Source organism: Oncorhynchus nerka, linkage group LG27 (assembly GCF_034236695.1).
Source record: "Oncorhynchus nerka isolate Pitt River linkage group LG27, Oner_Uvic_2.0, whole genome shotgun sequence".
Taxonomy (NCBI): Eukaryota; Metazoa; Chordata; class Actinopteri; order Salmoniformes; family Salmonidae; genus Oncorhynchus; species Oncorhynchus nerka.
The window spans coordinates 86,168,764-86,240,852 of record NC_088422.1 but is presented as its reverse complement, the minus strand read 5'-3'; the positions used below and the strand labels follow the sequence as shown (position 1 = coordinate 86,240,852).

The window sequence follows — 72,089 nt, the reverse complement described above, 5'->3', positions numbered from 1 at the left end:
CTGAATGTAGTTATTGACATAGCCTTATTCTGTTACATTTTCTCTACCTATATAGTACTCTCTAAATACCCCCAATGCATGTTGTTCAAAAGGTATACAAGATTTAAAAAATTGCTGACAACATTCAAACCAATGAGGGTTTGAAAATATAAAGGCAATTATGTCAGAATCATCTTTTAAAACCTTATAGTCCCAAGCTTTCATAATAGCATTGGTCCAACCAGTAGGACACCATAGCAATAGACGATGGTGGGACAATTGTAAGAAAGACTGTGATTCAAACCTGACTGTACAGGTCTTTACAAATCTGTCTGTACATTACATACATTTGGTTGGTCATGGCTCCTGGGAGAAGTTTCCCCTAGGTACAGATCTAGGATCAACTTCCCCTCTCCCATTCCTAACCTTAATCATTAATGGGGAAATCTGAGCCAAGATCAGTGTCTAGGGTCATTCACCCTACACTTTGGTCACGAAACAAACAGGAAATAGAGTGAGTAAATACAAAACATTATATCGGAAACATATTTTGAAGGAACTACAGTGCATTCGGGAAGTATTAAGAACCCTTGACTTTTTCAACATTGTTATGTTACAGCCTTATTCTAAAATTATTCAATAAATAATTGTCATCAATCTACATACAATATCCCATAATGGAAAAGCGAAAACAGGTTTTTCAACATATTTGAAAATGTATATATATATATTTTTTAAATACCTTATTTACATAAGTATTCAGACCCTTTCCTATGACACTTAAAATTGAGCTCAGGTGCATCCTGTTTCCATTGATAATCCTTGTAATGTTTCTACAATTTGATTGGACATGATTTGGAAAGGCACATGCCAGTTGACAGTGCATGTCAGAACAAAAACCAAGCAATGTTGAAGGAATTGTTCGTAGAGCTCCGCGGCAGGATTGTGTCGAGGCACAGATCTAAGGATGGGTACCCAAACATTTTTGCAGCATTGAAAGTCCCCAAGAAAACAGTGGCCTCCATCATTCTTAAATGGAAGAATTGTGTTACCACCAAGAATCTTCCTAGAGCTGGCCACCCAGCCAACCTGAGCAATTGAGGGAGAAAGGCCTTGGTCAAGGAAGGACCAAGAACCCGATGATCACTCGGACAGAGCTCCAGAGTTCCTCTGTGGAGATGGGAGAATCTTCCAGAAGGACAACCATCTTTGCAGCACTTCACCAATTAGGCCAGATGGAAGCGACTCCTCAGTAAAAGGCACATGACAGCCCACTTGGAGTTTGCCAAACGGTACTTAAAGGACTCTCAGACCATGAGAAACAAGATTCTCTGGTCTGACGAAACCAAGATATGGTGAAGCATGGTGGTGGCAGCATCATGCTGTGGGGATGTTTTTCAGCAGCTGGGACTGGGAGACTAGTCAGGATCAAGGGAAAGATGAACGGAGCAAAGTACAGAGAGATCCTTGATGAAATCCTGCTTCAGAGCGCTCAGGACTTCAGACTGGGGTGAAGGTTCACAACCCTAAGCACACAGCCAAGACAATGCAGGAGTGGCTTTGGGACAAGTCTCTGAATGTCCTTGAGTGGCCCAGCCAGAACCCGGACTTGAATCCAATTGAACATCTCTGGAGGGACCTGAAAATAGCTGTGCAGCAATGCTCCCCATCCAACCTGACAGAGCTTGAGAGGATCTGCAGAGAAGAATGGGAGAAACTCCTCAAATACAGGTGTGCCAAGCTTGTAGCATCGTACCCAAGAAGACTCAAGGCTGTAATCACTGCCAAAGGTGCTTCAACAAAGTACTGAGTAAAGGGTCTGAATACTTATGTAAATGTGATATTTTTTTATATATTGTTTATACGTGCAAAAAGAAAAAAACTGTTTTGCTTTGTCATTATGGGGTATTGTGTGTAGATTGATCAATCAAATCAAATTGTATTTGTCACATACACATGGTTAGCAGATGTTAATGCGAGTGTAGCGAAATGCTTGTGCTTCTAGTTCCGACAATGCAGTAATAACCAACAAGTAATCTAGCTAACAATTCCAAAACTACTACCTTATAGACACAAGTGTAAGGGGATAAAGAATATGTACATAAAGATATATGAATGAGTGATGGTACAGAGTGGCATAGGCAAGATACAGTAGATGGTATTGAGTACAGTATATACATATGAGATGAGTATGTAAACAAAGTGGCATAGTTAAAGTGGCTAGTGATACATGTATTACATAAAGATGCAGTAGATGATATAGAGTACAGTATATACGTATACATATGAGATGAATAATGTAGGGTATGTAAACATTATATTAGGTAGCATTGTTTAAAGTGGCTAGTGATATATTTTACATCATTTCCCATCAATTCCCATTATTAAAGTGGCTGGAGTTGAGTCAGTGTGTTGGCAGCAGCCACTCAATGTTAGTGGTGGCTGTTTCACAGTCTGATGGCCTTGAGATAGAAGCTGTTTTTCAGTCTCTCGGTCCCAGCTTTGATGCACCTGTACTGACCTCGCCTTCTGGATGATAGCGGGGTGAACAGGCAGTGGCTCAGGTGGTTGTTGTCCTTGATGATCTTTATGGCCTTCCTGTGACATCGGGTGGTGTAGGTGTCCTGGAGGGCAGGTAGTTTGCCCCCGGTGATGCGTTGTGATGAGGGGGGAAAACTATGTAATCAATTTTAGAATAAGGCTGTCAAAATGTGGAAGAAGTCAAGAGGTCTGAATACTTTCCGAATACACTGTACTTTGTTATTTTCCATATTACCTCGGTAGCTATTTGAATAGCTCCCACTGACTTTGAAGCAGACAGTGAACACATTAATGTTGGGGATATTGTCTGAGACACAGCGTTATGGTTAGAGGTACACTTGGCCAGTGGAGGCTGCTGAGAGGAGAACGGATCATAATAACTACCCTTAACTACACCAGTGGAGGCTGCTGAGAGGAGAACGGATCATAATAACTACCCTTAACTACACCAGTGGAGGCTGCTGAGAGGAGAACGGATCATAATAACTACCCTTAACTACACCAGTGGAGGCTGCTGAGAGGAGAACGGATCATAATAACTACCCTTAACTACACCAGTGGAGGCTGCTGAGAGGAGAACGGATCATAATAACTACCCTTAACTACACCAGTGGAGGCTGCTGAGAGGAGAACGGATCATAATAACTACCCTTAACTACACCAGTGGAGGCTGCTGAGAGGAGGACGGCTCATAATAACTACCCTTAACTACACCAGTGGAGGCTGCTGAGAGGAGAACGGATCATAATAACTACCCTTAACTACACCAGTGGAGGCTGCTGAGAGGAGGACGGCTCATAATAACTACCCTTAACTACACCAGTGGAGGCTGCTGAGAGGAGGACGGATCATAATAACTACCCTTAACTACACCAGTGGAGGCTGCTGAGGGGAGGACGGATCATAATAACTACACTTAACTACACCAGTGGAGGCTGCTGAGAGGAGAACGGATCATAATAACTACCCTTAACTACACCAGTGGAGGCTGCTGAGAGGAGAACGGATCATAATAACTACCCTTAACTACACCAGTGGAGGCTGCTGAGAGGAGAACGGATCATAATAACTACCCTTAACTACACCAGTGGAGGCTGCTGAGAGGAGACGGATCATAATAACTACCCTTAACTACACCAGTGGAGGCTGCTGAGAGGAGGACGGATCATAATAACTACCCTTAACTACACCAGTGGAGGCTGCTGAGAGGAGGACGGATCATAATAACTACCCTTAACTACACCAGTGGAGGCTGCTGAGAGGAGAACGGATCATAATAACTACCCTTAACTACACCAGTGGAGGCTGCTGAGAGGAGAACGGATCATAATAACTACCCTTAACTACACCAGTGGAGGCTGCTGAGAGGAGAACGGATCATAATAACTACCCTTAACTACACCAGTGGAGGCTGCTGAGAGGAGAACGGCTCATAATAACTACCCTTAACTACACCAGTGGAGGCTGCTGAGAGGAGAACGGATCATAATAACTACCCTTAACTACACCAGTGGAGGCTGCTGAGAGGAGAACGGATCATAATAACTACCCTTAACTACACCAGTGGAGGCTGCTGAGAGGAGAACGGATCATAATAACTACCCTTAACTACACCAGTGGAGGCTGCTGAGAGGAGAACGGATCATAATAACTACCCTTAACTACACCAGTGGAGGCTGCTGAGAGGAGAACGGATCATAATAACTACCCTTAACTACACCAGTGGAGGCTGCTGAGAGGAGAACGGATCATAATAACTACCCTTAACTACACCAGTGGAGGCTGCTGAGAGGAGAACGGATCATAATAACTACCCTTAACTACACCAGTGGAGGCTGCTGAGAGGAGAACGGATCATAATAACTACCCTTAACTACACCAGTGGAGGCTGCTGAGAGGAGAACGGATCATAATAACTACCCTTAACTACACCAGTGGAGGCTGCTGAGAGGAGAACGGCTCACAATAACTACCCTTAACTACACCAGTGGAGGCTGCTGAGAGGAGAACGGATCATAATAACTACCCTTAACTACACCAGTGGAGGCTGCTGAGAGGAGAACGGATCATAATAACTACCCTTAACTACAACAGTGGAGGCTGCTGAGAGGAGAACGGATCATAATAATGGCTGGAATGGAGCCAATGGAAACCATGTATTTGATACCATTCCACTCATTCCCCTCCAGCCATTACCACAAGCCCGTTCTCCAATTAAGGTGTCACCAACCTCCTGTGACTTAGGCACATCACAGATCTAGGATCATCTACGCTCTTCAGATCCTATCCTCATTAACCATTAGGGGAGATAACTCACAACTGAACTAAGAGCAAAGTCTGATCTGACTTTTCCCTCAGGTTACTCCAGTCCAGACCAGACCGAGAGTTTGAGTTAAATCAATGCACTTCCCAAAGACTACCTGAGGGTGGTGCTTCACTGGTGATGCAGGCACATGTTGGGCAGACTCACAGCAGTGTTTGAGTGTAGGACTGTGGTTGGGTTTTACAGGCGACTGGGCTCATAGATAAAAATGACCTTTTTGGTTACACATTTCACTCTTCATGCAGCCTTCACTAAACAAGTGTTTCTACTTGTTTTGATTATGACTCTCACTGCGACCACTAAATATTGTGCATGTACGAAGAAACTCATTTTTATGATGGATATTGGTTGTGGTTGTTGGTAAGATAGTAGAGGTGGATGTGTAACTTGTCCTGACAAAGTCCTGTACATGAGTTGAAGAGTGGAAGAAGCTTCAATGTGGGAGAAAAGTGGAAGAAAAAAGGGAAAGAGAGAGACCCTGCTCAAGGATTTATTTTTATTTATTTATTTCACCTTTATTTAACCAGGTAGGCAAGTTGACAACAAGTTCTCATTTACAATTGTGACCTGGCCAAGATAAAGCAAAGCAGTTCGACAGATACAACGACACAGAGTTACACATGGAGTAAAACAAACATACAGTCAATAATACAGTATAAACAAGTCTATATACAATGTGAGCAAATGAGGTGAGAAGGGAGGTAAAGGCAAAAAAGGCCATGGTGGCAAAGTAAATACAATATAGCAAGTAAAACACTGGAATGGTAGATTTGCAGTGGAAGAATGTGCAAAGTAGATATAAAAATAATGGGGTGCAAAGGAGCAAATAAATTAAATTCAGTTGGGAAAGAGGTAGTAGGATACTTTCATTAGAAGTAGAAATAGGCCATGTGACCAACAAGGTCTTCTTCTTGGGTGCTCAGACTTTATTGAGCAAACATTGGACCACTAATGAGAAAGCATGCCTTATGCATCATTCACCACTTCCTCTTCCTCTAAATAAGGTGATGTTCAATTAAATGTCAGTGTAGTTTAGTTTCTAATCTGCCTCACTGCATGTAACTGTAACAGCACGTACACACACATGCATGCATGCATGTACACACACACACACACACACACACACACACACACACACACACACACACACACACACACACACACACACACACACACACACACACACACACACACAGAGAAACACAGAAACACATATGTGTTACAGGTCCCAGTTTTGGGACTGATACAGCAGATAATAGTTCCTGTAACACAGGATAAATGATGAAACAGGAGAGAGTGGCTTCTCTTTCAAAGGTTCCCTCAATTATTTTATTCAATATTTTCTCAAGTGCAAATCGTCTTTTTCTGTCTTTTCATTGTATTTCAATGTTTTTGTTTTTTCTGTGTATTTAATAATTTGTCTCATTAATCCCTGACATAGTATTTCATAAACATCAAAAATATTATATTACAATCCAATTCACATCCTAAAATTCTTTACATTTATACCCCAAACACATTTACTCTTAACTTTAATTCACCTGTTTATGTTATAATTATGTAGTTGACTGTTGCCCACAAAAGCCCCATAGGAGACTCTAAAACATGAAAGCCTTTAAAGACTGGTATAACTCATTGGAAGATACTTTATACCCATGCTAAAAATACATTCACCCAGTTTAAAAAGGGTTCATAGAAAGACAAGACTATTGCAAATTACATTCATGCTAATTATTGGAAAACGACTGAACAAGCTTCGGTTAGCATAGCGCTGGCCTGGAGCTAGCAAACAGCTAACCGGAATGAGCCAAAAGCTAACAGCGCTAGCTAATAGCTAACCGGAGCTAGCTCTAAACTAGCAGCTTTTCACAGTACAACAATTACAAAGTTCTTAAACATCACAGTTACAACATTAAATTCTCTAAACTCTTAGGATGTTGTCAGGAGTGTCTTTTTCAAAAATAAAAATGTTCAGGAGTTAACAATTCGTTTCTTTCTAGATCACATCATTTAATGTTACACTCGACATGCATTTTCTGTCTTCAACAGGCAAGTTACAAAACGATATTGTGGTATTCTGTTTATTTTGACACTTTACTGACCTGTAACACAGGATAAATGATGAAACAGGAGAACATGGCATCCCTTTCAAAGGTTCTTTCAATTATGAGAACACACAGGTGCGGGATCACATATAGTCTGGCAGTCTCTATGGGGGTGCCACAGGGTGTGTACTTCCGGGTTGGAGCGAGCGGTCGCATCTGCACTCGGTCCGCAGGTAGTATTACATTTCATTACATTTCATTATAGTACAACGGTTTGATTTGTCTAATCTTATCAATTTCTTCTTAGCTAGCTACACAGCCGTCTTTGTATCATAGATAATTGCGTAATTATCGTATTTCGTCGTCCTAACGCAGTCTACACTGTCCTGCAGCTAGCCAGCTAGCTAACGTCCACCGTTAGCTAGTCCACCGTCTACCGATTAGCAGCACAACTATTACACTCAACTGAACGACTTGATTAGTGTAGTGTTAGCTAGCTACATAGTTGTCTTTGCTGTCTTCGTACCCAAGATAATTGTGTAGTTTAGAGTGTGTAGTTTTATGTCGTCCTTAACATAGGAGACTCTGCTAGCTAGCCAACAGCTAGCCAACGTCTACCGAACAGAACTTCTGCACTCAACAATCCGGTCGCATTTCGCTTCGCTCCACAGGTAGTATCACATTTTTCATTTCATTTCATTACAGTACAACGGCTTGATTTGTTTGATCGTAGCTAGCTACATAGCTAGCTACACAGCCGTCTTTGTATCAAAGATAATTGTGTAGTCTAGAGCGATTTCCTAGGTTAGTTAGCCAGCTATTGTCGTTCTTTTAACGCAACGTAACGTAATCAACACTGCTAGCTAGCCAGCTAGCCCCGAATAGCAGCACAGTAGAAACTATTACACTCAACGGAACGACTTGATTAGTGTAGTGTCAACAACGCAGCCAATGCCAACTAGCCTACTTAGTCAACAACGCAGCCTCTGCCAGCTAGCCTACTTCAGCAGTACTGTATCATTTTAATCATTTTAGTCAATAAGATTCTTGCTACGTAAGCTTAACTCTCTGAACACTCGTGACGTGTAGTCCACTTGTCATTCCAATCTCCTTTGCATTAGCGTAGCCTCTTGTGTAGCCTGTCAACTATGTGTCTGTCTATCCCTGTTCTCTCCTCTCTGCACAGACCATACAAACGCTCCACACCATGCCACCCTAATCTGGTGGTCCCAGCGCGCACGACCCACGTGGAGTTCCAGGTCTCCGGTAGCCTCTGGAACTGCCGATCTGCGGCCAACAAGGCAGAGTTCATCTCCGCCTATGTCTCCCTCCAGTCCCTCGACTTCTTGGCACTGACGGAAACATGGATCACCACAGACAACACTGCTACTCCTACTGCTCTCTCTTCGTCTGCCCACGTGTTCTCGCACACCCCGAGAGCTTCTGGTCAGCGGGGTGGTGGCACCGGGATCCTCATCTCTCCCAAGTGGTCATTCTCTCTTTCTCCCCTTACCCATCTGTCTATCGCCTCCTTTGAATTCCATGCTGTCACAGTTACCAGCCCTTTCAAGCTTAACATCCTTATCATTTATCGCCCTCCAGGTTCCCTCGGAGAGTTCATCAATGAGCTTGATGCCTTGATAAGCTCCTTTCCTGAGGACGGCTCACCTCTCACAGTTCTGGGCGACTTTAACCTCCCCACGCCTACCTTTGACTCATTCCTCTCTGCCTCCTTCTTTCCACTCCTCTCCTCTTTTGACCTCACCCTCTCACCTTCCCCCTACTCACAAGGCAGGAAATACGCTCGACCTCATCTTCACTAGATGCTGTTCTTCCACTAACCTCGTTGCAACTCCCTCCAAGTCTCCGACCACTACCTTGTATCCTTTTCCCTCTCGCTCTCATCCAACACTTCCCACACTGCCCCTACTCGGATGGTATCGCGCCGTCCCAACCTTCGCTCTCTCTCCCCCGCTACTCTCTCCTCTTCCATCCTATCATCTCTTCCCTCTGCTCAAACCTTCTCCAACCTATCTCCTGATTCTGCCTCCTCAACCCTCCTCTCCTCCCTTTCTGCATCCTTTGACTCTCTATGTCCCCTATCCTCCAGGCCGGCTCGGTCCTCCCTCCCGCTCCGTGGCTCGACGACTCATTGCGAGCTCACAGAACAGGGCTCCGGGCAGCCGAGCGGAAATGGAGGAAAACCGCCTCCCTGCGGACCTGACATCCTTTCACTCCCTCCTCTCTACATTTTCCTCTTCTCTCTGCTGCTAAAGCCACTTTCTACCACTCTAAATTCCAAGCATCTGCCTCTAACCCTAGGAAGCTCTTTGCAACCTTCTCCTCCCTCCTGAATCCTCCTCCCCCTCCCCCCCTCCCTCTCTGCAGATGACGTCAACCATTTTGAAAAGAAGGTCGACGACATCCGATCCTCGTTTGCTAAGTCAAACGACACCGCTGGTTCTGCTCACACTGCCCTACCCTGTGCTCTGACCTCTTTCTCCCCTCTCTCTCCAGATGAAATCTCGCGTCTTGTGACGGCTGGCCGCCCTACAACCTGCCCGCTTGACCCTATCCCCTCCTCTCTTCTCCAGACCATTTCCGGAGACCTCCTCCCTTACCTCACCTCGCTCATCAACTCATCCCTGACCGCTGGCTACGTCCCTTCCGTCTTCAAGAGAGCGAGAGTTGCACCCTTCTGAAAAAACCTACACTCGATCCCTCCGATGTCAACAACTACAGACCAGTATCCCTTCTTTCTTTTCTCTCCAAAACTCTTGAACGTGCCGTCCTTGGCCAGCTCTCCCGCTATCTCTCTCAGAATGACCTTCTTGATCCAAATCAGTCAGGTTTCAAGACTAGTCATTCAACTGAGACTGCTCTTCTCTGTATCACGGAGGCGCTCCGCACTGCTAAAGCTAACTCTCTCTCCTCTGCTCTCATCCTTCTAGACCTATCGGCTGCCTTCGATACTGTGAACCATCAGATCCTCCTCTCCCCTCTCCGAGTTGGGCATCTCCGGCGCGGCCCACGCTTGGATTGCGTCCTACCTGACAGGTCGCTCCTACCAGGTGGCGTGGCGAGAATCCGTCTCCACACCACGTGCTCTCACCACTGGTGTCCCCCAGGGCTCTGTTCTAGGCCCTCTCCTATTCTCGCTATACACCAAGTCACTTGGCTCTGTCATAACCTCACATGGTCTCTCCTATCATTGCTATGCAGACGACACACAATTAATCTTCTCCTTTCCCCCTTCTGATGACCAGGTGGCGAATCGCATCTCTGCATGTCTGGCAGACATATCCGTGTGGATGACGGATCACCACCTCAAGCTGAACCTCGGCAAGACGGAGCTGCTCTTCCTCCCGGGAAGGACTGCCCGTTCCATGATCTCGCCATCACGGTTGACAACTCCATTGTGTCCTCCTCCCAGAGCGCTAAGAACCTTGGCGTGATCCTGGACAACACCCTGTCGTTCTCAACTAACATCAAGGCGGTGGCCCGTTCCTGTAGGTTCATGCTCTACAACATCCGCAGAGTACGACCCTGCCTCACACAGGAAGCGGCGCAGGTCCTAATCCAGGCACTTGTCATCTCCCGTCTGGATTACTGCAACTCGCTGTTGGCTGGGCTCCCTGCCTGTGCCATTAAACCCCTACAACTCATCCAGAACGCCGCAGCCCGTCTGGTGTTCAACCTTCCCAAGTTCTCTCACGTCACCCCGCTCCTCCGCTCCCTCCACTGGCTTCCAGTTGAAGCTCGCATCCGCTACAAGACCATGGTGCTTGCCTACGGAGCTGTGAGGGGAACGGCACCTCAGTACCTCCAGGCTCTGATCAGGCCCTACACCCAAACAAGGGCACTGCGTTCATCCACCTCTGGCCTGCTCGCCTCCCTACCACTGAGGAAGTACAGTTCCCGCTCAGCCCAGTCAAAACTGTTCGCTGCTCTGGCCTCCCAATGGTGGAACAAACTCCCTCACGACGCCAGGACAGCGGAGTCAATCACCACCTTCCGGAGACACCTGAAACCCCACCTCTTTAAGGAATACCTAGGATAGGATAAAGTAATCCCTCTCACCCCCCCTCCCCCTGAAAAGATTTAGATGCACTACTGTTCCACTGGAGGTCATAAGGTGAATGCACCAATTTGTAAGTCGCTCTGGATAAGAGCGTCTGCTAAATGACTTAAATGTAAATGTAATGTAAATGGTTCAATTCTCGGGCCGACTCTCTTCTCTGTATACATCAATGATGTAGCTCTTGCTGCTGGTGATTCTCTGATCTACCTCTACGCAGACGACACCATTTTGTATACTTCTGGCCCTTCTTTGGGCACTGTGTTAACTAACCTCCAGACAAGCTTCAATGCCATACAACTCTCCTTCCGTGGTCTCCAACTGCTCTTAAATGCAAGTCAAACTAAATACATGCTCTTCAACCAATCGCTGTCCGCACCTGCCCGCCCGTTCAGCATCACTACTCTGGACGGTATGTGGACAACTACAAATACCTAGGTGTCTGGCTACACTTTAACCTCTCCTTCCAGACTCACATTAAGCATCTCCAATCCAAAATTAAATCGAGAATTGGCTTCCTATTTCGCAACAAAGCATCCTTCACTCATGCTGCCAAACATACCCTCGTAAAACTGACCATCGACTTTGGCGATGTCATTTACAAAATAGCCTCCAACTCTCTACTCAACAAATTGGATGCAGTCTATCACAGTGCCATCCGTTTTGTCACCAAAGCCCCATATACTACCCACCACTGCGACCTGTATGCTCTCGTTGGCTGGCCCTCGCTTCATACTCGTCGCCAAACCCACTGGCTCCAGGTCATCTACATGTCTTTGCTAGGTAAAGCCCCACCTTATCTCAGCTCACTGGTTTACTTCCGGCGCCGACAGAGATGGCCGCCTCGCTTCGCGTTCCTAGGAAACTATGCAGTTTTTTGTTTTTTTACGTGTTATTTCTTACATTAGTACCCCAGGTCATCTTAGGTTTCATTACATACAGTCGAGAAGAACTACTGAATATAAGATCAGCGTCAACTCACCATCAGTACGACCAAGAATATGATTTTCGCGACGCGGATCCTGTGTTCTGCCTTTCAACCAGGACAACGGAATGGATCCCATGCGGCGACCCAAAAAAACGACTCCGTAAAAGAGGGAAACGAGGCGGTCTTCTGGTCAGACTCCGGAGACGGGCACATCGTGCACCACTCCCTAGCATTCTTCTTGCCAATGTCCAGTCTCTTGACAACAAGGTTGATGAAATCCGAGCAAGGGTAGCATTCCAGAGGGACGTCAGAGACTGTAACGTTCTTTGCTTCACGGAAACATGGCTCACTGGAGAGACGCTATCGGAGGCGGTGCAGCCAGCGGGTTTCTCCACGCATCGCGCCGACAGAAACAAACATCTTTCTGGTAAGAAGAGGGGCGGGGGCGTATGCCTTATGGCTAACGAGACGTGGTGTGATCAAAGAAACATACAGGAACTCAAATCCTTCTGTTCACCTGATTTAGAATTCCTCACAATCAAATGTCGACCGCATTATCTACCAAGATAATTCTCTTCGATTATAATCACAGCCGTATATATTCCCCCCAAGCAGACACATCGATGGCTCTGAATGAACTTTATTTGACTCTTTGCAAACTGGAATCCATACATCCTGAGGCTGCATTCATTGTAGCTGGGGATTTTAACAAGGCTAATCTGAAAACAAGACTCCCTAAATTCTATCAGCATATCGATTGCGCAAACAGTGCCGGAAAAACCTTGGATCATTGTTACTCTAACTTCCGCGACGCATATAAGGCCCTGCCCCGCCCTCCTTTCGGAAAAGCTGACCACGACTCCATTTTGTTGATCCCTTCCTACAGACAGAAACTAAAACAAGAAGCTCCCACGCTGAGGTCTGTCCAACGCTGGTCCGACAAAGCTGATTCCACACTCCAAGACTGCTTCCATCACGTGGACTGGGATATGTTTCGTATTGCGTCAGATAACAACATTGACGAATACGCTGATTCGGTGTGCGAGTTCATTAGAACGTGCGTTGAAGATGTCGTTCCCATAGCAACGATTAAAACATTCCCTAACCAGAAACCGTGGATTGATGGCAGCATTCGCGTGAAACTGAAAGCGCGAACCACTGCTTTTAATCAGGGCAAGGTGACTGGTAACATGACCGAATACAAACAGTGCAGCTATTCCCTCCGCAAGGCTATCAAACAAGCTAAGCGTCAGTATAGAGACAAAGTAGAATCTCAATTCAACGGCTCAGACACAAGAGGTATGTGGCAGGGTCTACAGTCAATCACGGACTACAAGAAGAAAACCAGCCCAGTCACGGACCAGGATGTCTTGCTCCCAGGCAGACTAAATAACTTTTTTGCCCGCTTTGAGGACAATACAGTGCCACTGACACGGCCTGCAACAAAAACATGCGGACTCTCCTTCACTGCAGCCGAGGTGAGTAAAACATTTAAACGTGTTAACCCTCGCAAGGCTGCAGGCCCAGACGGCATCCCCAGCCGCGCCCTCAGAGCATGCGCAGACCAGCTGGCCGGTGTGTTTACGGACATATTCAATCAATCCCTATACCAGTCTGCTGTTCCCACATGCTTCAAGAGGGCCACCATTGTTCCTGTTCCCAAGAAAGCTAAGGTAACTGAGCTAAACGACTACCGCCCCGTAGCACTCACTTCCGTCATCATGAAGTGCTTTGAGAGACTAGTCAAGGACCATATCACCTCCACCCTATCTGACACCCTAGACCCACTCCAATTTGCTTACCGCCCAAATAGGTCCACAGACGATGCAATCTCAACCACACTGCACACCTCCCTAACCCATCTGGACAAGAGGAATACCTATGTGAGAATGCTGTTCATCGACTACAGCTCGGCATTCAACACCATAGTACCCTCCAAGCTCGTCATCAAGCTCGAGACCCTGGGTCTCGACCCCGCCCTGTGCAACTGGGTACTGGACTTCCTGACGGGCCGCCCCCAGGTGGTGAGGGTAGGCAACAACATCTCCACCCCACTGATCCTCAACACTGGGGCCCCACAAGGGTGCGTTCTGAGCCCTCTCCTGTACTCCCTGTTCACCCACGACTGCGTGGCCACACACGCCTCCAACTCAATCATCAAGTTTGCGGACGACACAACAGTGGTAGGCTTGATTACCAACAACGACGAGACGGCCTACAGGGAGGAGGTGAGGGCCCTCGGAGTGTGGTGTCAGGAAAATAACCTCACACTCAACGTCAACAAAACTAAGGAGATGATTGTGGACTTCAGGAAACAGCAGAGGGAACACCCCCCTATCCACATCGATGGAACAGTAGTGGAGAGGGTAGTAAGTTTTAAGTTCCTCGGCATACACATCACAGACAAACTGAATTGGTCCACTCACACAGACAGCATCGTGAAGAAGGCGCAGCAGCGCCTCTTCAACCTCAGGAGGCTGAAGAAATTCGGCTTGTCACCAAAAGCACTCACAAACTTCTACAGATGCACAATCGAGAGCATCCTGGCGGGCTGTATCACCGCCTGGTACGGCAACTGCTCCGCCCACAACCGTAAGGCTCTCCAGAGGGTAGTGAGGTCTGCACAACGCATCACCGGGGGCAAACTACCTGCCCTCCAGGACACCTACACCACCCATTGTTACAGGAAGGCCATAAAGATCATCAAGGACAACAACTACCCGAGCCACTGCCTGTTCACCCCGCTATCATCCAGAAGGCGAGGTCAGTACAGGTGCATCAAAGCTGGGACCGAGAGACTGAAAAACAGCTTCTATCTCAAGGCCATCAGACTGTTAAACAGCCACCACTAACATTGAGTGGCTGCTGCCAACACACTGACACTGACTCAACTCCAGCCACTTTAATAATGGGAATTGATGGGAAATGATGTAAAATATATCACTAGCCACTTTAAACAATGCTACCTAATATAATGTTTACATACCCTACATTATTAATCTCATATGCATACGTATATACTGTACTCTATATCATCTACTGCATCCTTATGTAATACATGTATCATTAGCCACTTTAACTATGCCACTTTGTTTACATACTCATCTCATATGTATATACTGTACTCGATACCATCTACTGTATCTTGCCTATGCTGCTCTGTACCATCACTCATTCATATATCTTTATGTACATATTCTTTATCCCCTTACACTGTGTATAAGACAGTAGTTTTGGAATTGTTAGTTAGATTACTTGTTGGTTATTACTGCATTGTCGGAACTAGAAGCACAAGCATTTCGCTACACTCGCATTAACATCTGCTAACCATGTGTATGTGACAAATAAAATTTGATTTGATTTGGTTACCATAGCAGCACCCACCCGTAGCACGCGCTCCAGTAGGTATATTTCACTGGTCACCCCCAAAGCCAATTCCTCCTTTGGCCGCCTTTCCTTCCAGTTTTCTGCTGCCAATGACTGGAACGAACTGCAAAAATCACTGAAGCTGGAGACTCATATCTCCCTTACTAACTTTAAGCACCAGCTGTCAGAGCAGCTCACAGATCACTGCACCTGTACATAGCCCATCTGTAAATAGCCCATCCAACTACCTCATCCTCATACTGTATTTATTTATTTATCTTGTTCCTTTGCAACCCAGTATCTCGACATGCACATTCCTATTCTGCACATCTATCACTCCAGTGTTTAATTGCAATATTGTAATTACTTCGTCACCATGGCGTTTTTATTTGCTTACCTCCCTTATCTTACCTCATTTGCACATGCTGTATATAGACTTTTTTCTACTGTATTATTGACTGTATGTTTGTTTATTCCATGTGTAACTCTGTGTTGTTGTATGTATCGAACTGCTTTGCTGTATCTTGGCCAGGTCGCAGTGGTAAATGAGAACTTGTTCTCAACTAGTCTACCTGGTTAAATAAAGGTGAAATAAAAATAAAACATTTAAAAAAGTCCCAGTGTGAAGCGAACATGTCTCACTGCCCCCGACTGGCCAACAGGTGTATAAAGGCATCGCAATGGCGAAACCTTGGAGGACTGACATTTCAGTAAAAGCATTCTTCCCCAATACAAAGAAAATACATAAATATAAATGTGACCATACATTTTATGTGCACCACATATGCATGGGTGCACATACCCCCACTCACATACACACACACATACCCCCACTCACATACACACACACACATACCCCCCACTCACATACACACACACACATACCCCCCACTCACATACACACACACACATACCCCCCCACTCACATACACACACACACATACCCCCACTCACATACACACACACACATACCCCCAACTCACATACACACACACACATACCCCCACTCACATACACACACACATACCCCCACTCACATACACACACACATACCCCCCACTCACATACACACACACACATACCCCCACTCACATACACACACACACATACCCCCACTCACATACACACACACACATACCCCCACTCACATACACACACACATACCCCCAACTCACATACACACACACACATACCCCCACTCACATACACACACACATACCCCCACTCACATACACACACACACATACCCCCCACTCACATCACATACACACACACACACATACCCCCAACTCACATACACACACACACATACCCCCCACTCACATACACACACACATACACACACACAATATGAATGACACACCACAGCTTCACATGAAATACATGTATTTATTTTAAGCTATAAGCATTGAGAAATTAATTATGCAAGAGAACTGTTCATTTTGAGTAAACTGCAGCCCCGCCCAGGGGAGCTCCGTTTTTTATAGCTCAGTGTTGTGACAGACAATACATCCCCTCTAACCAATAACAGCCACCACACCTATCAGGAAGTAAGAAGAGACAAGTTTGGAGTTTATAATTAATCCACTGTTTATCCAACCCACAGTGGTACAGCTCTAGGGGCTAAATGTAGGTTGAATGAAAACGTTAGCGTGACAGGGAACGTTAAAGGGCATAATGTTAAGTAATTCGTCAAACAACGTGTCATTTTATTACATACAACCTGTTGTTTTATTACAGTGATGACCACATCTGATTCAGTGCAGGATAGGCCTATTCAGAAATGTTGACATATGCAATTGCTTTCATTAGGGACAAACATAGTGGGATAGTGGGTGTAGTTTGTTATTCATAAAAACAAACAAATGAGGATGACAAAAAGGATACAGTTCCATGTGTTTTATTCCGCCTGTATAGGAATGCGTTATACAATCTGTTTTATTGGTCTTGCAGTGCTGTGTTTTTATCATGAGTTCAGGACGATGGTTTTATGGCGTCATTCATTGTGTCAAAGGACAAGCTTACTTCTCACAGTTATACAATAGGTTACTGTGTTGGTGACAGAGACAGTGCGAAGTTTAAAGGCGCTCACTCACATTTGCACTGCGTGAACACTTGAGAAAATAGCTAGCCTACATCAATTTGTTACGGCCTTCACTGCGCCTAAGGGATTCAGTTCGATTGACATACCCTGTCTATCGACGCGCTGAGGCATTCAGGGACTTACCGGAAACCAAACTTTTTCTTCAAACTTGTTTCGTAGCTGAGTCAAACGCGTCGAAAGAGGAAAGAAAGAGACAAGACCGTTCCCCGTCCAAACTTTTACAGTTCCTTATTTTCTTCCTCATATTCGAGTCATGTTGGATAATAGTTGGTTGCTGTCTAAAAGAAGTGAAATACTGACTTTTTGTCAAGAATAACGGCCGCCTTCGAGTGTTATTCCTCCACACATAGTATAACGGATATTCGTTTTTATCATGGAAGACGTGAGTATTCAGTCTATTGCATTGTTCTGATGGGCGGCATTGGTGGAATCTCGGTCGGCTATGGTTGGTTTTAAATTAAATAAAGGCTACAGGTCTAATGAAAGTTTAACCTGAGTAAAGATTCTTACATTTTCTCGGTGGCGACATAGGTCAATCAAAACACTCACGGAGGGGTAGGAAAGTAGTCATCTAGTAGTCTAAAACTCATCATCGTTCAAGGTCAGAAAAAAGAGTAAAACGAGCAATGTAGCCTAGATATAAAACAATCCGCAGTTTATTGGATGCACACTACACACTACAAATAGCCTGTTGAAGTATCGGCGAAGAAAATAATAATTTGCGTTTCATCAAACTGATATGCTATGCGTCAATAGGCTCCTACAACGCATCGTACTTTTCACAGTTCAAACTCAGGTGCCAGGAGCTGTTAAAGCCACGCACCTGACAACCTGTTGCTTTCAACGGTAGCCTACTACTGCTACTGGGGCATTTACAGTGGTCTCTCTCACCCCTCCGTTGCTGGCTGCTGCCCCTGTAGCCATGGAGATGTTAGGGGAGGAGGAGGGGTTAATAACTTTATTGTTTACATTGTAATAACTACATTGTAGCTATTTGGATACATTTTAGCCTACAGGGTTAGGTATGTTACTTTCTAAATGTAATCGGTAGGGTGGTACACAATTGGCCCAGTATCACCCGGGTTTGGCGGGTGTAGGTCATCATTGTAAATACGAATTTGTTCTTAACTGACTTGTCTAGTTAAATAAAGGTTCAATCAAAGATATATATGAAAAAAAAACAGTACTAGTTACATGTCCAAAATTATAATCAGTAACATAATTTTTGGATTAACCAAATTAAGTAACATAATCTGATTACTTTCTGTTACTTTTTGATTACTTTCCCCTTAAGAGGCATTGGAAGAAGACAAAAATGATCCATCAAACACATTTGGTGTGTCATCATAGTGTTCTCTGAACTTGTGGTCAGACTTGCTCTGGTGGAACAAATTTAAACTTGCGCCTTTTTTCAATGCTGATTTGAATGTCATTGAGAAAACAAACATCCTTTCTGAATTTAATCCAAGATGTAATCATCTAGTTTTTCAAAAGTATCTGTAATCGGATTACAATAGTTTTACTGGTAAAGTATCTGTAATCGGATTACAATAGTTTTACTGGTAAAGTATCTGTAATCGGATTACAATAGTTTTACTGGTAAAGTATCTGATTACAGTTCCAGTTCTTTTCAAACCGATAACATGTAACCCAACCCTGACCCTACATTATAGCCTACTGTTTAGATCAACTGTAGCCTACCCCTCCAGTACAGTAACTGATCCAGTGTCAGCTCTTGGGTCAAGCTCTTAATGAATATGTTGGGGTAGGCCTATGTGTTATGGAGAGCTGATCTCAAATCAGTTATTGAATGTGAACAAAGTCACCATACCTACAACCATGGTCAGTAGGCCTACACCGCAGTGTTGTCTGGGGATGCAATGTAGCTTGGGTCAGACTGAAAGAACTACTGAGTCACCTAATATGTAAGGCTGTCCTCCTATCCTGAATGATCCTAAATCCTAAATAGGCTAGTTAGAACAGAAGAAGATGTACATGTACTGCTTTTAAAACTTCATCTGGAGGCCTATTTTCCCTTCTTTTGTTTTGAATGTACTGATGTTAAAAAGAGTAGGCCTGAACTGACAAGCATTGACCTGTGTGTTTTAAAGATGTCTTTATGGGATAAACAGGCCTACTGTATGCGCAACAACTCATATAGCAGCTCAAAGTTGCAAGCCGTAGATGACATTGAGGCGAGTTTCCGGGAGCTTCTACTAGAATGAGGAAGTCGAACAGAGCAGTAAAACAGTAAATCAATCAAAATTGGCTACTTTGCAACTTTTTGCACACACACATATACACACGCTGGTGCAAACGCACACACACACACACACACATATATATATACACACACACACACATATACACACGCTGGTGCAAACACACATACACACACACACATACACACACACACATGCGTGTGCGCTTGCGATGCAGTGAAACTCTTGTCAGAGTAGCCTATAATCTCTGTTAACCCAGAAGTCAGCTGCATGGTTAACTTCTGTGTTCCTACAATTTGTGAGTTCTGCTAGAAACAAAGTCACCACCTTGCAACAAGAAACTCTCAGCCAAAGCCCCCCACTCCCCCATGTGGGCACAGGCACGAAGCACTCAAGACGACGCGGTTTATGCACCGCCTTCACCCAATCCTGATACGTCCAAATAACCAGTGACAAAACCCTTAAAACGGAACTAATGCTGCTGTTATCTCCCACATCCCAGTCAGTCCTGGCAGATTCTCTCAGTCTAGATGTTGAGTCACGGGAGATGAAGTAGTATGGAATGTAAATTCATGGTCAAAAAAAGTACTATGCCCAGCAAGGTATGGTACTTCTAGGAGCTTCTCTCAGCTACATAAACATTGATTTAAACAACTGTGTCACAATTGACGTGGAGCAATTGAGTTTAAAAGAAAATGTTCTTAGTGACCTCAGAAAACCCCTTGCACACAGAGGTTTAGCCCTGAGCAGCACTATCCTATTACAGTAGTGTAGTGTTAGTGTAGTGTTAGTGTAGGCTTACATTAATAACCAGAGTGCAGGGGTGAGATAAGGACCACCATGCAGTCAAGGTTTATACTACAGGGGTGCCTGGCAGTCCCATAACAAACGAGGGCACGTTCATAAACATGAAATATTGACACAAAACCCCCAGAAGTGTTAAAGGTACAACCTGTAATTTGACCAGCCTGACCCTGCCACTTGGTTTGGTAAACTGAGGGATGAGGCTGGAGAAATGGAACCACTCTCATATTCAGATGGACTATGAATTCCAAGACTAACAGTCCATAAGAATGACTTATAGTGTTAACCATATTTTCAAGCTATACATGGTTTGTTTCCAAAGGTTTATTGTAAAGACCAAGGGCCAGTTTAATGGAAACTGACCTGTTAGTCCTGGACTAGGCCTGGAAACTAGCCCTGAGAGGAAATCAAGTCAGCCATCACTATGTTTTCACATCAGTATAATTATATGAACAGCTGGACTAACCACACTGAATGCCCTATATGTAGCTATACTAATGTGATCTTAATTGGTAAATGAAAGACCCTATTAGGTAGGACTGGCGGAAAGGGTTCAGCTGTGTGTCTGTGCAGTCTCTCTTGATAGACGTTTCCTATAGCAGATCTAGGATCAGCTTACCCTACCCACACATTTCACCTTAATCATTAGGGTTTAAAACTCAAAACTGTCCTCAGATCAGTGTTATGGGCAACTTCATTCTAGTCCTCTGAGTCACAGCAATAGGTTGACAGGCCATTCCTCGTGGGCCGGGTTTATATACACCGGTGTGGCTGGACAGTGTCTGGCGGCTCAGTGAAGGCCACTGCCTGGCTGGCTGCCTGTTATACACGACCAGCTGTTTTAGCACTCTGTCACTGACCCCTCTCTCCCCTCTCTCCCCTCCCCTCTCTCCCCTCCCCCTCTCTCCCCTCCCCTCTCTCCCCTCTCCCTCTCTCCCCTCCCATCTCTCCTCTCCCCTCTCTCCCCTCCCCCTCTCTCCCTCTCTCTCCCCTCTCCCCCTCTCCCCTCCCCCTCTCCCCTCCCTCTCTCCCCTCCCCCTCCCCTCTCCCTCCTCTCCCCTCCCCTCATCCTCTCACTTCACTCTATCTTTCTATCTCTGACTCTTTCTCTGTCTGTTTTTCTCAACCCCTCACTTTATCTTTCTTTCTGTCCGTCCCCCCGTCCACCCCCTCTCACACACACACACACACACACACACACACACACACACACACACACACACACACACACACACACACACACACACACACACACACACACACACACACAATAAACACTACCTACCCATTGGGCAAAAACTGTTCAATCAACGTTGTTTCCACCTCATTTCAACCCAAAAAGTCAATGTGATGACGTTGAATTAACTGATTGGATTTCATCAACGTAAGGGCATTTCTCAACCTAATGTAAATCAAACTTAGACGTTGAACTGACGTCTGTGCCCAGTGGGGAGGTTCTTTTGGCTCAGTATCACTGACACCAACACTTCGACACTTCTTCTGTAATTGTCAGTCACGTTCTGCTGTTGCTGGAAGCATGGCCATGGTGTGTGTCAGCCTGCTGGACCACAGTCTGAGGAAACAGACTTGCACATTATGTGAGGATTTATTAACAATTAACCCTCTTTGACCACCGCTCAGCCTTGTGCTGCACAATAGTCAATTTCTGACCGTCGTTTCCCGGCATTTGGACTTGTGCTGCACAATGGTTGTGTGTGAGTAAGTGTGTGTGACTGAGTTCCCTCTGAAACTCTGATGGTGTTGTTGATACGTGTGTGTGTGTGTGTGTGTGTGTGTGCAATAGGGTATTTCTTTGGGACTTCCTCTTGTTTGTTAGTATCTTTGAGAGCTCTACGTCTCTCCTATTCCCCCCTCTCTCACCTCTCCCTCCCTCTCTCACCTCTCCCTCCCTCTCTCACCTCTCAATTCAATTTAAGGGGTTTTATTGACACTGGACACATGTTTACATTGCCAAAGCAAGTGAAATAGATAAACAAAAGTGAAATAAACAATCAAAATAAAAGTTACACTCACAAAGGTTCCAAACGAATAAATACAATGTAAAGTGTCATATTATGTCTATATACAGTGTTGTAATGATGTGCATATAGTTAAAGTACACCTCTCCCACTTCCCCTATTCCCCACTCTCTCAAAGGATACTAAGGTGTCTTCTCTCCTCTCTCCCACTTCCCCTATTCCCCACTCTCTCAAAGGATACTAAGGTGTCTTCTCTCCTCTCTCCCACTTCCCCTATTCCCCACTCTCTCAAAGGATACTAAGGTGTCTTCTCTCCTCTCTCCCACTCCCCCTATTCCCCACTCTCTCAAAGGATACTAAGGTGTCTTCTCTCCTCTCTCCCACTTCCCCTATTCCCCACTCTCTCAAAGGATACTAAGGTGTCTTCTCTCCTCTCTCCCACTTCCCCTATTCCCCACTCTCTCAAAGGATACTAAGGTGTATCTCTCCTCTCTCCCACTTCCCCTCCCCACTCTCTCAAAGGAAACACTTCCCTATTCCCCTATTCCCCACTCTCTCAAAGGATACTAAGGTGTCTTCTCTCCTCTCTCCCACTTCCCCTATTCCCCACTCTCTCAAAGGAAACTAAGGTGTCTTCTCTCCTCTCTCCCACTTCCCCTATTCCCCACTCTCTCAAAGAATACTAAGGTGTCTTCTCTCCTCTCTCCCACTTCCCCTATTCCCCACTCTCTCAAAGGATACTAAGGTGTCTTCTCTCCTCTCTCCCATTTCCCTTATTCCCCACTCTCTCAAAGGATACTAAGGTATCTTCTCTCCTCTCTCCCACTTCCCCTATTCCCCACTCTCTCAAAGGATACTAAGGTGTCTTCTCTCCTCTCTCCCACTTCCCCTAATAGCTAGCTAAGTCAACCAGTGGAAAGGGGAGACCTTGTTAACTCAGATGATGTTGATTAGGACGTGTGGTGAGTTCAAGCCGGGCAGGGCAGCATGGAACTCGATTCATCCCAGATGGGGACTTCTCCTCCCTGTTTAAGACTTTATAAGGAACACATGTCGGCTAAGGTGTGCCTTTTTTAAGGCCTTGAAATGAGGGCTCGGCCTCAGCCCATTTGGGATGGTTGTTGAAAGAGTTGTAAAGTGAATCAGATATTGCAAAGGCATAAGAAAAGGGAGCTTTTGGATTTGGCTCGGGCTTGGTTTTTGGGTTAGGTTTTCTCATGTGAAATGAGAATTTGGAAGAACGACATCCATTTATGACACAATAACAAAGCTTGGCCCAATACAGTTTTATATTAAATGTGTATTTGCTCGTCTTATTTCAAACATCCTCAGAGAGGCACAAACCCGTGTAAACTTCCACTTCATAATGTTACACTCGTCATTACATGCTAGCATACGACAGTCATTATCAGATGTCATTTTGGGATGTCCACTGATTAACCAAGCATCTCTTCCTGTGGGAGTCGATATGTGGTAAAGCTAAAAGCAGATCCATGTTTGGAACTGTTACACCTTCTGGCATGTTCAGCTTGGCTAACTAGCTAACACTGCTAAAGTTGCTTGCAACAATGGCCGACACCACAGAGCTCTGTGAGCTTCCAACCAGTAAGCTCAGTTGGGATAACTAGCCAACATGGCTAATGTTGCCACTTGCCACAATGATAACTGCACAATCAAGGAAACAGAGACTCAGGGCGACTGTTGCACTTTTACCAGCATGTTGAGTTTGGTTAACTAGCCAACATGGCTAATGTTGCCACATGCCACAATGTTGTATGACGTGAGTCCATTAAACTGTTCCACCTAACAGCATTCCCTCACTTTAGCTAACTATGCTAGCCAATGTTAAGCTGCATAATGGAAGACACAGAGTCAAGCCAACTGCTGTAGTGCAAAATATCTCTTCTATAATGTACACTCTGAGAAAAAAAGGTGCTTCCCTCAGTGGATAACCCTTTGAAGAACCCTTTTTGGTTCCAGGAAGAACCCCCTTGAGTTCCATATAGAACCCTTTACAGAGACGGTTTTACATGAAACCTAAAATAGTTTGACCTGGAAGCAAAAAGGGTTCTCCTATGAGGACAGCTGAAGAACAATTTTGGAACCCTTTTTCTAACAGTGTAGATGTGTCCAGCACCACACCCAGCATTATTGGCAGGGGTGAGCTGTACTGTCAGGCATTGTACAGTACACTGTGATGTGTTCCACTTTCCACTGGCCTGGCCTTCAGTGTGTGTGTGTGTGTGTGTGTGTGTGTGTGTGTGTGTGTGTGTGTGTCAGAGAGTCAAAGGCCAATCAGTACTTTCCTCTTTCACTTAGAGACAGCGATGCATGCCATGTCCCCTCTCTCTCATGTCTCTGTTTTGTGGACAATGCACTGTGGAAGACTAATGACTGCCTTTTATCTGTCTCTCTTTTTCTCTCTCTTTCCTTCTCTCTTTCTCTCTCCCTCTCTCTCGACTTCTCTGTATTTCCCTTCCTCTTTCTCTCTCTCTCTTCCTCTTTCATTCCTCTATCACCTCTAACCTTCTCCCTTCATCTCTTTCTAACTCCTTTAACCTCTCTGTGTCACTCCCCCTCTCTCTCTAGGCCTTTCCTCTCCTCACAGCTGTACCTTTCCTCTGTGTGCAAAGCGGAGCCACTCTTCCCAGTGCTGTCGCAGTGAAAGTGGAAAAACAGCTCGATGACCCTTTAAAAAGACATCCTGTGGAATTTCCTCCAATAGATTCGGAGTGCCTGGGAGTTTTAGACAGGCACCTGCAGTTGTTTGTGTTTTATTCTGTAATAAATGAGGACCAGTCAATTTGCTGCGCAGTGTCTCCTAAAGGAGTTTGAGGTAGATAGTGCTGTGAGCTTTAGTTTTACGTTGTTGTTTCTTCATTGGTTAATATTACAAACGCAATCCGCAGTCTTATTCAGTGCTGGAAGTTTCATACTATGTTTTGTAGTAACTGAGTAGCATAGAAAAGCATTGTGATAGAAAGGCATTGTGCTACAGCTACTCTACAGTAATCCTCTGGAACTGTAGTCAGCTTTCTCAAGTCTCAATACCCTGGTCTGGACTGGTATCTCCACGTATGGACAGCTCCATATAACAACAGGGTGGTGTTCATTAAGCAAGAAATAGAAGAAAACAGAATGAAACGGATGGAATACCTAGCAAAACATTTTACAACATTTTTGTTGTGTGCCCTTATGAACAGAACCCTGGCATTCTGCTTCAGATCTGTCCAGTTTCCCGATAGTGATGGAACTTAGGCTTACAAGTGTTTTAACATTGAATATTTCCTACAATGGCTGAAGATGTAACATACGTTTCCCAAAACACCAATCAGAGAGAACGTTTGCTAAGTGCGTCGTTGAGGCATTTGTCGATACTGATGCCCCATTTACATTGTGATGTATTTCATTGCGCCGTACGTCATCTTCATGCAAGCTCTTTCTGCTACTGGACGGAGAGCATAGGGTTTCACAACCAATGCAAGACAAGATGGAGGAGAGCCTAGTCTCTCGGCAGAGATCACATTTATTTTGGGAGATTGCAAAATATGACCTTTTCATTCAAGACAGGAGAAACATATTTCAGTTGATAATAAAACATGTTTAGTTACTTTTTCCTCAACTTGTTTCCATAATTTTCTAGCAAGTCAAGCTATCTTACAGTGCAGCTAGCTAGCTAGCTAGCTAAAAGCTAGGCTATACTGTAGCTAGCGACTTCCACCTAATAATTATCATTGAATTAACTAAAACAGTCATAAACATAATTTTTACATACTATTAAAATACTACTGACTTATACGAATGGGTAATTTTTTACAAGTTGCTAGCTATCCTATAAACTAATCATCGAAAACCACATATTTATATATTGGCAACTTTGTTCTGAAGTTATCAGCGGTCATAGAGAGGTGGATAAACCATGTGATTCTATGTTTAGCAGGGATCTTCTGTGTATAAAGTGACACGGGGGGGGAAAAGCATCTTAGCTGCTCTGAGGCAGGCATTAGATTGCGAGCGTTTTTTTCAAGTACAACATTAATAACGATGGTTTTGGGATCAGCTCGAAGATTTAATGATTCTCCTACGAAGGTTCTAACGATGCACTTAGCCTTAAGATTAGAGGTCGACCGACTATGATTTTTCAACGCCGATACCTATACCGATTATTGGAGGACCAAAAAAAGCCGATACCGATTAATCGGCAGATGTTTTACATTTATTTGTAATAATGACAATTACAACAATACTGAATGAACACTTATTTGAACTTAATTGAATACATCAATAAAATCAATTTAGCCTCAAATAAATAATGAAACATGTTCAATTTGGTTTAAATAATGCAAAATCAACGTTTTGGAAAAGAAAGTAAAAGTGCAATATGTGCCATGTAAGAAAGCTAAAGTTTAAGTTCCTTGCTCAGAACATGAGAACATATGAAAGGGGAACAACTACTCCAAGTCTCAGAGCGAGTGACGTTTGAAACGGTATTAGCACGTTTCAAACTAGCTAGCCATTTCACATCGGTTACACCAGCCTAATCTCGGGAGTTGATAGGCTTGAAGTCATAACATTTACATTACATTTAAGTCATTTAGCAGACGCTCTTATCCAGAGCGACTTACACATAAACAGCACAATGCTTGAAGCATTGCGAAGAGCTGCTGGAAAAACGCACGAAAGTGCTGTCTGAATGAATTCTTACGAGCCTGCTGGTGCCTAACATCGCTCAGTCAGACTGCTCTGTCAAATCATAGACTTTTTTATTTTATTTTTATTTCACCTTTATTTAACCAGGTAGGCTAGTTGAGAACAAGTTCTCATTTGCAACTGCGACCTGGCCAAGATAAAGCATAGCAATTCGACACATACAACACAGAGTTACACATGGAATAAACAAAACATACAGTCAATAATACAGTAGAACAAAAGAAAACAAAAAGTCTATATACAGTGAGTGCAAATAAGGTAAGTTAAGGAAATAAATAGGCCATGGAGGCGAAGTAATTACAATATAGCAATTAAACACTGGAATGGTAGATTGGCAGAAGATGAATGTGCAGGTAGAGATACTGGGGTGCAAAGGAGCAAAATAAATAAATAAATACCAGTATGGGGATGAGGTAGGTAGGCTGTTTACAGATGGGCTATGTACAGGTGCAGTGATCTGTAAGCTGCTCTGACAGCTGGTGCTTAAAGCTAGTGAGGGAGATGTGAGTCTCCAGCTTCAGAGATTTTTGCAATTCGTTCCAGTCATTGGCAGCAGAGAACTGGAAGGAAAGGCGGCCAAAGGAGTAATTGGCTTTGGGGGTGACCAGTGAGATATATCTGCTGGAGCGCGTGCTACGAGTGGGTGCTGCTATGGTGACCAGTGAGCTGAGATAAGGCGGGGCTTTACCTAGCAGAGACTTGTAGATAACCTGTAGCCAGTGGATTTGTCGACGAGTATGATGCGAGGGCCAACCAACGAGAGCGTACAGGTCGCAATGGTGGGTAGTGTATGGGGCTTTGGTGACAAAACGGATGGCACTGTGATAGACTGCATCCAGTTTGTTGAGTAGAGTGTTGGGGGCTATTTTACAGATATTTTATAGATGATCACCGAAGTCGAGGATCGGTAGAATGGTCAGTTTTACGAGGGTATGTTTGGCAGCATGAGTGAAGGATGCTTTGTTGCGATATAGGAAGCCGATTCTAGATTTAATTTTGGATTGGAGATGCTTAATGTGAGTCTGGAAGGAGAGTTTACAGTCTAACCAGACACCCAGGTATCCACGTATTCTAAGTCAGAGTCGTCCAGAGTAGTGATGCTGGACGGGCGGGCAGGTGCGGGCAGTGATCGTTTGAATAGCATGCATTTAGTTTTATTTGCGTTTAAGAGCAGTTGGAGGCCACAGAAGGAGAGTTGTATGGCATTGAAGCTCGTCTGGAGGTTAGTTAACACAGTGTCCAAGGAGGGGCCAGAAGTATATAGAATCGTGTCGTCTGCGTAGAGGTGGATCAGAGAATCACCAGCAGCAAGAGCAACATCATCGATGAATACAGAAAAGAGAGTCTGCCTTAATTATAACATAATAACACACAGAAATACGAGCCTTAGGTCATTAATATGGTCGAGTCCGGAAACTATCATCTCGAAAACCAAACGTTTATTCTTTCAGTGAAATACGGAACCGTTCCGTATTTTATCTAACAGGTGTCATCCCTAAGTCTACATATTGCTGTTACATTGCACAACCTTCAATGTTATGTCATAATTACGTAAAATTCTGGCAAATTAGTTTGCAACGAGCCAGGCGGCCCAAATGGTTGCATATACCCTGACTCTGTGTGCAATGAACGCAAGAGAAGTGACACAATTTCACCTGGTTAATATTGCCTGCTATCCTGGATTTCTTTCAGCTAAATATACAGATTTAAAAATATATACTTCTGTGTATTGATTTTAAGAAAGGCATTGATGTTTATGGTTAGGTACATTGATGTTTATGGTTAGGTACATTGATGTTTATGGTTAGGTACATTGATGTTTATGGTTAGGTACATTGATGTTTATGGTTAGGTACATTGATGTTTATGGTTAGGTACATTGATGTTTATGGTTAGGTACATTGATGTTTATGGTTTATGATTAGGTACATTGGTACATTGTACATTGATGTTTATGGTTAGGTACATTGATGTTTATGGTTAGGTACATTGATGTTTATGGTTAGGTACATTGATGTTTATGGTTAGGTACATTGATGTTTATGGTTAGGTACATTGATGTTTATGGTTAGGTTGATGTTTATGGTTACATTGATGTTTATGGTTAGGTACATTGATGTTTATGGTTAGGTACATTGATGTTTATGGTTAGGTACATTGATGTTTATGGTTAGGTACATTGATGTTTATGGTTAGGTACATTGATGTTTATGGTTAGGTACATTGATGTTTATGGTTAGGTACATTGATGTTTTATGGTTAGGGTTAGGTACATTGATGTTTATGGTTAGGTACATTGATGTTTATGGTTAGGTACATTGATGTTTATGGTTAGGTACATTGATGTTTATGGTTAGGTACATTGTGTTTATGGTTTGATTGATGTTTATGGTTTACATTGATGTTTATGGTTATTGATGTTTATGGTTAGGTACATTACATTGATGTTTATGGTTAGGTACATTGATGTTTATGGTTAGGTACATTGATGTTTATGGTTAGGCTACATTGATGTTTAGTACAATGGTTAGGTACATTGATGTTTATGGTTAGGTACATTGATGTTTACTAGTTTATTGATGTTTATGGTTAGGTACATTGATTTTATGGTTAGGTGACATGTTTATGGTTAGGTACATTGATGTTTATGGTTAGGTACATTGATGTTTATGGTTAGGTACAATGTTTATGGTTAGGTACATTGATGTTTATGGTTAGGTACATTGATGTTTAACTGGTTAGGTTAGGTACATTGATGTTTATGGTTAGGTACATTGATAATGGTTAGGTACATTGGTGTTTATGGTTAGGTACATTGATGTTTACAGGTACATTGATGTTTATGGTTAGGTACATTGGTGTTTAAGGTACATTGATGTTAAATGGTTAGGTACATTGATGTTTATGGTTAGGTACATTGATGTTTATGGTTAGGTACATTGATGTTTATGGTTAACATTGATGTTTATGGTTAGGTACATTGATGTTTATGGTTAGGTACATTGATGTTTATGGTTAGGTACATTGATGAATGTGTGTACATTGTGATTTAGAATACACTGATGTTTATGGTTAGGTACATTGATGTTTATGGTTAAATGTTTTGATGTTTAAATAAATTGATGTTTTTTACATTGATGTTTATGGTTAGGTACATTGGTGTTTATGGTTAGGTACATTGATGTTTATGGTTAGGTACATTTGTTTATGGTTAGGTACATTATGTTTATGGTTAGGTACATTGATGTTTATGGTTAGGTACATTGATGTTTATGGTTTACATTGATGTTTATGGTTAGGTACATTGATGTTTATGGTTAGGTACATTGATGTTTATGGTTAGGTACATGATGTTTATGGTTAGGTACATTGATGTTTATGGTTAGGTACATTGATGTTTATGGTTAGGTACATTGATGTTTATGGTTAGGTATGTTTATGGTTAGGTACATTGCAATGTTTATGGTTAGGTACATTGATGTTTATGGTTAGGTACATTGATGTTTATGGTTAGGTACATTTGAATAGGAAACTGATGTTTATACTTATGGTTACATTGATGTTTATGGTTAGGTACATTGATGTTTATGGTTAGGTACATTGATGTTTATGGTTAGGTACATTGATGTTTATGGTTAGGTACATTGATGTTTATGGTTAGGTACATTGATGTTTATGGTTAGGTACATTGATGTTTATGGTTAGGTACATTGGTGTTTATGGTTAGGTACATTGATGTTTTATGGTTAGGTACATTGATGTTTATGGTTAGGTACATTGATGTTTATGGTTAGGTACATTGATGTTTATGGTTAGTACATTGATGTTTATGGTTAGGTACATTGATGTTTTGGTTAGGTACATTGATGTTTATGGTTAGGTAGTGTACATTGATGTTTGGTTGGTAAGAGTTTGTTGGTTAGGTACATTGATGTTTATGGTTAGGTACATTGATGTTATGGTTAGGTACATTGATGTTTGGTACATTGATGTTTATGGTTAGGTACATTGATGTTTATGGTTTACATGGTTAGGTACATTGATGTTTATGGTTAGGTACATTGATGTTTATGGTTAGGTACATTGGTGTTTATGGTTTACATTGATGTTTATGGTTAGGTACATTGATGTTTATGGTTAGGTTGTTTTTACATTGATGTTTATGGTTAGACATTGATGTTTATGGTTAGGTACATTGATGTTTATGTACATTGAAAGGTACATTGATGTTTATGGTTAGGTACATTGATGTTTATGGTTAGGTACATTGATGTTTATTTAGGTACATTGATGTTTATGGTTAGGCATTGGTGTTTATGGTTAGGTACATTGATGTTTGTACATTGATGTTTATGGTTAGGTACACATTGATGGTTGTTTATGGTTAGGTACATTGATGTTTATGGTTAGGTACATTGATGTTTATGGTTAGGTACATTGGTGTTTATGGTTAGGTACATTGATGTTTATGGTTAGGTACATTGATGTTTATGGTTAGGTACATTGATGTTTATGGTTAACCATGGTTAGTACATTGATGTTTTATGTTTATGGTTAGGTACATTGATGTTTGTGGTTATGATTGAATGGGAAAGGTACATTGATGTTTATGGTTAGGTACATTGATGTTTATGGTTAGGTACATTGATGTTTATGGTTAGGTAATGTTTATGGTTGTACTTGTTTATGGTTAGGTACATTGAGTTAGGTACAGGTACATTGATGATGAAAGGTGTAACATTGATGTTTAGGTACATTGATGTTTATGGTTAGGTACATTGATGTTTATGGTTAGTCCACATGGTTAGGTACATTGATGTTTATGGTTAGGTACATTGATGTTTATGGTTAGTACATTGGTGTTTCCTGGCCAGGTACATTGATGTTTATAGGAACATGGTTAGGTTGATGTTTATGGTTAGGTACATTGATGTTTATGGTTAGGTACGATTGAATGTTTATGGTTAGGTACATTGATGTTTATGGCTACATTGATGTTTATGGTTAGGTACATTGGTGTTTATGGTTAGGTACATTGATGTTTATGGTTAGGTACATTGGTGTTTAGGTACATTGATTGATGTCATTGATGTTTATGGTTAGGTACATTGATGTTTATGGTTAGGTACATTGATGTTTATGGTTAGGTGTTTATGGTTAGGTACATTGATGTTTATGGTTAGGTACATTGGTGTTTATGGTTAGGTACATTATGAGGTTGTTTAGGTAAATTGATGTTAGGTACATTGATGTTTATGGTTAGGTACATTGATGTTTATGGTTAGGTACATTGATGTTTATGGTTGTAAATGTTAGGTACATTGATGTTTTAGGTACATTGGTTTATGGTTAGTCATTGATGTTTTGGTTAGGCCTTAGGTACATTGATGTTTATGGTTAGGTACATTGATGTTTATGGTTAGGTACAATGTTTATGTTAGGATTGATGTTCCATGTTGTTGCAAAGCATCATCCCCCGTTTGGCTGTCTTTGTTAGGAAGAAATAGACAGTTCTGGCAGAAAAATTTTCTGACTCTGTTGCAAGAGAAGTGACACAAGTTAAAAAAATTCGCACGATATTAACTAAATATGCAGATTTAAAAATATATACACTGATTTGAATTGTACATTGATGTTTAATAGGACAACTAGATAAACTAGGTGATAAATCATTAACCATGTGTAGTTAACTAGTGATTATGATTGATTGGCTATTTGTTTTTTTTATAAGATAAGTTTAATGCTAGCTAGCAACTTACCTTGGCTTCTTACTGCATTCGCGTAACAGGCAGGCTCCTCGTGGAGTGCAATGTAAGTCAGGTGGTTAGAGCGTTGGACTAGTTAACCGTAAGGTTGCAAGATTGAATCCCAGAGCTGACAAGGTAAAAATATGTTGTTCTGCCCCTTAACATGGCAGTTAACCCAATGTTCCTAGGCCGTCATTGAAAATAAGAATGTGTTCTTAACTGTCTTGCCTAGTTACATAAAGGTGTAAAAAAAAATAATAATCAGCCAAATCGGTGTCCAAACATACCAATTTCCGATTGTTATGAAAACTTTAAATCGGCCCTAATTAATCGGCCATTCCGATTAATCGGTCGACCTCTACTTAACATGCTTTTGGGAAACCGGACCCTGGGAAGTCTTTTCCGAATAACACAACTGAAAGAACCCCTTGTGATTTGATCATTTCACTTTTGCATTTCAGTTCCTAACTTCAAATGTTTTGAGATGTAAATAAATCATATTTTATTATGGGGATGTTTTTCTTTCAGCCGCTTGGAAGAAGTTCTACTTTTACAATACTTTATACATACTTTCTGCATGTTGATTTGTATGGTGCTGTTTTTTAATTTAAGTGTATCTTTACCCAAATCAAGTAATGTCATTTGATGTAATACACATGCTCCACTCAATGTAGACAGAAAGACAAAAGATGGCCTCCATACGTGACCTCAGTGTACAGAATAGGAAACTGATACTAAGCTGAAATGTGATACTAAGAAAAAACACCTGAGAGCAGAGAGAGAAAAGAGCGAACTGCCTAGAAATAAGTGTTTTTCTGAGGTGAGAAACAGAGCAGCAGAGGAGGAAGAGGTAGAGGCAGTGTAAAAATGAAATGAACTGTTACTAAATAAGAGTTGTTGGTGTTAACTTAGCTGCACATGCCTCAAGTGTCATCATTAACCACTATAGTGTCAGTTCTCCTACAGCTTGCAGTGCCCTTGGACTTACTGAGTGTCACAGCTCTCTGCAGTGCCACAGCGGGGCATATTGAGAAGTCAGGTTTCAGGCGTTTACAATACTCATACAAAGTCACTTCGTTTTGAGCCAGACACAGCACAAGAAATGTAGCAAGAGTATGAAGAGAAACATGCTCTAATACTTACTAGACACATTTTAGGTTTAATTAGGCCACGTTCCAATCCTTATGACTAGCTCTCCCTCCGTGTCTCCTTTCCTAAACAACCACTGATATTATGAACAGACCATACCATACAGGAAATACTATAACCATAGCCTACATAATGGAAACACACTTTGCCCTCTCACTCACCTGTAAGTGATGATGAAGGGAAGGAGGAAAGAGTATTGAGACACAGCCTCGAGTGTAAGTTTGCTGTGTGCGACTCTGATTTCCTTCCGCTGTTGTCCTCCCAGGAAGTGAAAGAGGACCCCACCAGGCCCAACGAGGACCCCACCAGGTCCAAAGAGACCATGTCCACATGGAAGGCCGGTTGGGTGAAAAAGGCCTCAGGCAGATTCCTGGCCAGCTATAAGGACCGCTACATCCAGGTGGAGAGGACAGAGCTTGTGGTGTACGAGAATGAGGTACGCTACATTTCTATAAACTATTAAAGGCCCAGTGCAGTCAAAAACTAGATGTCCCTGTGTTTAAGATATATTTACACACTATGAGGTTGGAATAATACTGTGAAATGATGATAATGACTGTTTGAAAAGACCGCCTGAAATGTCAGCCTGTTTAGGTGGGATGGAGTCTTGGCCTGTCTGGTGACATCACCAGGTGGTAAATGAGTTAATAGACCAATAAGAAGGAGAGTTCCAAACCTCACTGCCAATAACAGCAATTTTTCAGTTTTCCCCTCCTCACTCAGAACACTCCCAGACAGTCCTAGAAAAATTATTGAAAGGCAATTAGAAAAATAGTATTAGAATTGGAATTTCAGTTAACTTGCTGACTTGACTGAATTGAAATAGAATTGACCCCAACTCTGCAGGACACAAGTGAAAATGACACTTTAGAGCAATAATATTAAACAGAAAGCTACATTTTCTGAAATGAATGTTGTGATGTTACTACATTCATTATGATATCCTGTATCAATGCATTTTATGCATGTCTGTCAGATGATATCCTGTATCAATGCATTTTATGCATGTCTGTCAGATAATATCCTGTATCAATGCATTTTATGCATGTCTGTCAGATAATATCCTGTATCAATGCATTGTATGCATGTCTGTCAGATGATATCCTGTATCAATGCATTTTATGCATGTCTGTCAGATAATATCCTGTATCAATGCATGTCTGTCAGATGATATCCTGTATCAATGCATTGTATGCATGTCTGTCAGATGATATCCTGTATCAATGCATTTTATGCATGTCTGTCAGATGATATCCTGTATCAATGCATTTTATGCATGTCTGTCAGATGATATCCTGTATGCATTTTATGCATGTCTGTCAGATGATATCCTGTATCAATGCATTGTATGCATGTCTGTCAGATGATATCCTGTATCAATGCATTTTATGCATGTCATTGTATGCATGTCAGATGATATCCTATATCAATGCATTGTATGCATGTCTGTCAGATGATATCCTGTATCAATGCATTTTATGCATGTCTGTCAGATGATATCCTGTATCAATGCATTTTATGCATGTCTGTCAGATGATATCCTGTATCAATGCATTGTATGCATGTCTGTCAGATGATATCCTGTATCAATGCATTTTATGCATGTCTGTCAGATGATATCCTATATCAATGCATTGTATGTATGTCTGTCAGATGATATCCTGTATCAATGCATTTTATGCATGTCTGTCAGATGATATCCTGTATCAATGCATGTCTGTCAGATGATATCCTGTATCAATGCATTGTATGCATGTCTGTCAGATGATATCCTGTATCAATGCATTTTATGCATGTCTGTCAGATGATATCCTGTATCAATGCATTGTATGCATGTCTGTCAGATGATGTACCTGACTGTGCTGCTGCTCCAGTTTCAACTGTTCTGCCTTATTATTATTCGACCATGCTGGTCATTTATGAACATTTGAACATCTTGGTCATGTTCTGTTATAATCTCTACCCGGCACAGCCAGAAGAGGACTGGCCACCCCACATAGCCTGGTTCCTCTCTAGGTTTCTTCCTAGGTTTTGGCCTTTCTAGGGAGTTTTTCCTAGCCACCGTGCTTTTACACCTGCATTGTTTGCTGTTTGGGGTTTTAGGCTGGGTTTCTGTACAGCACTTTGAGATATCAGCTGATGTACGAAGGGCTATATAAATAAATTTGATTTGATTTGATGTACTGTTCTCTTTCACTTTTAATAACTATTTCCATAAACACTCAGTAGTCCTTCAATTTCCACCTGGCAGATTTATAAACATTAAACACACACACGTTCTTCTGGAATAGAACGTCAGTTAATTAAAGGTGCAATTTGCCCTTTAGAGTAAACAACGTTCTGCCTCTTTGGTGCAGGACCTTGCGACCTACTTGGAGAAAGTGGACCTGGAAAACTACGATAAGTGTCACGAGTTGAGGAGCGCCTTCATGAAGAAGAATAGACTGGTGTTGATACGAGCGGCCAAATCAGGGAATAAGGTGAGCACTATTTCACAACCTTGTAAGCGAGCAGAGAGACATGTCTCTGAATCTCTGAATCAAAAGGTCTGTCTGTTTGCTTGACAAACCTGGGTTTCAAATATTATTTGATTTCTTTCAAAAACGTTAAGATTTTGATTTGAAAACCAAGGCTGGTTTTCGATCAAACTCTTAACGTTTTTGAAAGAAATCAACTAATATTTGAAAGCCAAGATTGCCAGATGAGCAGGGATTGCACTTTTGGGAATGTTCCATTGTTTCCATTGTACCAGGAAAGCTCAATCAAGCACAGCTAAAACCCAGGTCTACTCCCAGAGGTTCATTTATGTCAGGAGCATTACTGTAAATGAAACAGCCATATGTAATATTGGCCTGTGATGAGAAAACCATAGAATGAGAAATTGATCAAACGGACAAAGCTCCTCATACATGTGCAATGCATCAATTATTCAAGCATTCCAAATGTCAATTTGAATGGAAATGTCTGTTCTACTGACTCACATTCTATGGTTGAAACTCAGAAGACAGATGCTGTCACATAGTGATGTCATCATCAGCAAGGCTTGTCTTGAGATATTTCTTAACGGACACAAAGGAGAGCGATCTGGGAAAATGAGCTGAGTTGGACTGTCAGTCGTCCAGACAAAGTGTTTCTCAACCTCCAGTCTGTAGACCGGCGCTGGCCCATGGAAGAATGCTGTCAGTCGTCCAGGCAAAGTGTTTCTCAACCTCCAGTCTGTAGACCGGCGCTGGCCCATGGAAGAATGCTGTCAGTCGTCCAGACAAAGTGTTTCTCAACCTCCAGTCTGTAGACCGGCGCTGGCCCATGGAAGAATGCTGTCAGTCGTCCAGACAAAGTGTTTCTCAACCTCCAGTCTGTAGACCGGCGCTGGCCCATGGAAGAATGCTGTCAGTCGTCCAGACAAAGTGTTTCTCAACCTCCAGTCTGTAGACCGGCGCTGGCCCATGGAAGAATGCTGTCAGTCGTCCAGACAAAGTGTTTCTCAACCTCCAGTCTGTAGACCGGCGCTGGCCCATGGAAGAATGCTGTCAGTCGTCCAGACAAAGTGTTTCTCAACCTCCAGTCTGTAGACCGGCGCTGGCCCATGGAAGAATGCTGTCAGTCGTCCAGACAAAGTGTTTCTCAACCTCCAGTCTGTAGACCGGCGCTGGCCCATGGAAGAATGCTGTCAGTCGTCCAGACAAAGTGTTTCTCAACCTCCAGTCTGTAGACCGGCGCTGGCCCATGGAAGAATGCTGTCAGTCGTCCAGACAAAGTGTTTCTCATCCTCCAGTCTGTAGACAGGCGCTGGCCCATGGAAGAATGCTGTCAGTCGTCCAGACAAAGTGTTTCTCATCCTCCAGTCTGTAGACAGGCGCTGGCCCATGGAAGAATACTGTCAGTCAGATAGTCAGCTCGCAGAGATTTAGTCAATTCTCAAGTGATTGTTTTAATTCAAGAGGTCAAGTTGACATCTGAAAAGTGGGAGTGGAGGTCAAATAGAAAAAAATCAGTAGGTGTTCCAGGTCAGAGTTGGTCCAAAGCGTGCTGCTCCATGGTATGAAAGAAACTGACAAACTGGTCTGGACTAAAGTATCATATAACTAAGACTAAGACCCTTCATTCAATATCTAGTCTCCAGCTTGTCTTCAGTGTGTATAAAGCTTTGTGCTCATTCACTCAACTAAACTTTAGACACTAAACTGTAGATTCTGAAATGTTAAAGTTTAAAACCTTTAAAAACAATTTTCTCGCTTGGAAAGGTGACAAGTCTCCAGCTTGTCTTCAGTGTGTATAAAGCTTTGTGCTCATTCACTCAACTAAACTTTAGACACTAAACTGTAGATTCTGAAATGTTAAAGTTTAAAACCTTTAAAAACAATTTTCTCGCTTGGAAAGGTGACAAGCTCTTACCCTTGAAGTCAGCAGGTTTGGTCTTTCTCTCTCTGAGACTGCAGATATGTGTGGCACCACTGCTCAGTGATTATCAAAGCGGCCAGAGAGTGTAATTATGGGCTTTCAAGGCCTTGAGGCTTCACAGAGGTGGATGCAGTATGCTAACAGGCCGGCCATAGAAGAGGTTGTCTTTGAAGAATCTGTCTGTCTGTCTGTCTGTCTGTCTGTCTGTCTGTCTGTCTGTCTGTCTGTCTGTCTGTCTGTCTGTCTGTCTGTCTGTCTGTCTGTCTGTCTGTCTGTCTGCCTGCCTGCCTGCCTGCCTGCCTGCCTGCCTGCCTGCCTGCCTGCCTGCCTGCCTACTAATCTGTGTGTGTGTCTGCCTGCCTGTCTGTCTGTGTGCCTGTCTGCCTGCCTGTATGTCTGTGGCGTAAATAACCCATAGAGGCAGGGGTAAAGAACCATTTACTATCAATCTCACAATCTTCTGGTTTCAAGGCAAACATGCTAAACAGCAGGGTTCAGGTCAATTCCATTTAAATTCAGGAAGTAAATGGAAAATCCTACTTAATTCCAATTGTCCACAATACAAAAGTAATGAGACTAAATTGAAATGGAATTGACCCCAACCTTGTGCTTACTACAGTCAAAATCCATGAGCAATGACAGGGGTGTATTGCTAAACCAGACCTGGTTGGTATGTAGGCCTCAACTCTTCATCACCAGAGGAAATGGATCAGATCCAGCATCTGTTATGGGTTAAAGCCCCAGTCCCTCCTATGGGTTAAAGCCCCAGTCCCTCCTCTGGGTTAAAGCCACAGTCCCTCCTCTGGGTTAAAGCCCCAGTCCCTCCTCTGGGTTAAAGCCCCAGTCCCTCCTCTGGGTTAAAGCCCCAGTCCCTCCTATGGGGTAAAGCCCCAGTCCCTCCTCTGGGTTAAAGCCACAGTCCCTCCTATGGGTTAAAGCCCCAGTCCCTCCTCTGGGTTAAATCTCCAGTACTTCCTATAAGTTAAAGCTATAGTCCCTCCTATGGGTTAAAGCCCCAGTCCCTCCTATGGGTTAAAGCCCCAGTCCCTCCTATGGGGTAAAGCCCCAGTCCCTCCTATGGGTTAAAGCCCAGTCCCTCCTATGGGTTAAAGCCCCAGTCCCTCCTATAGGTTAAAGCCCCAGTCCCTACTATGGGTTAAAGCCCCAGTCCCTCCAATGGGTTGAAGCCCCAGTCCTTCCTATACTTTAAAGCCCCAGTCCCTCCAATGGGTTGAAGCCCCAGTCCTTCCTATACTTTAAAGCCCCAGTCCCTACTATGGGTTAAAGCCCCAGTCCCTCCTATAGGTTAAAGCCCCAGTCCCTCCTATGGGTTAAAGCCCTAGTCCCTCCAATGGGTTGAAGCCCCAGTCCTTCCTATACTTTAAAGCCCCAGTCCCTCCTATGGGTTAAAGCCCCAGTCCCTCCTCTGGGTTAAAGCCCCAGTCCCAGCTATCGGGGTAAAGCTCCTGTCCCTCCTATGGGTTAAAGCTCCAGTCCCTCCTATAGGTTAAAGCCCCAGTCCCTCCTATAGGTTAAAGCCCCAGTCCCTCCTATGTGTTACTGACTGTGTGATTATGAGATACACACACACATTAACACACATGCACACACACACACAGTTCTGGGTCACTCTTCATCATAACCCCTGAATTTGAGAAGTTGGAGATTTCAGATGGTAAGGGAATGGATGGACTGATACAGGAGGGAATGGATGGACTGATACAGGAGGGGATGGATGGACTGATACAGGAGGGGATGGATGGACTGATACAGGAGGGAATGGATGGACTGATACAGGAGGGAATGGATGGACTGATACAGGAGGGCATGGATGGACTGATACAGGAGGGAATGGATGGACTGATACAAGAGGGAATGGATGGACTGATACAGGAGGGCCTATTTCATATTGAAAGCATTTAGGACTGTATGAATGTGTGCAGGTGGAGCTGAGGTCCCCTTGGCCCAGATCAAGGACAGTGGAAAAAGTCTCAAGAAAAAAGTGGTGAAATAGAATGTATTACTAACAAATGAGGAGACTGGAGAGTTGGCCAACGCCACAACTTGAGCAGATGTCAGAGGAAGGGGGGTCTGTGTGTGTGTGTGTGTGTGTGTGTGTGTGTGTGTGTCACTTTTTCCCCTGTCCTAAATACAGTGACCAGGCAGGAGAGGAGTGTGAGTCAGACTGCTTAGCCCACAGCTTTATTTTAATGCAGCAGCCCTCAACAGCTTGGAAAGACTTTTGGAGTTGAACTATATGCTGGCCTGTACACTTCCATTAAACACTGAACACGTCAGGTTCTCTGTGGTTCTGACTCTGGAACTGGGCTTTAAACTGGGTTTTGACACACTTCCTAGAGTCAGGAGGCTATGTTGGTCTGTATGTAGTATGAATATATCTGACATTCACTCAAAAATGTCAGCAGGGTGCAAACAAACATAATAAACTTGATAAAATAGAGAAAGTCCCACACTGCACCAGACAATAGAGAACGTCTACATGTAATTCTGCTGGGGTTGGTTTTGGAGGCTAGATAGACGTTGTTAAGCATCTGTTAAGGGTCTTACATATACTGGGCCCTAGCAAGACACCGGATGCCACACCTCCTTCATGAACACCAAGCACACCACTTGAACAATAGGCTGTATAAATAAAGTTTTTACAAAAACAAACAAAGAGGAACAAAAGTAAACATCTGTGAACTTTCATTAATGTCGCTGGAAGATTTAGTCAGTGGGGAACCCTGAAGATAATGAAACTAAGGAGACGCGTTAATAATGTTTGCTGTGGTTCGACGCATTTGTTGTTACACATACATACACACACCCACACTGTCCCGGGTGACACTTTAGTATTTGTGTATTTGTGTATTTCTTGAATCAACATATTCCAGGATGCAACCTACTTATTGTTTTTGTGCACTCTAGTTTCCTGTTTGGTTTTGGTTTCTTTAGGGAGGTTTTTATCAGGGAGAATTGTGTGAAGTAAGCAGTTGGTTGTGCTGGCCCTAGCACTCTCAAGACAAACCAAAGGGCTTTCCACGCATTTGGTTTGCCAACTTTTATTTCGGTCTCTGTCTGGTCGCCGGGTCACCTGAAACAGCAGAGAGCTCCATGCTGAGCGGATGGAACCAGACCTGGGTTCAAATTCTATTTGAAATACTTTCAAATACTTTATATGTGCTTGGTTCCATTGCCTGTTGCCATGTAACCAATAGTGAAGAGCAAACCCTTCCCACCTGGCACTCTGCACCAGGCCGACTCAAACGCTCAAATTATTTTAAATATTTCAAATAGTAGTTGAACCCAGGTCTGGATGGAACAACAGTCAGATTTTGGCCCGTAGAAAGTAGAAACCTATTTAACATTCACAACAGACACCCCTGTAATACAGACTCCAAAGTCCACAAACACTAACAAAGAAACGTCTATGTAAAACATTTGTCATAATTTCTGCTCAAAGCTGTGGATATTTGCATGTTCTGTGATGCATTGCATTTACACAGCTGTTTTATGGAGCTTTAAAAACTATTTGTAGTTTAGCTTCTAAAGATACAGTATTGTAGTTTTGAGTTGGCGCTGTTATCGTTCAGTGTGAATGGACAGAGAGGGTTTGACCAGGATGTTAAGAGCTACTTGGATGCCCCTGCACTCCCCCCCTGGTAACCCTGTTTAGCTCTCTGGCTTGGCCTCAGTAGAAGGTATGTCAAAAGGAACAAAGGTGGTCTTCAGACTAGTTCAGCCAGTGCATGTCCCAGAACTGCCACCGAGACAGAGCTTTTAGTTTCTCGCTCTAATCTGTTGTACTCAGTGCTCTGAATAGAATAGAATGTCTGTCCTTTCTGTCCTATTCTTACATATTTGATTATTTTCTATTCTATTCTCCACCCTGGGCCTATAGTTTCTTAACTCCGCAGTTTTGTACAGTGGTTTATTAGATTCAGCCCTTTCTGGTACGTAATCTCAATTCTATTCTCCATACTGGCCCTAGTTTCTTAACTCCACTGTGGGACTGTTTTGTACAGTGGTTTTGTAGATTCAGACCTTTCTGATCCTTAATCTAAATTCTATTCTCCATCCTGGCCCTAGTTTTGAACAGTGGTTTTGTAGATTCAGACCTTTTTGATCCTTAATCTAAATTATATTCTCCATCCTGGCCCTAGTTTTGTACAGTGGTTTTGTAGATTCAGACCTTTCTGAACCTTAATCTAAATTCTATTCTCCATCCTGGCCCTAGTTTTGAACAGTGGTTTTGTAGATTCAGACCTTTCTGATCCTTAATCTAAATTCTATTCTCCATCCTGGCCCTAGTTTTGAACAGTGGTTTTGTAGATTCAGACCTTTCTGATCCTTAATCTAAATTCTATTCTCCATCCTGGCCCTAGTTTTGAACAGTGGTTTTGTAGATTCAGACCTTTCTGATCCTTAATCTAAATTCTATTCTCCATCCTGGCCCTAGTTTTGAACAGTGGTTTTGTAGATTCAGACCTTTCTGATCCTTAATCTAAATTCTATTCTCCATCCTGGCCCTAGTTTTGAACAGTGGTTTTGTAGATTCAGACCTTTCTGATCCTTAATCTAAATTCTATTCTCCATCCTGGCCCTAGTTTTGAACAGTGGTTTTGTAGATTCAGACCTTTCTGATCCTTAATCTAAATTCTATTCTCCATCCTGGCCCTAGTTTTGAACAGTGGTTTTGTCGATCTATTTTTTTCCTCTTTCCTGATTTTGACATTTATTTGACAGCAAGAATTCTCTGTTGAAAATGTTTGATAGGGATTATGTAGTGTTGGATTATGTAGTTATCTCCAGCGCTATTCTAAGGTTGGCACTCAGCAATGTATTCATAATTCCCTGTTTCTAATTATTACGTCAGTGGTGGAATCCAAGTTGTTTAGGCGGAGAACTAAATGGCACAATTAACATACATTCTTTGGCGTTTGCTGTTTGATTACAGCACCTTGGTTAGTGACAGTGTTTTCTTTTCATTCTAGGTTTAATAGTAATTAAGGAATGATTGACAGCTCTCCAGGTTCTGTGCCTTTGTTCTAATGTTCTAAGCTCTGTGTTCTCCTGGTTCCCAGGTCCATGATGTCAAGTTCCAGGCTCAGAACCTGGAGGAGAAGGAGGCTTGGATTAAGGCCTTTAGTGACGGCATCAACAGAGCAAAGAATAAGATATTTGACGAGGTGAAGTGTTTTCCTTAATGCTGAAAAGCATGTTTCGTAACCAGTGTGGTATAAGCATAGCCTGGTCCCAGATCGGCTTGTGTTGTCTTGCCAACTCCTATGGTCATTCCAAACATGATCTAGGACCAGGTTAGTATAAGCACTATCTTTATTACAATCCCAGGAACAAGAAATGTTTGGAACCCCTAGAAACCAGTGGTGTTCGACACTCGTGTACCAGTGCTCCAATATCAAACCATTCCTTTTTTTGTCCCAGGTGAAGGTAGATGAGACCAGTCAGTTGGAGCACGCAACACGCACAAGGCCGAAAGGAAACCGTAACAGAAGACCACCGACCAGGATACACATGAAAGAGGTGTGTGTGTGTGTGTGTGTGTGTGTGTGTGTGTGTGTGTGTGTGTGTGTGTGTGTGTGTGTGTGTGTGTGTGTGTGTGTGTGTTTTATCTGCAACATAGTGCTTAGTGCTAGTGTGTGATGCTGCTAAATGCATCATGTTGTACTATGTGTTTATAGAATTCATTGGAATAAGATGTCTGTTAAACCCCTCCCCTCATCTTCCAGGTTGCCAACGTCTCATCAGACGGCATTCTCCGGGATGACCTGGACGTGGTGGATGCCAGCATCCCCAACGGGACACACCAGATCACCACAGACACCACTGAGACTCCCAAAAAGTCTGTGAAGCCCCCCATGCCCCCCACGTCCAAACCCAGCGAGGCCCCAGAGGAGTGTCAGACCACCCAGAGCCCTGACGAAGGTCTGCCATCTGAAACGGAGCCCAGTCCCCAGAAGGTCCTGAAGCCCCCCATGCCGCCCTCCAAAGAGGCCGAGACGGCTGCTGCTTCTGCAGGGGACCAACTCCCTGATGAGACTAGCACTGACAGAAGCCCAGAGAAAAAGGTTGCATTTTTAAAACATTATAGTACATATTCTGTTTCACATGTACATGCGTATCAGTGGAGGCTGCTGAGGGGAGGACGGCTCATAATAATGGCTATATTTGATACCATTTCACTCCAGAGCCCGTCCTCCCCAATTAAGGTGCCACCAACCTCCTGTGGTACGCATGTACAAACGCATCCACACACACGTCTGTGGTGAACACACGCACACGCACACACAAACATTGTTATTCATTTGTCCAGGTCCTGAAGCCTCCTATGCCGCCCTCCAAAGAGGCCAAGCCCACAGTGTCTGCCGAGGACCAACCACCTGGGGAGACCAGCCCTGAAAAAAGGTGCATATCATTTGTTGTTTTACCCTCTTCTTTCCATGTATTTTACAATGTGTTGTAACAACCATATGAAAGATGTTAAGTAAATAACATTTGATTTGATTCCAAGGTCCTGAAGACGCCCATGCCACCCTCCAAAGAGGCCAAGCCCACTGCTCCAGCCGGAGACCAACCCCCCAGGAACACCAGCCCCGAGGGCAGCCCAGAGCAGGGCTTCGAGTCAGCACCACCGCCCACCCCTCCCGGCAAACCAATCGGCGGCTCCACAGACAACCTGGCCGAGGCCTCCCAATCCAGCCAGGAACACAGACCGCCCACCCCACCATCCAAAGACAAGAAGCCCACTCAGACAGCCGTGCAGGAGAGTACAGAGGAGGCTAGTGGGATGAGGAAGAAAGGTGAAGAGGATGAAGTAGAGGAGAAGGAGGAAGAGGGTTCTGAAACGATTGCATCTGACGTTCAACAAAGCAGTATCCTTGAGGGGGCTGAGGATGAGGAGGAGTCTCCTTCCTCTCAGCTTACAACACCCATGACCCCACTAGAGGTCAAAGTTGAAACCTCTGTGACTGACCACCCAGAGGTCACCACCACCACCACCATAGAAGAAGAGACGCAGAAAGTTGCCACGCCCATGGCTCAACAACAAGTGTCTGCCCCTAGTGGTGGAGTGGATATATCCCCCAATGAAGAACCTCAGACAATGAAGTCTTCCCAACTCACAGTAACGCCGTCAGTTCAGACACCGGAGCCAATCAAAAAGAGCCCTGGCCCTCCCGGACCTCCCACAAAGAAGAAGCCTGTCGTCCTCCCTCCTCCCAAAGCAGTGGTGGTGGCTCAAGACGTCCACCTAAGCGAGCCTAAGAACCAAGCGACAGACAAAACCAAGAACATCATCATCACCACCACACCAGGAGAGAAACTCAACTCTATCACTTCACCAACACCAGCCGTGGTGACCACAACCAGTCCGACTGAAGAAACAGAGGACCTGAAAGTTCCTGTGGTCGTTGAGACTAAGTCTGAGTTCCCAGTCGTAGTTCTCTCTCTGAGTGACCCTGAGCCAGACAGCTCCTGCTCCAGCCCCGTGTCCTGCCACCTCTCCCCGGAAAAGAAGAGTGAGCGTGAAGAGGAAAAGTCAGTCGACAGCGGCCAACACTCGGACATCGATGTCGATGAAGAATGGTCAGAGAGCAGGGACACTTTGGCAGCCTCCACCGCTGCCCTAATGGGCAGCCAAGCTGGCCTGGACGCGCTGATGGATGAGAGTCAAGACGGAGACACGGAGACCCCCGGCAGCTTGGGACTCAGCACTGTGGAGGACTGCCCTTCTACGACCCAGACCCCCCAGGACAATCACTCTGGCCTACACTCCACCTTCCTCCAGGTGAGGGTCAGTCAGGCCTCCCATTGTCCCCCCATCCCCTTCAAACCCTTAGCCAAGCTCATGTCCACCTCTTTGGGGGATCTCCTCTCTGAGGCCTCATTGGGTGAAAACATGAAACAGCCAATCACAGACGTGGCCGTGACAAAGGCCACCGTGGGTCCTCAAAACTTAACAGATCTTGAAAATGAAGTGGCCCTGGAGCTGGAAAATACAGAGGAGCTCCTGGGGAGCGTCGTCCCCAAAGGGAGCACCGAGGTTGGGCAGAACTCGGCCCTAGCGGGGGGCAATAGCCTGGAGGACAGGTCGCCGGAGGAGCTGCTAGCCAGAGCCATGGAGAAGCTGAGGAAAGCAGACCAGTTCCTCAGGCAGGCCAAGTATATAAAAGACTCAAAACATTCTGAGAATACTGCCAAGAGAAACAGCTGGTGATTGTTAAATATGAAGGAGAAGTAAGGAAAATGTATTGATTAATGGTGATGGAAAGTAGTAGCTTGGAAGGACGACAGGTGTTTTCTTATTCTGGCTGATTATGCAGCATATTTATGCAAGTGTTCTGCTGAGATTTAGCTAAGTGCAATTTTTTCAACTTTCACTTTTCTCCTGCAAATGGAGGTTGATTGTACTTTTTGTACTTAAAAATGTATTTTACATTCCACATTGATCATCATCACTTTCCCAAGGACGTTTACTTGAATACTTTACAACCCCCGATCAAACTTTTTAATGATATGTTTAAGGATGTTTCAAAATGACGTAAATCTTAGGGGATGTTGGAAGAGCCTGCAACTCTTTGTAATCCACGTTTTGAATGGATACAGATTGGTTTCCTCTGTAATCCTTGCCAATCAAACCATGAGGACATTTGAAGTAAGCGTGTTCATGTAGTTGTAGTAATCATCAAATCAAATTTATTTATATAGCCCTTCGTACATCAGCTGATATCTCAAAGTACTGTACAGAAACCCAGCCTAAAACCCCAAACAGCAAGCAATGCAGGTGTAGAAGCACGGTGGCTAGGAAAAACTCCCTAGAAAGGCCAAAACCTAGGAAGAAACCTAGAGAGGAACCAGGCTATGTGGGGTGGCCAGTCCTCTTCTGGCTGTGCCGGGTGGAGATTATAACAGAACATGGCCAAGATGTTCAAATGTTCATAAATGACCAGCATGGTCGAATAATAATAAGGCAGAACAGTTGAAACTGGAGCAGCAGCACGGTCAGGTGGACTGGGGACAGCAAGGAGTCATCATGTCAGGTAGTCCTGGGGCACGGTCCTAGGGCTCAGGTCCTCCGAGAGAGAGAAAGAAAGAGAGAATTAGAGAGAGCATATGTGGGGTGGCCAGTCCTCTTCTGGCTGTGACGGGTGGAGATTATAACAGAACATGGCCAAGATGTTCAAATGTTCATAAATGACCAGCATGGTTGAATAATAATAAGGCAGAACAGTTGAAACTGGAGCAGCAGCACGGCCAGGTGGACTGGGGACAGCAAGGAGTCATCATGTCAGGTAGTCCTGGGGCATGGTCCTAGGGCTCAGGTCCTCAGAGAGAGAGAAAGAAAGAGAGGAGAGAATTAGAGAATGCACACTTAGATTCACACAGGACACCGAATAGGACAGGAGAAGTACTCCAGATATAACAAACTGACCCTAGCCCCCCGACACATAAACTACTGCAGCATAAATACTGGAGGCTGAGACAGGAGGGGTCAGGAGACACTGTGGCCCCATCCGAGGACACCCCCGGACAGGGCCAAACAGGAAGCATATAACCCCACCCACTTTGCCAAAGCACAGCCCCCACACCACTAGAGGGATTTCATGTATGAGGTGGGTTGTGTTTATGTAGTTGTAGTAATCATGTATGAGGTGGGTTGTGTTTATGTAGTTGTAGTAATCATGTATGAGGTGGGTTGTGTTTATGTAGTTGTAGTAATCATGTATGAGGTGGGTTGTGTTTATGTAGTTGTAGTAATCATGTATGAGGTGGGTTGTGTTATTGTAGTTGTAGTAATCATGTATGAGGTGGGTTGTGTTTATGTAGTTGTAGTAATCATGTATGAGGTGGGTTGTGTTTATGTAGTTGTAGTAATCATGTATGAGGTGGGTTGTGTTTATGTAGTTGTAGTAATCATGTATGAGGTGGGTTGTGTTTATGTAGTTGTAGTAATCATGTATGAGGTGGGTTGTGTTTATGTAGTTGTAGTAATCATGTATGAGGTGGGTTGTGTTTATGTAGTTCATGAAAATATAATTTTCTTGAGAAGTTATTTGACTTGAATAACTACTTCCAAGTGTTAAAAGAATATTCAGGGCTTTTATAAAATGTCTGAGACTAGCTCTGCCAGTCCAAATCTCAATGGCAGGATGTACATCAAATTTGACAACACACCTCCCTTCTGACCGCTAAGGGCCCCATTTATTCAACATTTGCACTTTACATCAGGTATCAATATTGCACAGTACGTTTACCATAGGGAATTGGACATAAAAGGTTAAATGAAAAGGTAAGAATAAAGGTTCAGAAACGGAATCATTTATCAAGTATAAATGAAGACAGTTCGCTGTTGTAGCTTTGGTGTTTCATCCATTAAAAACAGGTGCAAACTTTTCACCAGTTCCAAATGCATAGCAAATGTGACCTTAACTCTGTTCTGGCAAATACCTATCAGGCTAGGTTTATATACCATTTCACAAAAGGTTTCAGACTGCACATTGCAAAACAGGAACTACACTCTTAGAAAGAAATCTAGAACCTAAAAGGGTTCTTCGGCTGTCCCAATAAGAGAACCCTTTGAAGAACCATTTTAGGTTCCAGAAAGAACCCTTTTGATTCCAGGTAGAACCCTATTGGGTTCCATGTAGAACCCTTTCCCAGAAGAACCCAAAGAGTTCTACCTGGAACAAAAAAAGAGTTATCCTATGGGACAGCCAAAGAACCCTTTTGGAACCCTTTTTTCTAAGAGTGTAGGCGGTATGATTACTGAGCTACTGTAAAAGTGAGTACCGAACCTATGATGCCTACTCTCACTTAGCCCCAGTAATGTTGTGTTGTATCTACTCTCACTTAGCCCCAGTAATGTTATGTTGTATCTACTCTCACTTAGCCCCAGTAATGTTATGTTGTATCTACTCTCACTTAGCCCCAGTAATGTTGTGTTGTATCTACCCTCACCTAGCCCCAGTAATGTTGTGTTGTATCTACTCTCACCTAGCCTCAGTAATGTTATGTTGTATCTACTCTCACCTAGCCCCAGTAATGTTGTGTTGTATCTACTCTCACCTAGCCCCAGTAATGTTGTGTTGTATCTACTCTCACCTAGCCCCAGTAATGTTGTGTTGTATCTACTCTCACCTAGCCCCAGTAATGTTGTGTTGTATCTACTCTCACCTAGCCCCAGTAATGTTGTGTTGTATCTACTCTCACCTAGCCCCAGTAATGTTGTGTTGTATCTACTCTCACCTAGCCCCAGTAATGTTGTGTTGTATCTACTCTCATAGCCCCAGTAATGTTGTGTTGTATCTACTCTCACCTAGCCCCAGTAATGTTGTGTTGTATCTACTCTCACCTAGCCCCAGTAATGTTATGTTGTATCTACTCTCACCTAGCCCCAGTAATGTTGTGTTGTATCTACTCTCACCTAGCCCCAGTAATGTTGTGTTGTATCTACTCTCACCTAGCCCCAGTAATGTTATGTTGTATCTACTCTCACCTAGCCCCAGTAATGTTATGTTGTATCTACTCTCACCTAGCCCCAGTAATGTTATGTTGTATCTACTCTCACCTAGCCCCAGTAATGTTGTGTTGTATCTACTCTCACCTAGCCCCAGTAATGTTATGTTGTATCTACTCTCACCTAGCCCCAGTAATGTTATGTTGTATCTACTCTCACCTAGCCCCTGTGCTCTTGAAAGCAGCCCCGTTCACTTGGCTTATAAATAGGGCACACAGGAACTAGCCACTTCCTGACTGATCTCCTCTCTTCTTTAGATCTCTCTTTAGGCAGAGACCAGATCACTTGTATCACACTGAAATGCAGTCCTATGTGTTGCTATGTGCTAAAACAGACTAAGACTTAGAAGCTAAGTGGTTTTGAAGGACCATGGTATTAGACCGTTAGTGGCATCCATTTTGTTTTAAAGGGGCTTTTAAGGCTATGAAATCTTGTTTTGTCAAGTATTTTCTTATTTTATCTTAGCATTAGGTTTAACCTTGGTCTGCTTCATAGATTTGAGGGTATTGGGTATTATTGACCAATTGAAACAGAAGGATCTGATCCATTTTGATGTGAACTCAAATGTGGTTCCTACCTAACATTTGTCCTTTACAAATGCACAGCAAGGATGATAATGCCTTGTCCAAGACTTTAGGAAGTAAAATATGTAAACATGATTAGTTTTATATTTTTAAATTTTAAAGTTGTACTATTAGGTCTAACGGTAGATACTATGTTAATTCATCTATTGTTATTTTGAATATCAAATTGCACATAACACATTTTCTTATGAACTACTTAATATTTAAGTTATTAATCTTGTCACACACTCCTTGTGGTTGGTTGGTCCGTCATTGTAGAAAAACAATAGATTTATCCCCTCAAACTGGCTTATAGCTGTAGCTGAGTTGCAAATGTATGTTGAGCTTTGTAATATTGTTATGTAATATATGTCATTGTACAAATGCTCTTACTAATAATTGGACTGATAAGGTTGATACTCCCGGAGACATTTTGACACGGTTTAACATGTGGCTTCATAAAGCATATCTGAATAAATGTTGTTTTCTGTATGAAATATCTTCCGTCACATTTGTTTGATGTCGTACAACTAATTCATTTACATTCATCATATCCATGTTTATTTTCTTATTTCACCTTTATTTAACTTTATAAAACATGTAATCCAAACAACACTACTGTATTTAGGATCAAGCACTGGAGTTATAGAAACTAGTGCCAACTATATTTGTCTGCATCATTTTCTTTACAGTTCCAAAAGCCTACTTCCTCTTTCTGAAGTAGATAAAGTGAACAACAGTTTCACTACAGTTCAGAAGTAAAACAGGAATCAAAATTGTATCTCATTTGTCTCTCTAATCTCAGGCATGAACCCACGTACTCCAGAGTAGTTTTTCAATTGGCTGTCAGTTCCCCATCTGCTCACTGCTGTGGCAGTCATTTACAGTCTTATCAGTCAGTAGTGCATCTCACAGGTCTACCTCCTATAATGAACATGTTTCTCCTCATTGACAGCCCTGCTGCCTATCTCAGATCCACAGGGAATAAGATATGAGCATCAGCTGCCCTCAGACTGATTGTTAAAGGATAACCAGGATTAGTAAGACAGAGCTGACCTCTATACAAACAGCACACAGCGCAACAGAGAGAGCAAGAAGTAAAGGGACGTGCTTCATGGCTTGAATGGCAAAACATTACTTCATTATGTGGTTGAGAGATCTGGGGAATATATACAGTTTACTGCATGTTGTTCTGGTGGGGGAGTTTCTCCACACAGCTATTATAGACATTTATCATGGGACTTCTACTTTGCACAGCCTTGTATTTCAAATGTAATGCTCGCTAGTTCATATCTGTATACAGCTGTCCACTGACAGAACATAAAACAACCAGCTTGAACTCATGAAAGGGATGAAGGCTCTCGGACTGAAACTGAAACCTTACCTCTGGAATAGAGAGAATACTGACTGGGCTTGTGGTTTAGTTCCAGAGGAGGAGAGTGATGTGACTCACAGTGTGTGTGTGTGTGTGTGTGTGTGTGTGTGTGTGTGTCCTGATGAGAGGGGAGATAAACTCTTCAGGCCATATTTTGCTCACCTACATAATGTGTGATGATGTCATTTCATGATGTGTGCAGCAAATATCTGATGTAAAGTTGGTTGTTTACTGTGTGAGTGTAAACAGAGGATGTCTGATGTAAAGTTGGTTGTTTACTGTGTGAGTGTAAACAGAGGATGTCTGATGTAGAGTTGGTTGTTTACTGAGTGTAAACAGAGGATGTTGGTTGTTTACTGTGTGAGTGTAAACAGAGGATGTCTGATGTAAAGTTGGTTGTTTACTGTGTGAGTGTAAACAGATGATGTCTGATGTAAAGTTGGTTGTTTACTGTGTGAGTGTAAACAGAGGATGTCTGATGTAAAGTTGGTTGTTTACTGTGTGAGTGTAAACAGAGGATATCTGGTGTTTACTGTGTGAGTGTAAACAGAGGATGTCTGATGTAAAGTTGGTTGTTTACTGTGTGAGTGTAAACAGAGGATATCTGGTGTTTACTGTGTGAGTGTAAACAGAGGATGTCTGGTGTTTACTGTGTGAGTGTAAACAGAGGATGTCTGGTGTAAAGTTGGTTGTTTACTGTGTGAGTGTAAACAGAGGATATCTGGTGTTTACTGTGTGAGTGTAAACAGAGGATGTCTGATGTAAAGTTGGTTGTTTACTGTGTGAGTGTAAACAGAGGATATCTGGTGTTTACTGTGTGAGTGTAAACAGAGGATGTCTGATGTAAAGTTGGGGTGTTTACTGTGTGAGTGTAAACAGAGGATGACTGGTGTAAAGTTGGGGTGTTTACTGTGTGAGTGTAAACAGGATGTCTGGTGTTTACTGTGTGAGTGTAAACAGAGGATGTCTGGTGTAAAGTTTGTTGTTTACTGTGTGAGTGTAAACAGGATATCTGGTGTTTACTGTGTGAGTGTAAACAGAGGATGTCTGGTGTTTACTGTGTGAGTGTAAACAGAGGATGTCTGGTGTAAAGTTGGTGTGTTTACTGTGTGAGTGTAAACAGAGGATGCCCCCCCCCCTCCTGATGATGATCTGGAGGATGATTTTGAAGTTGCAGGCAGGGCTACCTCATGACGTGACCGCTACATTAGGCAGAGTTACTCATCACCTGAACTTAAGTTCAATCCATCAGCTGTTGCTGTATGTGTCACTGTGTAGTGAGGAAGGGCCTTCTACCATTTCATCTCATGTGAGTTAAAACCTAGTTAGACAAAGAGGACCTCAGCTCTGAGAATCTCTCCGTGCTTCTACATTCCCCACAGAGCATTCCTGAGTCAGAGCCAACAATGATGTTTATAGAACCAAAACATTAGAAAAGACTAGAAAAAACTACCTCAGGCTGTTTCACTACTGGGACTGTACCTGGGAGTAGTCAGAGTGGAAGACATTTAATGAATTATGAGACAAATTACTGTCCTTTTAAGTATTTGTGTGTGTGTGTGTGTGTGTGTGTGTGTGTGTGTGTGTGTGTGTGTGTGTGTGTGTGTGTGTGTGTGTGTGTGTGTGTGTGTGTGTGTGTGTGTGTGTGTGTGTGTGTGTGTGTGAGGGTGTGGTATGTGTGAGTGTGTGGTTAGAGTCCAGTGAGTGTACGTTGGGCCTGTCGGTGGAAGTGTGTATATTATTGTGCTACATGTAGACACAGTTCTGTATTTCTCAGTGGATCTGATCCATTCCAAGCTCCAGTAACCAGATTATAGAGAACAGGGTACCAGAGAGACAGGGCTCTATATAGTACAGTAACTAGATTAAAGAGAACAGGGTACCAGAGAGACAGGGCTCTATATAGTACAGTAACCAGATTAAAGAGAACAGGGTACCAGAGAGACAGGGCTCTATAGAGTACAGTAACTAGATTATAGAGAATGGGGTACCAGAGAGACAGGGCTCTATATAGTACAGTAACCAGATTATAGAGAACAGGGTACCAGAGAGACAGGGCTCTATAGAGTACAGTAACTAGATTATAGAGAATGGGGTACCAGAGAGACAGGGCTCTATATAGTACAGTAACCAGATTATAGAGAACAGGGTACCAGAGAGACAGGGCTCTATAGAGTACAGTAACTAGATTATAGAGAATGGGGTACCAGAGAGACAGGGCTCTATATAGTACAGTAACCAGATTATAGAGAATGGGGTACCAGAGAGACAGGGCTCTATATAGTACAGTAACTAGATTAAAGAGAACAGGGTACCAGAGAGACAGGGCTCTATATAGTACAGTAACTAGATTATAGAGAACGGGGTACCAGAGAGACAGGGCTCTATATAGTACAGTAACTAGATTAAAGAGAACAGGGTACCAGAGAGACAGGGCTCTATATAGTACAGTAACCAGATTATAGAGAACAGGGTACCAGAGAGACAGGGCTCTATATAGTACAGTAACTAGATTAAAGAGAACAGGGTACCAGAGAGACAGGGCTCTATATAGTACAGTAACTAGATTAAAGAGAACAGGGTACCAGAGAGACAGGGCTCTATATAGTACAGTAACTAGATTATAGAGAACAGGGTACCAGAGAGACAGGGCTCTATATAGTACAGTAACCAGATTATAGAGAATGGGGTACCAGAGAGACAGGGCTCTATATAGTACAGTAACTAGATTAAAGAGAATAGGGTACCAGAGAGAGAGAGGGCTCTATATAGTACAGTAACTAGATTAAAGAGAACAGGGTACCAGAGAGAGAGGAACTGATATCATCATGCTCAACAGCCCACTCATCGTATGGCCCCTCATCTGCTTCCCAACAAACCAATATCGAATACCAAATGTAAATCCCTAACAGCACCCTATTCCTTATGTCATGCACTCCTTCTAGTCAGAGGTAGTGCACTATATAGGGAATAGGGGGTCATTTGGGACACAGAACCAAGCCCAATGAGACTACTGGGAACAATCACTGCCCACTGCATAACAGTGACGTTACCGTACAGTCCGTGTGAAGTAAGACTTGGCACAGAGAAACCTAATTCTTGAGAGTTATGGCATGGAAGGGATTCAGAAAAAGTTTGTGAATTTAGAGAGAAAAAATTACCCTTACTGTCCCAAAATTACACATATCGTGTGACTGACTGGTCATAAGGCTTGTGGGCTTGTGGTTTAGTTACTGAGAAGGAGAGGGGTGTGTGTGTGTATGTGCGCGCGCGCGTGTGTGTGTGCGTGTGTGTGTGTGTTTCTATCCAAACAAATCCCTGAAACTTAGCTCCTAGTCAGGTGTGAACCGTGCACTCTCAAACCACCATGACATACAGTTGAAGTCAGAAGTTTACATACACTTAGGGTGGAGTCATTAAAACTCATTTTTCAACCACTCCACAAATTTCTTGTTAACAAACTATAGTTTTGGCAAGTCGTTTAGGACATCTACTTTGTGCATGACACAAGTAGTTTTTCCAACAATTGTTTACAGACAGATTATTTCACTTAAATTCACTGTATCACAATTCCAGTGGGTCAGAAGTTTACATACACTAAGTTGACTGTGCCTTTAAACAGCTTGGAAATTCCAGAAAATGATGTCATGGCTTTAGAAGCTTCTGATAGGCTAATTGACATAATTTGAGTCAATTGGAGGTGTACCTGTGGATGTATTTCAAGGCCTACCTTCAAACTCAGTGCCTCTTTGCTTGACATCATGGAAAAATCAAATGAAATCAGCCAAGACCTCAGTAAAAAATTGTAGACCTCCACAAGTCTGGTTCATCCTTGGGAGCAATTTCCAAACACCTGAAGGAACCACGTTCATCTGTACAAACAATAGGACATAAGTATAAACACCATGGGACCAGGCAGCCGTCATACCGCTCAGGAAGGAGATGTATCTATATCCACAGTAAAACGAGTCCTGTATCAACATAACCTGAAAGGCCGCTCAGCAAGGAAGAAGCCACTGCTCCAAAACCGCCATAAAAAAGCCAGACTACGGTTTGCAATTGCACATGGGGACAAAGGTTGTACTTTTTGGAGAAATGTCCTCATGTCTGATGAAACAAAAATAGAACTGTTTGGCCTTAATGACCATTGTTATGTTTGGAGGAAAAAGAGGGAGGCTTGCAAGCCGAAGAACACCATCCCAACCGTGAAGCACGGGGGTGGCAGCATCATGTTGTGGGGGTGCTTTGCTGCAGGAGGGACTGGTGTACTTCACAAAATAGATGAAATCATGAGGATGGAAAATTATGTGGATATACTGAAGCAACATCTTAAGACATCAGTCAGGAAGTTAAAGCTTGGTCGCAAATGGGTCTTCCAAATGGACAATGACCCCAAGCATACTTCCAAAGTTGTGGCAAAGTGGCTTAAGGACAACAAAGTCAAGGTATTGGAGTGGCCATCACAAAGCCCTGAACTCAAGCCTATAGAACATTTGTGGGCAGAACTGAAAAAGAGTGTGGGAGCAAGGAGGCCTACAAACCTGACTCAGTTACACCAGCTCTGTCAGGAGGAATGGGATAAAATTCACCCAACTTATTGTGGGAAGCTTGTGGAAGGCTACCCGAAACATTTGACCCAAATTAAACTATTTAAAGGGAATGCTACCAAATACTAATTGAGTGTATGTAAACTTCTAACCCACTGGAAATGTGAAAGAAATAAAAGCTGAAATCAATCATTCTCTCTACTATTATTCTGATATTTCATATTCTTAAAATAAAGTGGTGATCCTAACTGACCTAAAACAGGGAATTCTTACTAAGATTAAATGTCAGGAATTGTGAGAAACTGAGTTCAAATGTATTTAGCTAAGATGTTAACTTCTGACTTCAACTGTATTTCTCTTCTAAGGGATGAGCATGGACATGGAATGTGTGAAGGGTTTTTAGATTGATGATCAAACTAATGTGATGCTCTAGTGCTGTGTTGTAGTGATAGAAGATGAATCTATCTATGACACGGGGTGGTTACTGGTCTCTGTGTTGTAGTGATAGAAGATGAATATATCTATGACACGGGGTGGTTACTGGTCTCTGTGTTGTAGTGATAGAAGATGAATATATCTATGACACGGGGTGGTTACTGGTCTCTGTGTTGTAATGATAGAAGATGAATATATCTATGACACGGGGTGGTTACTGGTCTCTGTGTTGTAGTGATAGAAGATGAATCTATCTATGACACGGGGTGGTTACTGGTCTCTGTGTTGTAGTGATAGAAGATGAATCTATCTATGACACGGGGTGGTTACTGGTCTCTGTGTTGTAGTGATAGAAGATGAATCTATCTATGACACGGGGTGGTTACTGGTCTCTGTGTTGTAGTGATAGAAGGTGAATCTATCTATGACACGGGGTGGTTACTGGTCTCTGTGTTGTAGTGATAGAAGGTGAATCTATCTATGACACGGTGTGGTTACTGGTCTCTGTGTTGTAGTGATAGAAGAGGAATCTATCTATGACACGGGGTGGTTACTGGTCTCTGTGTTGTAGTGATAGAAGAGGAATCTATCTATGACACGGGGTGGTTACTGGTCTCTGTGTTGTAGTGATAGAAGAGGAATCTATCTATGACACGGGGTGGTTACTGGTCTCTGTGTTGTAGTGATAGAAGATGAATCTATCTATGACACGGGGTGGTTACTGGTCTCTGTGTTGTAGTGATAGAAAATGAATCTATCTAAGACACGGGGTGGTTACTGGTCTCTGTGTTGTAGTGATAGAAGATGAATCTATCTATGACACGGGGTGGTTACTGGTCTCTGTGTTGTAGTGATAGAAGAGGAATCTATCTAAGACACGGGGTGGTTACTGGTCTCTGTGTTGTAGTGATAGAAGAGGAATCTATCTATGACACGGGGTGGTTACTGGTCTCTGTGTTGTAGTGATAGAAGATGAATCTATCTATGACACGGGGTGGTTACTGGTCTCTGTGTTGTAGTGATAGAAGATGAATCTATCTATGACACGGGGTGGTTACTGGTCTCTGTGTTGTAGTGATAGAAGAGGAATATATCTATGACACGGGGTGGTTACTGGTCTCTGTGTTGTAGTGATAGAAGAGGAATCTATCTATGACACGGGGTGGTTACTGGTCTCTGTGTTGTAGTGATAGAAGATGAATGAATCTATCTATGACACGGGGTGGTTACTGGTCTCTGTGTTGTAGTGATAGAAGAGGAATCTATCTATGACACGGGGTGGTTACTGGTCTCTGTGTTGTAGTGATAGAAGAGGAATCTATCTATGACACGGGGTGGTTACTGGTCTCTGTGTTGTAGTGATAGAAGATGAATCTATCTATGACACGGGGTGGTTACTGGTCTCTGTGTTGTAGTGATAGAAGGTGAATCTATCTATGACACGGGGTGGTTACTGGTCTCTGTGTTGTAGTGATAGAAGATTAATCTATCTATGACACGGGGTGGTTACTGGTCTCTGTGTTGTAGTGATAGAAGATGAATCTATCTAAGACACGGGGTGGTTACTGGTCTCTGTGTTGTAGTGACAGAAGATGAATCTATCTATGACACGGGGTGGTTACTGGTCTCTGTGTTGTAGTGATAGAAGAGGAATCTATCTATGACACGGGGTGGTTACTGGTCTCTGTGTTGTAGTGATAGAAGAGGAATCTATCTATGACACGGGGTGGTTACTGGTCTCTGTGTTGTAGTGATAGAAGATGAATCTATCTATGACACGGGGTGGTTACTGGTCTCTGTGTTGTAGTGATAGAAGAGGAATCTATCTATGACACGGGGTGGTTACTGGTCTCTGTGTTGTAGTGATAGAAGATGAATCTATCTATGACACGGGGTGGTTACTGGTCTCTGTGTTGTAGTGATAGAAGATGAATCTATCTATGACACGGGGTGGTTACTGGTCTCTGTGTTGTAGTGATAGAAGATGAATATATCTATGACACGGGGTGGTTACTGGTCTCTGTGTTGTAGTGATAGAAGATTAATATATCTATGACACGGGGTGGTTACTGGTCTCTGTGTTGTAGTGATAGAAGATGAATCTATCTATGACACGGGGTGGTTACTGGTCTCTGTGTTGTAGTGATAGAAGATGAATCTATCTATGACACGGGGTGGTTACTGGTCTCTGTGTTGTAGTGATAGAAGATGAATCTATCTAAGACACGGGGTGGTTACTGGTCTCTGTGTTGTAGTGACAGAAGATGAATCTATCTATGACACGGGGTGGTTACTGGTCTCTGTGTTGTAGTGATAGAAGATGAATCTATCTATGACACGGGGTGGTTACTGGTCTCTGTGTTGTAGTGATAGAAGATGAATCTATCTATGACACGGGGTGGTTACTGGTCTCTGTGTTGTAGTGATAGAAGATGAATCTATCTAAGACACGGGGTGGTTACTGGTCTCTGTGTTGTAGTGATAGAAGATGAATCTATCTATGACACGGGGTGGTTACTGGTCTCTGTGTTGTAGTGATAGAAGATGAATCTATCTATGACACGGGGTGGTTACTGGTCTCTGTGTTGTAGTGATAGAAGATGAATCTATCTAAGACACGGGGTGGTTACTGGTCTCTGTGTTGTAGTGATAGAAGATGAATCTATCTATGACACGGGGTGGTTACTGGTCTCTGTGTTGTAGTGATAGAAGGTGAATCTATCTATGACACGGTGTGGTTACTGGTCTCTGTGTTGTAGTGATAGAAGAGGAATCTATCTATGACACGGGGTGGTTACTGGTCTCTGTGTTGTAGTGATAGAAGAGGAATCTATCTATGACACGGGGTGGTTACTGGTCTCTGTGTTGTAGTGATAGAAGAGGAATCTATCTATGACACGGGGTGGTTACTGGTCTCTGTGTTGTAGTGATAGAAGAGGAATCTATCTATGACACGGGGTGGTTACTGGTCTCTGTGTTGTAGTGATAGAAGATGAATCTATCTATGACACGGGGTGGTTACTGGTCTCTGTGTTGTAGTGATAGAAGATGAATCTATCTATGACACGGGGTGGTTACTGGTCTCTGTGTTGTAGTGATAGAAGATGAATCTATCTATGACACGGGGTGGTTACTGGTCTCTGTGTTGTAGTGATAGAAGATGAATCTATCTATGACACGGGGTGGTTACTGGTCTCTGTGTTGTAGTGATAGAAGAGGAATCTATCTATGACACGGGGTGGTTACTGGTCTCTGTGTTGTAGTGATAGAAGATGAATCTATCTATGACACGGGGTGGTTACTGGTCTCTGTGTTGTAGTGATAGAAGATGAATCTATCTATGACACGGGGTGGTTACTGGTCTCTGTGTTGTAGTGATAGAAGATGAATCTATCTATGACACGGGGTGGTTACTGGTCTCTGTGTTGTAGTGATAGAAGATGAATCTATCTATGACACGGGGTGGTTACTGGTCTCTGTGTTGTAGTGATAGAAGAGGAATCTATCTAAGACACGGGGTGGTTACTGGTCTCTGTGTTGTAGTGATAGAAGAGGAATCTATCTATGACACGGGGTGGTTACTGGTCTCTGTGTTGTAGTGATAGAAGATGAATCTATCTAAGACACGGGGTGGTTACTGGTCTCTGTGTTGTAGTGACAGAAGATGAATCTATCTATGACACGGGGTGGTTACTGGTCTCTGTGTTGTAGTGACAGAAGATGAATCTATCTATGACACGGGGTGGTTACTGGTCTCTGTGTTGTAGTGATAGAAGATGAATATATCTATGACACGGGGTGGTTACTGGTCTCTGTGTTGTAGTGATAGAAGATGAATCTATCTATGACACGGGGTGGTTACTGGTCTCTGTGTTGTAGTGATAGAAGATGAATCTATCTATGACACGGGGTGGTTACTGGTCTCTGTGTTGTAGTGATAGAAGATGAATCTATCTATGACACGGGGTGGTTACTGGTCTCTGTGTTGTAGTGATAGAAGATGAATCTATCTAAGACACGGGGTGGTTACTGGTCTCTGTGTTGTAGTGATAGAAGATGAATCTATCTATGACACGGGGTGGTTACTGGTCTCTGTGTTGTAGTGATAGAAGATGAATCTATCTATGACACGGTGTGGTTACTGGTCTCTGTGTTGTAGTGATAGAAGATGAATCTATCTATGACACGGGGTGGTTACTGGTCTCTGTGTTGTAGTGATAGAAGATGAATCTATCTATGACACGGGGTGGTTACTGGTCTCTGTGTTGTAGTGATAGAAGAGGAATCTATCTATGACACGGGGTGGTTACTGGTCTCTGTGTTGTAGTGATAGAAGAGGAATCTATCTATGACACGGGGTGGTTACTGGTCTCTGTGTTGTAGTGATAGAAGATGAATCTATCTATGACACGGGGTGGTTACTGGTCTCTGTGTTGTAGTGATAGAAGAGGAATATATCTATGACACGGGGTGGTTACTGGTCTCTGTGTTGTAGTGATAGAAGATGAATCTATCTATGACACGGGGTGGTTACTGGTCTCTGTGTTGTAGTGATAGAAGATGAATCTATCTATGACACGGGGTGGTTACTGGTCTCTGTGTTGTAGTGATAGAAGATGAATCTATCTATGACACGGGGTGGTTACTGGTCTCTGTGTTGTAGTGATAGAAGATGAATCTATCTATGACACGGGGTGGTTACTGGTCTCTGTGTTGTAGTGATAGAAGAGGAATCTATCTATGACACGGGGTGGTTACTGGTCTCTGTGTTGTAGTGATAGAAGATGAATCTATCTATGACACGGGGTGGTTACTGGTCTCTGTGTTGTAGTGATAGAAGATGAATCTATCTAAGACACGGGGTGGTTACTGGTCTCTGTGTTGTAGTGATAGAAGATGAATCTATCTATGACACGGGGTGGTTACTGGTCTCTGTGTTGTAGTGATAGAAGAGGAATCTATCTAAGACACGGGGTGGTTACTGGTCTCTGTGTTGTAGTGATAGAAGAGGAATCTATCTATGACACGGGGTGGTTACTGGTCTCTGTGTTGTAGTGATAGAAGATGAATCTATCTAAGACACGGGGTGGTTACTGGTCTCTGTGTTGTAGTGACAGAAGATGAATCTATCTATGACACGGGGTGGTTACTGGTCTCTGTGTTGTAGTGATAGAAGATGAATCTATCTATGACACGGGGTGGTTACTGGTCTCTGTGTTGTAGTGATAGAAGATGAATCTATCTATGACACGGGGTGGTTACTGGTCTCTGTGTTGTAGTGATAGAAGATGAATCTATCTAAGACACGGGGTGGTTACTGGTCTCTGTGTTGTAGTGATAGAAGATGAATCTATCTATGACACGGGGTGGTTACTGGTCTCTGTGTTGTAGTGATAGAAGATGAATCTATCTATGACACGGGGTGGTTACTGGTCTCTGTGTTGTAGTGATAGAAGATGAATCTATCTATGACACGGGGTGGTTACTGGTCTCTGTGTTGTAGTGATAGAAGATGAATCTATCTATGACACGGGGTGGTTACTGGTCTCTGTGTTGTAGTGATAGAAGATGAATCTATCTATGACACGGGGTGGTTACTGGTCTCTGTGTTGTAGTGATAGAAGAGGAATCTATCTATGACACGGGGTGGTTACTGGTCTCTGTGTTGTAGTGATAGAAGATGAATCTATCTATGACACGGGGTGGTTACTGGTCTCTGTGTTGTAGTGATAGAAGATGAATCTATCTATGACACGGGGTGGTTACTGGTCTCTGTGTTGTAGTGATAGAAGATGAATCTATCTATGACACGGGGTGGTTACTGGTCTCTGTGTTGTAGTGATAGAAGATGAATCTATCTATGACACGGGGTGGTTACTGGTCTCTGTGTTGTAGTGATAGAAGATGAATCTATCTATGACACGGGGTGGTTACTGGTCTCTGTGTTGTAGTGATAGAAGATGAATCTATCTATGACACGGGGTGGTTACTGGTCTCTGTGTTGTAGTGATAGAAGATGAATCTATCTATGACACGGGGTGGTTACTGGTCTCTGTGTTGTAGTGATAGAAGATGAATCTATCTATGACACGGGGTGGTTACTGGTCTCTGTGTTGTAGTGATAGAAGATGAATCTATCTATGACACGGGGTGGTTACTGGTCTCTGTGTTGTAGTGATAGAAGAGGAATCTATCTATGACACGGGGTGGTTACTGGTCTCTGTGTTGTAGTGATAGAAGATGAATCTATCTATGACACGGGGTGGTTACTGGTCTCTGTGTTGTAGTGATAGAAGATGAATCTATCTATGACACGGGGTGGTTACTGGTCTCTGTGTTGTAGTGATAGAAGATGAATCTATCTATGACACGGGGTGGTTACTGGTCTCTGTGTTGTAGTGATAGAAGATGAATCTATCTATGACACGGGGTGGTTACTGGTCTCTGTGTTGTAGTGATAGAAGATGAATCTATCTATGACACGGGGTGGTTACTGGTCTCTGTGTTGTAGTGATAGAAGAGGAATCTATCTATGACACGGGGTGGTTACTGGTCTCTGTGTTGTAGTGATAGAAGAGGAATATATCTATGACACGGGGTGGTTACTGGTCTCTGTGTTGTAGTGATAGAAGAGGAATCTATCTATGACACGGGGTGGTTACTGGTCTCTGTGTTGTAGTGATAGAAGATGAATCTATCTATGACACGGGGTGGTTACTGGTCTCTGTGTTGTAGTGATAGAAGATGAATCTATCTATGACACGGGGTGGTTACTGGTCTCTGTGTTGTAGTGATAGAAGATGAATCTATCTATGACACGGGGTGGTTACTGGTCTCTGTGTTGTAGTGATAGAAGATGAATCTATCTATGACACGGGGTGGTTACTGGTCTCTGTGTTGTAGTGATAGAAGATGAATCTATCTATGACACGGGGTGGTTACTGGTCTCTGTGTTGTAGTGATAGAAGATGAATCTATCTATGACACGGGGTGGTTACTGGTCTCTGTGTTGTAGTGATAGAAGAGGAATCTATCTATGACACGGGGTGGTTACTGGTCTCTGTGTTGTAGTGATAGAAGAGGAATCTATCTATGACACGGGGTGGTTACTGGTCTCTGTGTTGTAGTGATAGAAGATGAATCTATCTAATGACACGGGGTGGTTACTGGTCTCTGTGTTGTAGTGATAGAAGATGAATCTATCTATGACACGGGGTGGTTACTGGTCTCTGTGTTGTAGTGATAGAAGATGAATCTATCTATGACACGGGGTGGTTACTGGTCTCTGTGTTGTAGTGATAGAAGATGAATCTATCTATGACACGGGGTGGTTACTGGTCTCTGTGTTGTAGTGATAGAAGATGAATCTATCTATGACACGGGGTGGTTACTGGTCTCTGTGTTGTAGTGATAGAAGATGAATCTATCTATGACACGGGGTGGTTACTGGTCTCTGTGTTGTAGTGATAGAAGATGAATCTATCTATGACACGGGGTGGTTACTGGTCTCTGTGTTGTAGTGATAGAAGATGAATCTATCTATGACACGGGGTGGTTACTGGTCTCTGTGTTGTAGTGATAGAAGATGAATCTATCTATGACACGGGGTGGTTACTGGTCTCTGTGTTGTAGTGATAGAAGATGAATCTATCTATGACACGGGGTGGTTACTGGTCTCTGTGTTGTAGTGATAGAAGATGAATCTATCTATGACACGGGGTGGTTACTGGTCTCTGTGTTGTAGTGATAGAAGATGAATCTATCTATGACACGGGGTGGTTACTGGTCTCTGTGTTGTAGTGATAGAAGATGAATCTATCTATGACACGGGGTGGTTACTGGTCTCTGTGTTGTAGTGATAGAAGAGGAATCTATCTATGACACGGGGTGGTTACTGGTCTCTGTGTTGTAGTGATAGAAGATGAATCTATCTATGACACGGGGTGGTTACTGGTCTCTGTGTTGTAGTGATAGAAGATGAATCTATCTATGACACGGGGTGGTTACTGGTCTCTGTGTTGTAGTGATAGAAGATGAATCTATCTATGACACGGGGTGGTTACTGGTCTCTGTGTTGTAGTGATAGAAGATGAATCTATCTATGACACGGGGTGGTTACTGGTCTCTGTGTTGTAGTGATAGAAGATGAATCTATCTATGACACGGGGTGGTTACTGGTCTCTGTGTTGTAGTGATAGAAGATGAATCTATCTAAGACACGGGGTGGTTACTGGTCTCTGTGTTGTAGTGATAGAAGATGAATCTATCTATGACACGGGGTGGTTACTGGTCTCTGTGTTGTAGTGATAGAAGATGAATCTATCTATGACACGGGGTGGTTACTGGTCTCTGTGTTGTAGTGATAGAAGATGAATCTATCTATGACACGGGGTGGTTACTGGTCTCTGTGTTGTAGTGATAGAAGATGAATCTATCTATGACACGGGGTGGTTACTGGTCTCTGTGTTGTAGTGATAGAAGATGAATCTATCTATGACACGGGGTGGTTACTGGTCTCTGTGTTGTAGTGATAGAAGAGGAATCTATCTATGACACGGGGTGGTTACTGGTCTCTGTGTTGTAGTGATAGAAGATGAATCTATCTATGACGGGGTGGTTACTGGTCTCTGTGTTGTAGTGATAGAAGAGGAATCTATCTATGACACGGGGTGGTTACTGGTCTCTGTGTTGTAGTGATAGAAGAGGAATCTATCTATGACACGGGGTGGTTACTGGTCTCTGTGTTGTAGTGATAGAAGATGAATCTATCTATGACACGGGGTGGTTACTGGTCTCTGTGTTGTAGTGATAGAAGATGAATCTATCTATGACACGGGGTGGTTACTGGTCTCTGTGTTGTAGTGATAGAAGATGAATCTATCTATGACACGGGGTGGTTACTGGTCTCTGTGTTGTAGTGATAGAAGATGAATCTATCTATGACACGGGGTGGTTACTGGTCTCTGTGTTGTAGTGATAGAAGATGAATCTATCTATGACACGGGGTGGTTACTGGTCTCTGTGTTGTAGTGATAGAAGATGAATCTATCTATGACACGGGGTGGTTACTGGTCTCTGTGTTGTAGTGATAGAAGATGAATCTATCTATGACACGGGGTGGTTACTGGTCTCTGTGTTGTAGTGATAGAAGATGAATCTATCTATGACACGGGGTGGTTACTGGTCTCTGTGTTGTAGTGATAGAAGATGAATCTATCTATGACACGGGGTGGTTACTGGTCTCTGTGTTGTAGTGATAGAAGATGAATCTATCTATGACACGGGGTGGTTACTGGTCTCTGTGTTGTAGTGATAGAAGATGAATCTATCTATGACACGGGGTGGTTACTGGTCTCTGTGTTGTAGTGATAGAAGATGAATCTATCTATGACACGGGGTGGTTACTGGTCTCTGTGTTGTAGTGATAGAAGATGAATCTATCTATGACACGGGGTGGTTACTGGTCTCTGTGTTGTAGTGATAGAAGATGAATCTATCTATGACACGGGGTGGTTACTGGTCTCTGTGTTGTAGTGATAGAAGATGAATCTATCTATGACACGGGGTGGTTACTGGTCTCTGTGTTGTAGTGATAGAAGATGAATCTATCTATGACACGGGGTGGTTACTGGTCTCTGTGTTGTAGTGATAGAAGATGAATCTATCTATGACACGGGGTGGTTACTGGTCTCTGTGTTGTAGTGATAGAAGATGAATCTATCTATGACACGGGGTGGTTACTGGTCTCTGTGTTGTAGTGATAGAAGATGAATCTATCTATGACACGGGGTGGTTACTGGTCTCTGTGTTGTAGTGATAGAAGATGAATCTATCTATGACACGGGGTGGTTACTGGTCTCTGTGTTGTAGTGATAGAAGATGAATCTATCTATGACACGGGGTGGTTACTGGTCTCTGTGTTGTAGTGATAGAAGATGAATCTATCTATGACACGGGGTGGTTACTGGTCTCTGTGTTGTAGTGATAGAAGATGAATCTATCTATGACACGGGGTGGTTACTGGTCTCTGTGTTGTAGTGATAGAAGATGAATCTATCTAGACACGGGGTGGTTACTGGTCTCTGTGTTGTAGTGATAGAAGATGAATCTATCTATGACACGGGGTGGTTACTGGTCTCTGTGTTGTAGTGATAGAAGATGAATCTATCTATGACACGGGGTGGTTACTGGTCTCTGTGTTGTAGTGATAGAAGATGAATCTATCTATGACACGGGGTGGTTACTGGTCTCTGTGTTGTAGTGATAGAAGATGAATCTATCTATGACACGGGGTGGTTACTGGTCTCTGTGTTGTAGTGATAGAAGATGAATCTATCTATGACACGGGGTGGTTACTGGTCTCTGTGTTGTAGTGATAGAAGAGGAATCTATCTATGACACGGGGTGGTTACTGGTCTCTGTGTTGTAGTGATAGAAGAGGAATCTATCTATGACACGGGGTGGTTACTGGTCTCTGTGTTGTAGTGATAGAAGATGAATCTATCTATGACACGGGGTGGTTACTGGTCTCTGTGTTGTAGTGATAGAAGATGAATCTATCTATGACACGGGGTGGTTACTGGTCTCTGTGTTGTAGTGATAGAAGATGAATCTATCTATGACACGGGGTGGTTACTGGTCTCTGTGTTGTAGTGATAGAAGAGGAATCTATCTATGACACGGGGTGGTTACTGGTCTCTGTGTTGTAGTGATAGAAGATGAATCTATCTATGACACGGGGTGGTTACTGGTCTCTGTGTTGTAGTGATAGAAGATGAATCTATCTATGACACGGGGTGGTTACTGGTCTCTGTGTTGTAGTGATAGAAGAGGAATCTATCTATGACACGGGGTGGTTACTGGTCTCTGTGTTGTAGTGATAGAAGAGGAATCTATCTATGACACGGGGTGGTTACTGGTCTCTGTGTTGTAGTGATAGAAGATGAATCTATCTATGACACGGGGTGGTTACTGGTCTCTGTGTTGTAGTGATAGAAGATGAATCTATCTATGACACGGGGTGGTTACTGGTCTCTGTGTTGTAGTGATAGAAGATGAATCTATCTATGACACGGGGTGGTTACTGGTCTCTGTGTTGTAGTGATAGAAGATGAATCTATCTATGACACGGGGTGGTTACTGGTCTCTGTGTTGTAGTGATAGAAGATGAATCTATCTATGACACGGGGTGGTTACTGGTCTCTGTGTTGTAGTGATAGAAGATGAATCTATCTATGACACGGGGTGGTTACTGGTCTCTGTGTTGTAGTGATAGAAGATGAATCTATCTATGACACGGGGTGGTTACTGGTCTCTGTGTTGTAGTGATAGAAGATGAATCTATCTATGACACGGGGTGGTTACTGGTCTCTGTGTTGTAGTGATAGAAGAGGAATCTATCTATGACACGGGGTGGTTACTGGTCTCTGTGTTGTAGTGATAGAAGAGGAATCTATCTATGACACGGGGTGGTTACTGGTCTCTGTGTTGTAGTGATAGAAGATGAATCTATCTATGACACGGGGTGGTTACTGGTCTCTGTGTTGTAGTGATAGAAGATGAATATATCTATGACACGGGGTGGTTACTGGTCTCTGTGTTGTAGTGATAGAAGAGGAATATATCTATGACACGGGGTGGTTACTGGTCTCTGTGTTGTAGTGATAGAAGATGAATCTATCTATGACACGGGGTGGTTACTGGTCTCTGTGTTGTAGTGATAGAAGATGAATCTATCTATGACACGGGGTGGTTACTGGTCTCTGTGTTGTAGTGATAGAAGATGAATCTATCTAGACACGGGGTGGTTACTGGTCTCTGTGTTGTAGTGATAGAAGATGAATCTATCTATGACACGGGGTGGTTACTGGTCTCTGTGTTGTAGTGATAGAAGATGAATCTATCTATGACACGGGGTGGTTACTGGTCTCTGTGTTGTAGTGATAGAAGATGAATCTATCTATGACACGGGGTGGTTACTGGTCTCTGTGTTGTAGTGATAGAAGATGAATCTATCTATGACACGGGGTGGTTACTGGTCTCTGTGTTGTAGTGATAGAAGATGAATCTATCTATGACACGGGGTGGTTACTGGTCTCTGTGTTGTAGTGATAGAAGATGAATCTATCTATGACACGGGGTGGTTACTGGTCTCTGTGTTGTAGTGATAGAAGAGGAATCTATCTATGACACGGGGTGGTTACTGGTCTCTGTGTTGTAGTGATAGAAGAGGAATCTATCTATGACACGGGGTGGTTACTGGTCTCTGTGTTGTAGTGATAGAAGATGAATCTATCTATGACACGGGGTGGTTACTGGTCTCTGTGTTGTAGTGATAGAAGATGAATCTATCTATGACACGGGGTGGTTACTGGTCTCTGTGTTGTAGTGATAGAAGATGAATCTATCTATGACACGGGGTGGTTACTGGTCTCTGTGTTGTAGTGATAGAAGATGAATCTATCTATGACACGGGGTGGTTACTGGTCTCTGTGTTGTAGTGATAGAAGATGAATCTATCTATGACACGGGGTGGTTACTGGTCTCTGTGTTGTAGTGATAGAAGATGAATCTATCTATGACACGGGGTGGTTACTGGTCTCTGTGTTGTAGTGATAGAAGATGAATCTATCTATGACACGGGGTGGTTACTGGTCTCTGTGTTGTAGTGATAGAAGATGAATCTATCTATGACACGGGGTGGTTACTGGTCTCTGTGTTGTAGTGATAGAAGAGGAATCTATCTATGACACGGGGTGGTTACTGGTCTCTGTGTTGTAGTGATAGAAGATGAATCTATCTATGACACGGGGTGGTTACTGGTCTCTGTGTTGTAGTGATAGAAGAGGAATCTATCTATGACACGGGGTGGTTACTGGTCTCTGTGTTGTAGTGATAGAAGATGAATCTATCTATGACACGGGGTGGTTACTGGTCTCTGTGTTGTAGTGATAGAAGATGAATCTATCTATGACACGGGGTGGTTACTGGTCTCTGTGTTGTAGTGATAGAAGATGAATATATCTATGACACGGGGTGGTTACTGGTCTCTGTGTTGTAGTGATAGAAGATTAATATATCTATGACACGGGGTGGTTACTGGTCTCTGTGTTGTAGTGATAGAAGATGAATCTATCTATGACACGGGGTGGTTACTGGTCTCTGTGTTGTAGTGATAGAAGATGAATCTATCTATGACACGGGGTGGTTACTGGTCTCTGTGTTGTAATGATAGAAGATGAATCTATCTAAGACACGGGGTGGTTACTGGTCTCTGTGTTGTAGTGATAGAAGATGAATCTATCTATGACACGGGGTGGTTACTGGTCTCTGTGTTGTAGTGATAGAAGATGAATCTATCTATGACACGGGGTGGTTACTGGTCTCTGTGTTGTAGTGATAGAAGATGAATCTATCTATGACACGGGGTGGTTACTGGTCTCTGTGTTGTAGTGATAGAAGATGAATCTATCTAAGACACGGGGTGGTTACTGGTCTCTGTGTTGTAGTGATAGAAGATGAATCTATCTATGACACGGGGTGGTTACTGGTCTCTGTGTTGTAGTGATAGAAGATGAATCTATCTATGACACGGTGTGGTTACTGGTCTCTGTGTTGTAGTGATAGAAGAGGAATCTATCTATGACACGGGGTGGTTACTGGTCTCTGTGTTGTAGTGATAGAAGATGAATCTATCTATGACACGGGGTGGTTACTGGTCTCTGTGTTGTAGTGATAGAAGATGAATCTATCTATGACACGGGGTGGTTACTGGTCTCTGTGTTGTAGTGATAGAAGATGAATCTATCTATGACACGGGGTGGTTACTGGTCTCTGTGTTGTAGTGATAGAAGAGGAATCTATCTATGACACGGGGTGGTTACTGGTCTCTGTGTTGTAGTGATAGAAGATGAATCTATCTATGACACGGGGTGGTTACTGGTCTCTGTGTTGTAGTGATAGAAGATGAATCTATCTATGACACGGGGTGGTTACTGGTCTCTGTGTTGTAGTGATAGAAGATGAATCTATCTATGACACGGGGTGGTTACTGGTCTCTGTGTTGTAGTGATAGAAGATGAATCTATCTATGACACGGGGTGGTTACTGGTCTCTGTGTTGTAGTGATAGAAGATGAATCTATCTATGACACGGGGTGGTTACTGGTCTCTGTGTTGTAGTGATAGAAGATGAATCTATCTATGACACGGGGTGGTTACTGGTCTCTGTGTTGTAGTGATAGAAGATGAATCTATCTATGACACGGGGTGGTTACTGGTCTCTGTGTTGTAGTGATAGAAGATGAATCTATCTATGACACGGGGTGGTTACTGGTCTCTGTGTTGTAGTGATAGAAGATGAATCTATCTATGACACGGGGTGGTTACTGGTCTCTGTGTTGTAGTGATAGAAGATGAATCTATCTATGACACGGGGTGGTTACTGGTCTCTGTGTTGTAGTGATAGAAGAGGAATCTATCTAAGACACGGGGTGGTTACTGGTCTCTGTGTTGTAGTGATAGAAGAGGAATCTATCTATGACACGGGGTGGTTACTGGTCTCTGTGTTGTAGTGATAGAAGATGAATCTATCTATGACACGGGGTGGTTACTGGTCTCTGTGTTGTAGTGATAGAAGATGAATCTATCTATGACACGGGGTGGTTACTGGTCTCTGTGTTGTAGTGATAGAAGATGAATCTATCTATGACACGGGGTGGTTACTGGTCTCTGTGTTGTAGTGATAGAAGAGGAATCTATCTATGACACGGGGTGGTTACTGGTCTCTGTGTTGTAGTGATAGAAGATGAATCTATCTATGACACGGGGTGGTTACTGGTCTCTGTGTTGTAGTGATAGAAGATGAATCTATCTAAGACACGGGGTGGTTACTGGTCTCTGTGTTGTAGTGACAGAAGATGAATCTATCTATGACACGGGGTGGTTACTGGTCTCTGTGTTGTAGTGATAGAAGAGGAATCTATCTATGACACGGGGTGGTTACTGGTCTCTGTGTTGTAGTGTGGAATCTATTACTGGTGGTCTCTGTGTTGTAGTGATAGAAGATGAATCTATCTATGACACGGGGTGGTTACTGGTCTCTGTGTTGTAGTGATAGAAGAGGAATCTATCTATGACACGGGGTGGTTACTGGTCTCTGTGTTGTAGTGATAGAAGATGAATCTATCTATGACACGGGGTGGTTACTGGTCTCTGTGTTGTAGTGATAGAAGATGAATCTATCTATGACACGGGGTG

General features: G+C 43.1%; 1 protein-coding gene across 1 annotated transcript; it reads left to right on the top strand.

Moving 5' to 3' along the window:
* Positions 1 to 17,314: 17,314 nt before the first annotated feature.
* Positions 17,315 to 48,448, top strand: plekho2 (pleckstrin homology domain containing, family O member 2). Its single transcript, XM_065011176.1, has 8 exons — positions 17,315 to 17,746; positions 34,241 to 34,411; positions 36,333 to 36,455; positions 43,461 to 43,565; positions 43,822 to 43,920; positions 44,127 to 44,465; positions 44,711 to 44,839; positions 44,909 to 48,448. Exons 1-8 carry the CDS (start codon positions 17,738 to 17,740, stop codon positions 46,610 to 46,612), a joined length of 2,679 nt encoding a protein of 892 aa, XP_064867248.1. The 5' UTR covers positions 17,315 to 17,737; the 3' UTR covers positions 46,613 to 48,448.
* Positions 48,449 to 72,089: the final 23,641 nt, after the last annotated feature.

Excerpts from the sequence above, each read along its gene's own strand:
- plekho2 (XM_065011176.1), top strand. Across the intron at positions 43,566-43,821 it reads AGAATAAGATATTTGACGAG|GTGAAGGTAGATGAGACCAG; the intron begins GTGAAGTGTTTT and ends TTTTTGTCCCAG. Across the intron at positions 44,466-44,710 it reads ACAGAAGCCCAGAGAAAAAG|GTCCTGAAGCCTCCTATGCC; the intron begins GTTGCATTTTTA and ends TCATTTGTCCAG.